General features: G+C 36.0%; 4 protein-coding genes across 5 annotated transcripts; 3 read left to right on the forward strand and 1 right to left on the reverse strand.

Annotated features, from left to right (window-relative positions):
• Window positions 1-12768: 12768 nt before the first annotated feature.
• Window positions 12769-15919, reverse strand: LOC141642861 (uncharacterized). Its single transcript, XM_074451832.1, has 4 exons — window positions 15199-15919; window positions 14399-14892; window positions 14202-14278; window positions 12769-13537 (listed from the first exon to the last, which is right to left on the reverse strand). Exons 1-4 carry the CDS (start codon window positions 15917-15919, stop codon window positions 12769-12771), a joined length of 2061 nt encoding a protein of 686 aa, XP_074307933.1.
• A 25069-nt stretch (window positions 15920-40988) lies between these two features.
• LOC141601969 (mitochondrial phosphate carrier protein 3, mitochondrial-like) lies at window positions 40989-43535 on the forward strand. 2 transcript variants are annotated; one of them, XM_074422281.1, is made up of 7 exons: window positions 41008-41374; window positions 41627-41815; window positions 41897-41988; window positions 42215-42258; window positions 42345-42559; window positions 42661-42785; window positions 43097-43535. In XM_074422281.1, exons 1-7 carry the CDS (start codon window positions 41087-41089, stop codon window positions 43134-43136), a joined length of 993 nt encoding a protein of 330 aa, XP_074278382.1. In that variant the 5' UTR covers window positions 41008-41086; the 3' UTR covers window positions 43137-43535. The 2 variants fall into 2 exon arrangements, with proteins under 2 accessions (XP_074278379.1, XP_074278382.1); XM_074422278.1 differs by having other exon boundaries at window positions 40989-41374; window positions 41627-41988.
• A 727-nt stretch (window positions 43536-44262) lies between these two features.
• On the forward strand, window positions 44263-49059 carry LOC141601977 (sialyltransferase-like protein 2). Its single transcript, XM_074422285.1, has 12 exons — window positions 44263-44589; window positions 44704-44777; window positions 45771-45860; window positions 45962-46039; window positions 46148-46248; window positions 46737-46929; window positions 47008-47098; window positions 47171-47235; window positions 47423-47577; window positions 47689-47770; window positions 47918-48027; window positions 48550-49059. Exons 1-12 carry the CDS (start codon window positions 44502-44504, stop codon window positions 48734-48736), a joined length of 1314 nt encoding a protein of 437 aa, XP_074278386.1. The 5' UTR covers window positions 44263-44501; the 3' UTR covers window positions 48737-49059.
• A 653-nt stretch (window positions 49060-49712) lies between these two features.
• On the forward strand, window positions 49713-56760 carry LOC141601984 (ubiquitin-conjugating enzyme E2 27). Its single transcript, XM_074422294.1, has 5 exons — window positions 49713-50047; window positions 51992-52040; window positions 55974-56133; window positions 56214-56303; window positions 56416-56760. Exons 1-5 carry the CDS (start codon window positions 49870-49872, stop codon window positions 56521-56523), a joined length of 585 nt encoding a protein of 194 aa, XP_074278395.1. The 5' UTR covers window positions 49713-49869; the 3' UTR covers window positions 56524-56760.
• The last annotated feature ends 7996 nt before the right edge of the window (window positions 56761-64756 follow it).

Consider the following 64756-nt stretch of genomic DNA (forward strand, 5'->3'; position numbering starts at 1 on the left):
CATTCACTTGTAATATAACATAAATGTTCTTTTATCGATATGTGATTATTACTATCATCGGCCAATCGAGATGGTAATGCCCTTATCTTCTTGGGAAGGTCTTGTTAAGGCTCCTTGGTAGATGGGGTGTTACAAAGTGGTATCAGTGTGACAATTTTGGAACCTGTAACAAATGAGCCCAATGAACGTAGTCAGTCTAATAAAATGAACCTGGTGTATGTATGTTGGGAACCCCGGCTGATGCTTGATTTTGGGTGAGTAGGCGCTCTCATTTCAAAATCATGGCCCCATTATGCTTAAGCCAGTCACCGGATACGGGAATATCGAGTCGGGAATTATGTGTTTAGTGTATGATAGATAAGTTAGCAATAACTGTGATAGAGTCTCTGTTAATGTTTAGTGCGTGTAATTGTGATGATGAACTGCGTAGAGTTATGATTGAACGGAAGTGTGGGTGAATGTAATAGAGATGGTTAAGTATCGATAGTACATGATAATGTTGGGTGATGTGGTGATAATAATGCGTGCTAAGTCTTTCTATGCGTACTAGTTTATAAAGGAATTGTGAGTCTTGTATGTGATGATGATAGTAAGTCATAAGTTTTGTACTAGTGGTACTGTTTGTCAAGTAGTGATTGGAAATCGTGATGGATGAATTGTTGAGTACTTTGGTGTTATGGCATATTTAAGTCGAATAATTTTTTTGGTAACTTGTTGTGGCACTATCGAATTATTTCTAACAAACTCGGATGATATATGATAGTTTATTGTTAGATGAATGCTTAGGGTAGTGTGAGTATAAGTTGGATGTTGAATTTGCAAGTGCATGATTAGAAGTGAAGTAATGTGTTGAATGTATGCATGAATAAGTTAATAGTGTGGTAAACCGTTTTGCGTAGTAATTGTTATAGAGTGAAGTAATATGTGTCTTGGTTGGATGAAATCGTTGCGGTACAGTTGAGTAGTGATAATGTGTTGTGAATGAACATAATAATCTGTGACGATTTCCAAATACATTTTGGAATCGACACGAGGTGTTGTTTTGCAGGAATCGTTAACTAACCCGTAACTTCAACCGTGTACCAAACCTTGATTGACCGAGTATGAGTGCCTACTCGACCGAGTAGACCTTATTCGATCTAGTTAGGGAGTTATAAGATCGAAAAAGTTGGATCTGCCAGCGTAAACTCGATCGAGTAGAGGCCACTCGATCGAGTAACCTACTTACTCGATCGAGTAAGTGAACAGTACACGAGTAAAGACGGGATTCTTATACCCTTTTTCTATCTTTCTTCTTTCTATTTCTCTTCATACCTAAACCCTAATTCCTCTATATCCCTCTACTTGTTCCCAAAACTTGTGATTTGGTGATTGATCTATTGGTATTCTTCTTGTTTAATTCTTCCTTTTGCTTGCAAATCATTCAAGGTAAGAATGTCCATCCTTTTCTATGTTTTTAATTGAATAGAAACATGTACGTTATTGAAATTTTTCTGAAATTTTGATTTATATGCATAAATTCTTGCTTATAGTTGTTGTAACATGATTTATTTGCTTAAATTAGATGATCTTTGATGCTAAGAATAGAAAAATCGAATCAATTTGGGGGTTTGAATGTGCCGAATTTTCTAGGGTTTGGGGATTCAAATTATTTTTTGTTTATCTTTTGCATATTTGAGGGGGAAAATTAAGTAATGTATGTTATGGGTATCATGTGTAGTGTTGATTTTGATGGATTTTGCTTAAAATTTTGCCTTAAAACTCCGTCTTAAAAGTGCCCCAAACTGAAAATCGCCCACATCTTTTGATGATTGCTTATTTGGAAACCTATTTTGGAAGTTTAATGCCTTAAGGTGTTAATTTGATGTGTTAATTGAGGTTAAATCTTTCAAAATTTTGTAGTTGTAAGACCGTCTGATGAGAACTTGAGAGTTGTATACTTGAAATTTTCGGATTGTTTGGTGAAAGTGTATACATAGTAGTTCTTTTCCATGATTATACATGAAAGTTTATATGTTTTCAGGTAAGTGTTTGTTTGTGTCTCTAAAATGTGTGTTAAAAACAGATGCCGAGACCTACAGTTGGAACCCGTCAAAGTAAGAGGGGAAGGGCTTTTGAGTCTGAGGTAGGTGAGGGGAGTGGGGAACCTACGGTCCCACCACTGCCTTAGTACCCTTCTGTTGTCTTTACTGATTTTAAGCAAAGGGATGTTTTCATTGCTTTACAGAAACGTCATTTGAAACCCACCCGTTGCATTGATACCAACATCTTGACGGACCTAGGAGTTGAGACTGATGTGAGGCACATCTTTGAGACTTTGGGTATGACCAGGTTTTATCGTCTTAGGAAACACTGCTATGCTTTTTTGACTTTGGAATTCATGAGTTCTTTTCGTTATGATGCGGCGGAAAATAACGTCGAATTCCGTTTCATGAACACTAGCTTCTTTCTGACCATGGATATGTTTGCCACCCACCTCGGCCTTGCTAGACCAGAGAAGAGGTCCCTTAGGGAAATTCCGACTGAGTGTGGAGCCAGTAGTCTTATGCCTTGCTTTACCGGCAAGCCAACCCCACCTCTAGCAACATGTTGATCAATGACGTGCAACGCGTCACCTTGAAGATCTTTCTTCGTGCTTTTACCTATTTACTCTACGATCGGAAAGATGTGAGTAAGCTTAAATCACATGAGGTGATGTTTCTCGCGGCTTACCTTAACCCCACCCGAGCCCCGAGAGTCTCTTTCAGTGCTCTGGCCATAGTGTGTGCTAGCTTAGATTTGATGGTCTCGTCTGACACCCGTTTCTTGAGTTGTGGTGCCATTGCCACACGGTTGGCGGAGCGGTTGACCACTTTTGAGGCCTCCTCGGCCTATACACCTTTGACCCCGATAGTGCCTACCTTGGACCATGAGTATTTTCTCGACACGAAGTGGTTGAGGACCTTGGAGGGTGGTGGGTTAGCGTGGAGAGTTTTGGGGATGAGTTGGATGAAGATACCCGACCCTGAGCACCTTCCCGTGACCGAGCCTTTACCGGCGGCAGTGGTGGCAGCAGATTCTGATGATGAGGAGAAGGTCCCTGATAGGCAGTTTACTTAATTGATTTGGACATTTTGGAGTTGATGCCTAAGCCGACGAAGAGGGATCGGGCTAGACCCGAGGATAGACAGCCTAGAGTGGGGAGAGGTCCGCGACAGGTGAGAGAGATGATGGTTGAGACCCAGCCAGAGCAGCATGTGCCTCCACAACCCCAGTTTTCTAGCTATCCTTCCTTCTTCAACCCTGAGATGAGAGTGAGTGAGCTCACGGAGAGAGTGTCTGCTACCTTGAGACTCCGGAACCTCCGTGAGATGGCATATATTAAGGGCATCGGGACCGAGGCGGCTCAGCCGGTGTGGTGGAGAGGCGTTGGGGATGACAGCGAGGTCTTCCATTCCTTTGGCGTGGAGCGGTCTACTTGGGGGAGCCTACGATTTACCCCTACAGTTGCTTGGCACCATGGCGAGTGAGAGCGGATTATGGCGTTGGTGGCATTGCGGGTGAGGGTACAGCTGGAGCAGGCACGTCAGGAGGCGGTGGTGGAGATGAGATGATGGATGAGCATACCTTGGAGTGATGATACTCCTTATATTTCTATCTTGTTTACATGGATTTGTAGTTGTTGATACTTGTTTCGTTTGACATATTTGTTAGACTTTGATTTGTACTTTGGCCATAAGGCCGCACGTTGGATGATTTTCAGACTTTTTATGCAGGATATTGATGTCGGGAATGCGTTTCCGACTCATGTATATGTTACCTTGGACTTACAAGTGGTGAATTGGGGTGGGAATGACCTGTGGCTACTCGATCGATTGCCCCTCACTCGATCGAGTAACTGCAGGGGTGACATTTGGGTTGCATTCTGATCTCGGGCAACTCGATCGAGTAACGATGAATTCAATCGAGTAAGACCAGCTCGATCGAGTAACCCTAAAACAACTATAATTCGTTTTAACACTCTCTCGTATCATCATGTTGGCGGTTCTTCTGATAATATTTCTTGTTGAGGATATGTTATATCATTGTCCCATCTCAGAAGTGGTTATACACTCGTGCACATTGGTGTAATTTATACAATTTTAGTGATGTTTATATAATTTCGTATGTTAAATCAGATTATCTTAGGTAATGTAGTGTATAATGGTTATAATTCTTGTTGCATAATTTGTAGGGTCGTATAAGAAAGTAATTGATGACATGGTTGATGGACGATCGTAGGATGTCTCGTTGTGTTGTTCACTTTCTCAATATATATATATATATATATATATATATATATATATATATATATATATATATACATATATATATAAGTCATATTTATGTAATGTCAAGAAAGTGTCATGGTTGACATGAGTCAAAATGTGCATTATGGTTTGTTCGTAATGTCAATGTGGAACAATAATATATCAGCTTGTGTGACAGTAAAGTTGTTTTGTTGCTGAACTTCGGGGACGAATTTCCTTTTAAGAGGGGAAGAGTAACGTCGCGTGGAAAATGACGTAATTATAGCAATTTTATAGTATTTTATGACAAGTTTGTAGTAATTTAAAATGGTTGTTGGGTAATTTCGTAGTAGTAATTTATAATTGTTGAATTAGTTGTCCTCTGTGTTGTAATTTCGTATCATGTTGTTGTATCTTATTTTCAATTAGTTGTCCTCTGTGTTGTAATGAGATTGGATGTTACTAGCAAATAGTAGAGTTGTTATTGGTAATATTGTGTTGTATGGTTGAAGTAATAGAGTGGAATGAATGATGTGTTGTTGTGTATCAGTAATAGGACTGTCGTTTTTAAGTGTTTGTAGCTGATAGTTGTTAACAAGTAATCGATTGAGGAATAAAATGATAGTTATGTCGGCTTACGTTTGAGTAATAACTTGAGATGAGTGCAAGTAATAGTCGAGTTGGCCTGGTCGTTCTTGTGTACAGTGTGTGTTTGGTGATTCAATAGGAAGTTGTGTTGTGTAATATATGTTAAGGTAGATGATGATGATGGTTGATGAACATTCATAGCGGAATGGTATTTCTAAACGATCGTGTTGACCTGTGTCGGATAAACAGTGGTGGTTACCTCGGTTCCTTGACCTTGTGTTGCGGGGGAGGATGAGTCGAACTTCGAGGACGAAGTTCTTTATAAGGGGGGGAGACTGTAATACCCGTCCTTTTAGGGAACTGTTGACCGACATTGACTGACCCTAGGCACCTATCTTAACCTTCGGAAACCTTACGGGTGATGACTTTTGAAGATGTGAGCTTTGGTTTGTGTGTTACTTGATCTAGCTGAGGCTACTTGATCGAGTAGCTTGGGGGCTCGATCGAGTAGGGATCACTCGATCGAGTAAGTTGGTTACTCGATCGAGTAACAGGTTTGCAGCGGGGATTTAAAAATCGTATATCGTGAAACCCCAAATCATTTCTCTACCTTCTCCCTAAACCTAAATCCCGTCACCTCTTCTCCTTCACCATGGTTCACCTTCTTGAGGTCCTTGTGAGTGTCTACACCCTAGGAAGGGGAAGCGTGAGCTGGGTAGCGGTCTTGACGCCGGATTGCTTTGTATTAGTATGTCGTCGTCATCATCATCGTCATCTTTGTTTTCAGACAGATTTATAGTGATAATAATAGATGGTTGTAATGATTGTATAGGTGGTTTTCATGGTTGATTGGTATCTTGTGATCGGACTCGGAATCACTGCGACTGTTAAAGGTATGTTCGCCTACTCGGTACTGTTGATTATCTAGAGAGTCTGTTTATGTTGTTCGCTTGGTTTGGTGTCGGTATTGTTGTTTGGTTGTGGTAGTTGATTAGTCTTGTGTTGGATTGATACTTGGTGATTGTTGTTTGAACAGCTGGTTGTGGTTGTTTGTCTGTGGTTCTCGAGGTGCGCCCTCGGCTGCGTGGAGTCACTTGCGAGAGTAGCTTCACACCCTTGATTCGCCCTCCGTGGAACCCGTCACAGGAGGGGATGTGCACATTAAGGAACATGGGTTTATCGCTCGGATAGATGAGAGAGGCTTAGGTGGGAACGGTTGCGGTCCCCCATTAGCAAGACTGGACCCTCGGTCAGTTAGAGATGTGTGGTTGGTTGGAGGAGGTTTGGTATGTGTGTGTGTGTGTTGTTGTAGTGTGTTGTGTCTGTTTTTATATTATTGTTATCTCAGTTGCTGACCTTATGTGGTTTTGTTGTGTTGTCTGTTTCTGTTGTGTCTGCCGTGATCCACTATGGTGAGCAGTCAGTCTTAGCAGGTTGATGTATGGATCTTAGCTGGGTGCTTGGAGGGATGAGTACTACAAGTCATGGCAGATATAGCTTCACGTAGTTGATAGTAGTCTTGAGTTGTATCTCTTATATCGTCAGTTGTTTGTTACTCACTTGTAATATAACATAAATGTTCTTTTATCGACATTGGATTATTACTTTCCTCGGGCAACCGAGATGGTAACGGCCTTATCTGCTAGGGAAGGTCTTGTTAAGGCTCCTTGGTAGATGGGGGTTTTACACAGTCTGCCTATGTGATCGACTAGTCATCTCTTATGACTCTATGGTACTTGAACTTGTCATCAATCGCATCACACTCTAGTCACTGGGAGACGTCACCTTATATAAGAAACTAAGGGCCAATACTATGTTAATCCAGTTCACATAAATAGGGTTCAACATTCTCTCGACAACCTATTTGGAAAAACAAAGTATTAAAAAAAAAGTTTTGTATAAAACTCAAACGATGAATGCATTATCACATATGTAAAATTGATACCATATCAATTACTACATAATCTATAATCCATACTTAATATTGTATATAACTATACATCTCAACTCAATTGAAATGACATGACTTATCATGCTTAGCCTATGAAAAGGCCTTTGTTAGCAAGTTTTAGCAACACTTTGCACCTTCCCTAACCTTACTATATACTACTTCGCATTGTTATATATAATCTTTATTATAAAAAAACTTTTGAGTACGTGTCTATATCTAATCTAGACATAGGCTCTCTTGTCTTAGAATAGCTCCCACTGTCCTCACAGTGTGTAGGGATATGACCTTCGGTTATTGGAACGAACTACCCTAGTTCCTCCAATTCATAAAACCGAATCCTAACATCATCCCCTCCTGCTTGCAAATCTCATTATTGTAAGTGTACTCAATTTCCGTTGTGTATATCTCATTGTTCAACTGCCTAGGACGTTTCAAGCAGATATCCTCCTTAAATAATATAGCCAAGATGGTTCTCTAACCATCCTAATGTGTTTAGAATAAGGTTTTTGTGCAACCCCTTGCACATAAATCCATCTCATTTCTAAATGCTTAACTTCTAATCTTTAGTACTTTCTGAGTACTAACTAATGAACTATGTGGCTATATAAAGACTTCTTTCAAAGATTCGATTTGTAACATCTCGTCATACTCCAAGTATACGAGGTTTGAGAATTGTAATACATCTTAGCGTAATGAATTAATCCCGCAGCGGAAGCATGTGGATTCAATTTCTACATGTTCAACACCTTTGAACTTGTCTAGTCTCTTATCAATATAAGAATATTCATTTAACGCTAATATCCTCTTAGAACTATCTTTATATAAGAAAGTCAAGTGAGATAGCTTAATGTCACTAAATCGATCAAATCTCGCCATATTTTCAGCGTAGGTAGTTTTTGACCAAAAAATGAGAAAACAAAGGTAGTCTAAAACAAGAAAAATAATACTCCCTCCTATTCACAATAAACCTCTCATTTCGTTTTGACACAAAAATTAAGAAAACACACTACCTTACCCTATAAATAAATTTGAACCACACAAATACACTACCCCACCATACAATTAAATTTGAACCACACAAATACTTACCAAAAAAGAAAATAGGGAAGTTATTGTGAATAGACGGAAATGGAAATAAGGAGTTTTATCCTGAATAGGAGGGAGTATAAGGTAGAGTTTTTACAAATACCCCTAAATATAGGGTAGTTTTTGACAAAAAAAATACTAAAATATACTATATAAACCTCTAATCATCACATATTCTACCTATTTTTTTTTTACTGATTGCTTTCCCATTGTTAATGCATTAGAGAATTGTTTATTTTTATATATTTATGATTAATTAAGTTCTCTTAAATTCAAATTATTTGATGTTATGTATTCAATAATAATCGTTGTGTTTTTCTGCAGGATTATATGGGTGCATTCCCAATATTAATCATACGGAGTGAAATTGTCAAGTGTGAAATATTATGGTACTAGATTCCATGCCCGTGCGTTGCACGGTAACTAAATAGTGTTCTATTTTAATTAAGTGAGCTGGTAAAAAAATGTAAGTTTTTGCACTTGAAAAAAATATACTTCGTAAGTCTTTGTAAAATAACTCTTGACTTTAAGGTCACTTGATGGTTAAAATAATGGAAATGGATTGAAATGGAGTGTAACACCGTATAGGTGTGGTGTTAGAGTTACACACTTGTTTGAATTTGTTTGGTTCAATCGGAAATGAGGAATAATAATAATAATAATAATAATAATAATAATAATAATAATAATAATAATAATAATAATAATAATAATAATAATAATAATAATAATAATAATAATAATAATAATAATAATAATAATAATAATAATAATAATAATAATTACAACAACAACAACAACAACAACAACAACAACAACAACAACAACAACAACAACAATAATCAATCAATCAATCAATATATATAAACGTAAAAGAGGAACTTTTGAAACAATTTCATTGGATATTTCTTTGCATCGATTTCATTGGCTATTACTTTTTGTTGAATAAAAATCAATATTTAAAATAAAATAGACTGATAAGATGAATCCTAAGACAAGACAAGGACTAAGACAAGACAGACTAATCACGACTCTGGCCTGAAATAAAGTCAAACTTGTTTATGAAATTTAAGGTGTTTTAATGGAATTAGAATCTATCAGCTATCTAACTCTACTCCAAAATAATCCAACCAAATATGAATGAATTGACCATTCAAAAATATTTTGAAAACTCTGACCAAACACACCCTAATGTCTAATGAAAAACTTAAGCTCAATTAATCTTTAATTACAAATTAGTGTTTTGCAAGCTCACCTGATTATAATTTTTTCCAAGTAAACTATAATGGAGAAGGGAAAATTAGAAATCTAAACTAAAACACGTAAAAACCACCAATGAATTGAAAACTGATATATGTGCATATAAATATCCAGTTGCCATCCTTGCTCTTATGAAATTCATCATTATTTGCCATGATCTAAGAAGATAGGAATTATGTAGTATCAGAACTCATAAATATTTATCTTTTATTTAATGATTTTTTTCTAATGTTTTAAAATAGTTGAAAACTCGTTGCATAAAAATATATTATTATCAACTATATAAAATATGAGATTTTGAATAGTCACGTATAAACGGTAGTCGTTATTAGTAACTTTTGGAGGGTTCTATTAGACCTGGCAAAACGGGTCAACGGGTCGGGTCAATTCGGATCGGGTCAGTTCGGGTTTCTCATTGATTTCGGGTTAACTCGGGTCGGAATGGGTCATTTCGGGTTTCGGGTCTGTTTCGGGTTTGTTGGTCGGGTCAGTTCCGGGTCAAGGGGGTCGGGTTGTTTCGAGTTTGGTCATTTTTGGGTCAATGAATAATAAAGAAATTGTCATTTCAAGTCTTTTCGGTTCAATTAGAGTTATATTTTGTCGGGTCATTTTCGGGTTTGGTGGTTTCGGATCGGGTCATTTTCGGGTCAGGCCAGTTCGGGTCAAGAAAGCTTGGCTCATGTTCGGGGTCGGGTCGGGTCACATTCAGGTGATGTAGTTCGGGTCACTTCGGGTCTCGGGTCAGCCTTTTTGGATCGGGTCAATCGGGTCGGGTTGCTTTTACCAGGTCTAGTTCTATTTATTTAGCTGGATTAAGATTTAAAAAACGTTCCTAAAAATTTAGAACTTTTGTAATTCGAATTACAATTTCGTTATCACTCTCCGATACTATTTTCCATCCATCTTCAAAAGTAATACTCCCTCCTAGCCGCTCATTTCTTTCCCTTCCATTTTGCACAAGAAATAAGGAAATGATTTTGGACCACACAAAACACTCTACCCCACATGCAAATGAATTTGGATCACATAATTTCCATGAAAGGAAAGAGGGAAGAAAATCCGACTACCATGAAAAAGGAAAGAGGAAAGAAATGAGTGACTTATCTTCATTTTTATTGTTCTTTTTACTTATATTTTACTTTTTACGGAAGATTCAAAGAGTTAAGTGTCTTTTTCAATAGTGAGAATGACTTATCTAAGTAATATTTTGGTCTGCTTTTGAGTAATATAACATCTCGTATTGTATCGATCTTTACAATAATAAGCTAAAAAATATGTACGCCGCTAATATACTCGATATATAATTAGAAAATATTATTATGTCAAATTATTATCATCTTTATTTTTAATTAATTAAACTTATTTTATTGCTACTAAAATTAAAGTTTAATTACAAATTGCATTAAACTAATCATTTATGCGATCTTCAATTTTTTGGATCGCTCCATCTTTCTTCATATTCTTTGCTTTTACGTCTTTTCTTCAAGGGTTCAAGTATCTCTTTCGAAATCGGGCTTCACTTTGATTACGCTCGCTAGCTTCATTGAATAACCAAATAGCGAATTAAATATTCAATTACTCATTATTGCATACTAAATCGGCTTTTGTACAGTTAAACTCACTGACTGACCTGATCCCACAACTCTATAGAGTTAAATGTATTTGAGAAAACTTGCAATATGTATATATGGGTTAAAAAAAGAAAGAGATAAAAAGTTGAATGTACATGTATAATCTACAATAAAATGTAAATTTGGCCAACAACCATGTTATTTAAGGTGTCTTCCCTCCGCATCCTCGTCACAACTTCTCAACATGCCACTCCACTTTCTCAAACATTAGGCTATATATTTACGCTTAATCAAAATACACAAATTCTCATTATAGACGGACACTATCCGTCTATACGTATAGACGGATACCATTTCCCCTCACAAAATACCCGTTTGTCATAAAGTGGGAAGCACATGGGGGGTGTCCCACCTTGTCCCCCCTACCCATTTTATTAGAGGTCTTTACCCGTCTGTTCGCCCCACCCGTCTATACCAAGACCTATTGATCAAAATAACCATCAAAAGGGCATATTATACATTAGAAAAATGTCAGGTATTTATATAAGAAAATACCTTAGAATTTGATTAGTTCTTGAGACTCGAGGTTTGATTCATTAAACTTACAAAGAGACACTACCTGCGCATAAAGTAAAAAAAAAAAACCATTAGAAAAGATCTAAAAAAAATTCAAACAAAAAGAACCAGTATTAGATTATAGAAATAGACATCTCCAAAGATAATAAATCAATTTAGCAAGATAAGAAAAAAAAAAGAATGATAAGAACATAAATAAAAATATATACACATGAGAAAAATAGGGTTATGAAAAGGATGGGTGAAGTTGTATATATACACGTTAATTTTTAGCCATCTTTACACAATTAGAGTTTGTTTTAGCTTAGGAGATCTAAAACTCAAATGCACTTTATATTATTTTATTGCACATATATTTTATAGGGAATTTTTTTTTTGTTTGCTGATTTTTTTCCTGGTATTTTGTACATATAACAATTTTTCATTCGTAGATGATCTTTGTAACCCATATAACTCTATCATATCAATAAAATAAAATTTGTTTTTGTTTTGATAAATATACAATTGTTGAGATATAATTCTACATATTAATATTTTTAAAGTAAATAAGTGGTTCAAAAACGTTGGAGTCTCTCACGGTGCCTGAAAAAACTCTCTTTTATATATATACATTGATTAGTTCCCTTTTGTTTATATATTGATGTTACTGGTTTTTTAATGTTGGTTCTTTATTTGTTTTGTTTTAACAGTTCTTTATTTGTTTTGTTTTAACAGTGAAGTTATATATGCATACGAGTATTTGTGTACAATAATAGCAACAAAAGCGGGATGGATCCGGACTCCAATAAAGACAATTGACCCTGGACCATAATATTGTGCTGAGATCTTGAGTATTTAATGCTTATATTAGTCTTTCAATCATGGTAAAGATCTATAAAGAGTTTAATACGTGTTACGGAGTATTAAACTATGTTTTGTTTTACTTTATGAATTTTTGGTATATATTTAGCATGGACTTTCGAGAACATCGATTAGGTTCGGTCATAAATAGATTCGTAATGGATGCGGTTTTAAATAGTGATTTAATATATGAGTTCTTAATATTGGGTGTGGATTTTTTTTAGTTCTTACGAGTTTGGATTGTATTTTAACACAAATTGCAAAGGAATAGATTAAGAACTTTTTTTTTTTTTGCAAGAAGGTATAATCCTTTTATTCATCCTCAAGGTGGGGAAAAATAAAAGGATAAAATCTTACAAAGAATAACCCCTATAGCCTAAAGAAGAAAGGCTAGCAAGAGTGCAAGGAACTAATAAAACGAGAAGAACATAAGGAAGAAGACCTATACAATAAAGACACTGAGATGATAAGTTTGGCCTCGAGTAAGCAAACATGCACTTTGTGTGTTCATGGATGCTAAAGATCCTGCAATTACGCTCCTTCCAAATAGTGTAGATGACACAAGTAAAGCAACTTAGGAACCAAGTGTGCTTCCAATGCCGCCTAGAATGCCTATGCAAACACCAGTTCAACTCACTGTGATAATCAGTACTCCTGTTGGGAACACGAGCCCAGACCATGAGCTCATGCCAAAGTCACGAGAGAATGGACAAGCAAAGAATAGGTGATCATGAGTTTCACTATCTTGCTTGCAGAGAACACATCGATTAGGAGTGATGAATCCCCTAAGAATTAATTTGTCCACGGTTGCTAGTTTCTGTTGACAAGCTAGAGAAGTAATTATGATGTGCCTAGGGACTACCACCTTATGAAAAAGCCCTTTAGACCAGGAGATAGTTGAATGATACGGTCTAAACCAGTTGTAGGCTGCAGCAACCTGAAATTTATCACCAGAGCACCAGCTATGAAGGAGAGCTCTTGCAGCAGCAGGAGAACCAGTGACAGTCAGTAAGTCATTTTTCACACTGATGATACTCCGAAAGCTTTCACTATATCTGTCCTGAACAGCAGCATCCCAGATAGAGCAATGGGAGAGATGGTATTCTGAGTGCCAAATGCTCCATAGTCCCTGAGGAGTCTGATCTAATAACCACAACCATTTGGATATAAGCGCTTTATTCCAGGAGAGGAGTTCTTTGACCCCAAAGCCACCTTCATTGGTTGGAGCACAAATACTAGACCAACTCTTTACAATCATCTTCTTATCTGTGGCTTTGATATTCCAGAAGAAATTCTTGCATAACTTGTTGATAGTTTTAAGCACACTTTTAGGAAGCAAGACACTAGCACACCAAAAGTTCTCAATGCCAAAGACAACACTGTTGAGAAGCTGAAGTCTACCAGCATAAGAAAGCAATTTGGAAGACCAGTGTTGAATGGAGGCCTAAATTTTGTTGACAAGGATACCATACATATCCACAAAGTGTGTACGAGCCGTGTTTAGGGGCAACCCTAGATACCTAAAAGGAAAGATCCCTCGAGAACCCGAGGTAAGCGAAATCGGGACTTAATGCTAGGAGAGACACCACCAAAGTAAATTTCAGTTTTGTCCACATTAGCTTGAAGCCCAGACTAGCTAGAAAAGAGGCCAAGGGTTTGAGAAACAGCCTGCACATAAGGCACATCCCCTCTAATAAAGATCATAAGATCATCAGCAAAGATTAAGTGGGTGAGTTTCATTTTAGAACACTTTGGATGAAGAGACACTTGAGGATGAGAATTGAGACATCTCAAGTATCTTGATAGAATCTCCATGCTAAGAACAAAAATATAAGGGGAGAGAGGGTCTCCTTGCCTGACTCCACTTTTCCCTTGAAAGAAACCATGGACTGAACCATTGAGCTTAAGAGAGAACCAGGAGCTTGTGAGGCACCCCATAATCCAACTAATAAATTGTGGAGGAAATTTGAGAGCAAGCAAGATATTTTCTATAAAAGACCACCAAGAGAATCAAAGGCCTTCCTAATATCCACCTTAATCAAGCACCTAGGTGTGAGATACTTGCGACCATATCCTTTAACTAAAGATTGGGACAACATGATGTTTTCATGGATGCTCCTTCCTTTAACAAAAGCTGCCTGTTCAGACCAATTAAGTGGGGAGCACGTCTTGAGCCTAGTGGATATAATTTTAGAAATTGTCTTGTAAAAGGTAGTACAGCAGGAAATGGGACGAAAATCCATGACTGTGGAGCTAACCTTCTTCTTAGGAATAAGGGCAATCAAGGTAGAGTTAGCTTGCTTAGTCATTCTACCAGTTGAAAAGAAGGAATGGACAGCTTTACAATAAGACTCCCCAATAAGAGACCAACTGTGCTTAAAGAAAGCAGAGGAAAACCCATCTGGGCTAGGACTTTTATCAGAACCAATAGTAAAAAGAGCAGCTTTGATTTCTTCATTAGTGATAGGAAGAATCAAAGCATCTGCAGCTTCACTTGAAACAGTAGGGCTCAGCTGAATATAGCCATTATCTAAGGGAGAAACAGGAGAGCTAGCCCCCAGAAGACTCTTATAGTAATCAACAAAACCATCTGCAACACTATCCAGGCCAATTCTATCAGCACCATGCCTATCTTTGATCTGACCTATAATTTGTTGATGTTTTCTTTCCTGAATCTTTGCATAGAAGAATTTAGAAGAACAGTCATCATGAATGAGATTTTGAACCTTAGCTTGTTGCTTTGAACAATAGTCTTCTCAATATGCTTAAACTTGCAAAGAAAGAGACAAGAGCTCTTTTTCTTTAGAAATTAGCTCAGGCTAAAAATTATCACTTGATAGCTGATTGATTGACATCTTTCGAGATCTTGTTTCAAGCCCTGAACCTTAATAGAGATGCTAGTAAAATGCTCTTTATGTAGTAATCTTAAACTCTTTCTAACATTCTTGACTTAGCAAACAGCTTATAAGTGGAAGAGCCATAAACCGGAACATTCCAGGCCTCATGCACAATATTATCATAGTCGAATGATCAAGCCAAAGAATTTAGAAAACTAAACCTTGATTTTCTGCAAGGATCCTCAAAGATGGTAACCACCACTGAGAATGATCGAAACTCCAGGTTCGGAAATGGGCAGAAGTAGCAGGAAAATGAGTAAGCCACTGAACATTAGCCATAGCTCGATCAAGTTTGGTCCAAACCCTTGATTCAGGGAGTTGCTTATTATTCCAAGAAAAATCACAACCTGAGCTAGTAAGATCCTCCACCTCACATTGATAAAGACAAGAATTAAAATCCATAATATCAGCAAGATCAGGGAGAGTGCCCCCAATCTTCTCAGAGATGTCTCTAATAACATTGAAATCTCCCAAAATTAAACATTTATTCACCAGGGGCTTAATATTTATAAGATGAGACCAGAGACCATCTCTCTCCCTAGCATCATTACTAGCATAGACAAAAGTGATATGGAAGACCTGACAAGTTGCATTATGGAACACCTCACAATGAATAAACTGAGAGTGAACATGAAGAGGAGTTACAACCACAGTAGAGAGATTCCAAAGCAACAGGATTCTGCCATTAGATTGGAGGTCCAGATTGCAACAAGAGCCCAAGTTACTGAAGTAAGAAGAAATAATCCTACCATAGTTTCTTTGCTTAATTTTTGTTTCCAAAACACCCAAAATATCCAGCTTATTAACCCAAAGGAAGTCCGTAATTTCCTGTAACTTTAAAGGGTCATTACACCCTCTAATATTCCAAGATGAGACTTTCATTGACCACCTGTATCAAAAGGGTGAGTATCCCCTATGCTCTCAACCAACAAAGTATGTGAGGGCAAAGCTCCATTATCTGGAGGAGTCAAACCCAGATGGAGTATCTGAGTGCCATCAGGGGCAGTCTCCTCAAGACATAAAGTATCAGAGCTATGATGAGGTACATCCAAACTATTATCCAAAGAATGAGACTGAGTTAGATCCCCTCTCTTCAAGGCTATTTGAGGGTGAACAACTTCGTCCTGCTTGTTGCATACTGAGTGCATTTCAGTATTCAAAGAAGGAGATTCAGATACAGAAGTCTGGTGTGAGGAGCCTAGCAACAAGCATTCTGAGCTATGCACTAGACTATCTGAATCAGAATGCAGCTTTTGTGAATCTGAGGTATCACCTAGCAAACAACGAACAAGAGTGTCAGGAACCAACACAGAGGTAGGTTCCTGAACATACTGAACAAGATCCTCCTCAGAAGGAAGAGTGGGAAGAGGCTCGGATCAGCCACACAAAGCTATAGGAGTAAAAGAGTTAGTCATCAAATAGTTGGAGATGAACTCCCTCTCTTCAAGGCTATTTGAGGGCTGTTCATACTCACCTTCCGAGTGCTTCCAGTGCATTACAGTATTCAGAGAAGAAGAACCAGTCCCAGAGTCCAAGGGGATAGAGTGGCCTTGGCTCAAAGGAGGAAGAACATTCTTAAAGGAATCGAGGTACCACCTAACACATCGAAGAGGAAGTTTTTCCAAAGAGATTTCTTCCTAGTTTTCTTACGGAGTTGGATTTGTGTCCCATTTTCCCACATTCAGAGCAATAGAAAGGGAGCCATTCATATTCAATCCTCTGGGTGGAAGGACCAAATGGAGTGTTCAGAGAGATCTCCACTGGTAGAGAGGAAGAGATATCCACCTCAATCAAAACCCTAGCAAAAGAAAGCTTAGCTTTACAAGTGGTAGGGACATCAGCAAACAATGGCTTCCCTATTTTTCTAGCCATTTTACTCAGCACAGTGCTAGACCAAAGATATGGGTCTAGGTCATGAAACAAGACCCAGACAGGAACCCATGAAACCCTTTCCATCTCAAAAGAGAAAGAGGGAGACCAATGCTTCAAAATTAAGGAGGAGGATCCAATTTTCCAAGGACCTTTCTGCAACACCATGTTCATTTCAGCTTCAGATGTGAATCTGAAGCTAAACCACCCTTTCTTGTAGTATTGAACCACTGGGGAAGCAATTGAAGCCCAATGCTTAGAGACAAAGTCAGAAACCTGAGTAAGAGTAGGTTTAGATCCAATCAAATGACCCATTAGAGTAAATTGCCAAAACTTCAGTTCATCAGCAATGTCATCAAGACCCACATCAATTTCAGAGGCATGCTTACTCTCATGATGCATGAATAAACTCATTCCAACCGGATTCTTAGGTTTAGCGATTTCAGACCATGTGGGTTTAACCTTTGGTTGCCCTACCGATTCTGAGATGATTGGGACAGGAACCTCCAGAGTTGCTGATGAAGGGCTCTCCAGAGTATCGGAGGAAGGCTCCAACACAGGGGTTTCACCAGAAGCAGTGACCTCAACAGCTTCAGAAACAGGGGCTTCAATGGCGATAGGGTTTTCACAATTAGGCGCAGATTTATCCAAATTAGAGGGGATAACGATGCTAGGCACAGTATGAAATATATTGAATGAATTTGATTAATATTAAGTTAGTATTTGATCTTACATTTAACCGTGTTTGATTTTACAAGGGCAAAAGATTGACCTTTCAAGTTAAGGACTTTGTGACATTATGATTACAATGATTTATAACAAAACTTATTTTGACTAATCTTTATACATAATTTATTCTTTTTATTAAGTAATAAAAATATACTGTAAGAAGCAAAAAGAAATATACTTGGCCTTGGAATATCACATATATGATATAAAAGCTCTTAAGAGTATTTTTAGTCTCCAAGTTTTTCAAACCATCTAAAATTATAATTTATTTATTGAAAACATCTAAATTATAAAATTAATATTAGTCGTTGATATTTTATCCAAATAAAAAACTGTTTTGATATACGCGGCCCATAGGGCTGTACATAAAAATGTGTAAATTCTTGTAATTAAAGCTAACTAGTTTTGTGGCCCGTGAGATTCACGAGATGTTTTGTTTTGAGTGTGATGTTTCTAGTGTTTTTAGTAATTGAAATTTTATAAAATATCAAAACATATAGTAAGCTCACCTTATGAATAAGTCATCATTGATTGCGTACTAAGATAATGGGCATTTACATGTTAACATAAAGATCAAAGTCGATAAATTAGATAAGTCAAAGTAGGTGAATATTGCTATTTTTTCGAAGGTAAAATGATGAAAAAAAATAAACAAATACCAAAATAAAATATACATTTGAAAAAAAAAAAATTACTAGTCATTCACCTTGATGTCGTCAATCTTGTAGTTAGTCTCCAATATATAGTTATTTAAGCTATCCTAGTATTTTACTTCTCCATATAGTCTTCTTTTTCCAACGAATCGACCCTATAATAAAAAAAGTAACTCAGTAATAAGTCTGAATTAACCAACAAAATAGTGAAATTTGTTTTATGCATTATTATCGTTGTTAACTTAAACTTCCTCTTAAATAGTGAAAGAAAAAGGGAATGAGAATGAAGTCGTAGAGATGTAAGTATATTACCTTTGAATAGCTCAACACCTCAAATCTTGATAGCCCTGGGGAGGTGTTTGGTTCACACAAAAAATGTATGAGGTATAGGTTTGGAATGAGTCAAACTCATACCAAATGTTTGTTTCACAAATTCAAGGGTTTCATACCCATACCTCAAACCCATGAGGTATGGATTTCTCATACCCAAGGAGAGGGGTGGGTATGAGATTGATTTTCATGGATATCAAACTAAAATGACAAAAAATAAGAGAAAACAAATTATAAATCCAATTTTTTATATACTTATTTGATTAAATAATCATTTTCATGATTTTATAATACGAAACATTATTATTTACAATATTTTAATTTACGCATTTTAACCTTAATCGAGTTTAAAACCCATACCACCCAAAATTGAAACAAACAAAAGGTATGAGGAATTAAGTTTCAAACCCATATCACCCGGGTATGATTCCTGATTCCAAACCCATACCCGTGCACGAAACAAACGCGCCCTAAATGAGAACAAAACAAACACAAACGATGAAAGTGAAAATGTGATGAACATTTCATAATCCAATGGAACTTACATAAAAAGTAAATAAATTAGTTAATAATTTTAAAATCTTAATACATTTGGCTTGATGTTAATAGAATGATAGGAAAGTTTAGTGATACATTTATTTCTACTGACGATAGAGATAAGAAAAATTTTGGCTTATAAATTTTGTCTTCCATCAAAAATATATAAATAATTGAGGATGCGTTTTATGACTTTTGAGCATCCTTTTTTCATTATTATCAAAATTAATATAGGTATAAATATGAATCAAGGTTGACGACTTTTGAGCATCATTTTTCATTATTATGAAATTTAATATAAACATTAATAAGGAATAAAAAATAAAATGTATAAGTTTTGCATGATTATTATTATTAATATAATTTATTTTTTTACAAGATCCACTTTACAGGAGATTGATTTAAGATATTGTCTTATTATGTAATTAAAATATGACATGTAAATGATGATAGTTAGTTTTGTTTGCCTTTTAATTAGATTTATATATTTTATATTTAGATTATTGAGTTATAGATTTTTCTCATTATTATGAAATTTAATATAGACATAAATATGGAGCAAAGGAGAAATGAAATGTAAAAGATTTGCTTTATTATTATTTATTTTATTTTTTTACAAAATCCACTTTGCATAAGAGTGGTTTAGAAATTATCTTATAAAATTTAAAATATGACATTCAGATAATGGTAGATAGTTTGGCTTACTTTTTAATTATAGATTATAGTTTTATAAATTCAATTATTATTCCATGCATGTCATATTGTCAATATAATTAAATAATCAATAAAAATGAATAAGAATTAATGGGGTGTGAAAATGTCATGTGAAATGAAATTGAATGTTGTAAGCTACCCTTTTAATTAGATAGTATAAACTACATGCAATGTTATTGATAATTGAGTATGTCATCTTCCTGCAATTTCAATGCAAACACAAAAATAATAACTAAATAATATTCTTACTATTAATAAATTTAAAATATAATAAGGATAAAAAGCAAAAGAATTCATTTAATTATTTATGTATGTATACTTTACTTACCAACTTTTTGAATAAAAATAAAAATTAGGATTGTTATAATAGTTATATAGGAAACTTTTTGTTATTAATTATTGATTAATTTCAACAATTTATTCGAGGGAAGAGGAGCGATTTTGTGAATTAAAAGGGAGATAAAAAAAATTATGATAACTACAAATTATAATGATGGTGAGAGAAAACCAAAAAACCATCCTATTAAATAAAAGAAATTAAAGGTTAAATAAATAAGTAGATTAGTAACCAAATTTATGAGAGAAAAATAAAGAGTTTGTATTAATTTATTTTTTGTGTTTGCAATTATATTTTTAAAAATTTTTTTTGTACTTATAAGCATGTGATAGTTTTAAAGATAACTTTTTAATACATAATATAGACTTTTTGTAATACTCCGTATTTATGGTCTTGGGGGTACTCTACCGAGTAGCCCTTACTCTGTCGAGTAAGGGTATGTTGCAGAATAAAATAGTTTCTGACCTGTTGGGCACTCGATCGAGTAGCAGGGGCACTCGATCGAGTAGGGGGGTACTCGATCGAGTACCTTGGGTACTCGATCGAGTGTCCGGTTTATCGGGGGAATTTTCTCGGGTTTTGTTAATTACGCGATTAAGGTATTTAAATCAATTCGTCTTTATTCTAAATCACTTTTTACAAAACCTAAAACCTGTTTAAGAGAGAAAGCAACTTGTCTTCTTCCTAATCGCGTTCTTGACAATTCCCGGAGTTCAGACGGTCGGATTGCATCGTAGTTTGTGTCGTTGGATTCCTTGCGTCGAGGGTAAGCTTCTAATATAATTTATATACCGTTTTGTTAAGATTGATGAAACCCTAATTTGGGATTTGGGGGTTTTATGAGTAAGTAAGTAATCGGTAGCCTTTATGTGTTATGTGTGATAGGAGGAGAATTCGTAGAGGAGCCGTTTTGAGACAGCTGTTTAGATCGTCTGCGTGTTTGCTTTCCAGGTAGGATTTCCTACTCAGTATTAGTCCCATAATGGGATATTGGTGATGTGCTGTAGTTAGCTGTCTGATTGTGATTGTGTTTGTGTTTGTGATTGTGATTGTGGTTGGTCGTGATGGTTCTCGAGATGCGTTCTCGGCTGAGTGGGGTCACTTGCGGGAGTGATCTCACGCCCTAGTTTCGCCCTTCGTGGAACCCGCCACGAAAGGGGATGTGCACATTAATGGACAGGGTTATTGCTCGTACGATGAGCGGGGCTTAGGTGGGAACGGCTGCGGTCCCCCACTGGCAGGGCTGGTCCAGTGGACAGTCAGTGATTGAGACGGTTGGTTGGATGTGGTTGTGTGTGTGTGACAGTTCAGCTGTCTATTTGTCTTATTGTTGTTATTTATTTTGATTGTGTGATTAGTCTTGACCGGTGTTGTTTTGTAAAACTGCGGTGATCCATTCGGGGATGGTGAGCGAGATATTGAGCGGTATAGAGATGGTCTTGATAGTCGGGATGGCCACGACATGACGATAGAGTCTTCCGCTTTGTAGTTTAGTCTTGATTTACATTTCATTTGAGAACATTAGTTGGAATAATGTATTGTACTTTCGATTGGTTTGAGGATTGTAACTTTTCATTAAAGCACTTATAATAAATGTTGTTTCTATTTTGTCTATTTGATTATCATGCCTCGGGCAACCGAGATGGTGATGTCTCCATACCTGAGTGGTCCTGGTAAGGCACTTGGAGTATGGGGGTGTTACAAATGGTATCAGAGCGACGATCCTGAAACCTGTAACCAATGAACTTAATGAACATAGGGAGTCAATTAAAATGAACCCGGGGTAAAAGTTGTAGGAGCTAGTGCAAAGGCTTGGGAGACGTCCTAAAGTCGCAAGGGGTCGCCTACTCTGACTTTGAACCGGTCACGTGGGGTAAATATGTGTTGAGTCATGTGTGTGCTTAGTAACTTGTGTAACAATGTGATGGAATGTGATGATGGATGGATGTTTAAATTGAAAGTGGATGAGATGAAAGGAAGGTGATGATATATATATACCAACATTGTTGATAGCATGATGGAATGTTTTATAACGTGGCAATTAATAGCATGAATGTTATGATGTAATGTGATTTTATAAAGTTATCATGTTAGTGTGTGACGTAATATGCGGGTAGCTTTTACGTAATAGTGATACTTGATCGAGTGAGACTAACTCGATCGGATAGGTTTCGACGATTTTGGACCGAATCGAGTTTTGGGGCACTCGATCGAGTAACTAGGGGTACTCGATCGAGTAGGGAGTCACTCGATCGAGTAGCCTAGATACTCGATCGAGTGGGTTAGAGATCGAAAGGTCCGTTTGGTTCTGGAGTTTGGGTACTCGATCGAGTACATGGGGGCACTCGATCGAGTAGCCCGTTACTCGATCGAGTGGGTTTGGATACTCGATCGAGTGGGTTCTGGGCAACGCGTGTTCGTGTTTTGAGGATTAGTACGCGTGTTTATGTTTATCCCTTTCTTCTATAGCTTCAAGATGCCGCCCAAGAGAAACGCTTTGTACGCGAGAGCTGAGGTTATGACTACGGATGACATCGTTAAAATGTTGGAACATCAAGACGCTCTTACGAGACCCCAAGAGAGTGAATGAGGACAAGGACAAGAGTAAGGAGAAGGAGGTTGACCATGCTAAAGTCAGCCTCTATATCGCGAGGTTTAACCCGAAGGAGTACAAGGGAGTTGAGGAGCCTAACCACCTTGATAGTTGGCTGAGGGAGATGGAGAACATACTGGATTTAGTTCGCTGTCCGGATGAGATGAGAGTGGATCAGCCGCATTCTATCCGAGGGAGGCAAATGGCAAGTGGTGGGATTCAGTGAAAGTGAGTGCCAAGGAGATATATACCAACCAGGGGTTACCCGCTATACCTTGGGAGGAGTTTCGTAGGGCTGTGAGGAAGGAGTTCGTACCAGAACATGTGAGGAGTAAGTTGAGGGAGGAGTTTGATAAGTTTAAGATGATCGGAGATGTCCGTGGCCGAGTACTACAGACAGTTCAATGAGAAATCCAGATATCTTTGAGGACATGGGTTTGAGTGATGAGAATTTGGCTTTGAGGTTTGAGAGTGGACTAACCACGAAAATTATGGATAAGTTACCCGTGGGAGTCCTCACCGATGTGAAGGAAGCATATGAGAGGGTGGGGAGAGCCGAGAGACTAGTGGAGATGGCTCAGGAGAGGTCTGGTGGAGAGAAGAGGAAGTCGGAGAGCGAGGGTGGTGGCCAATCTAATTACAAGAAAGGCAACCACAATCAATCTAAGGGATTTTCTTCTGGTTCTCGGTTTAGTGCTGGAACTTCCTTTGGGCGAGGTCGTGGGAGTGTGAGCAACAGCTGGGGAGTGACCTGCTTTGGTTGTGGTGGCGTAGGCCACAAGAGGCATGAGTGCACGAGCGCACCGAGATCTTTTCAGAGACCTGCACAGAGCTTTGCGAGCAACAGACCAGCTGGATCATGGCCAAACAGGGGAGGTCAGAGCTATCAGAATGGAGGCAACCGCAACGGCGGTAATTCTTATCAGAAGACACCGATGAACAACAACAACAACAATCAAGGGTCGGGTGCTAAGCCGACCGCATCAGCTAGTACTTGTCCCAGGAGGTGGGCGGAAGACCGATGGCAAGTTGTTCATGATGGACAAGAAGGCAAACAGGAGGATGCGCACGTTATCACCGGTACATTTCTTGTTAATGGTGTTCCTACGTTTGTTTTGTTTGATTCGGGGCTTCTCGATCGTTTGTGTCTTCGAGTCATGTAAAACAGTTGGGCTTGAGAGTATATGAGTCCGTTAGGGAGCAAGTTTTCATACCTTCGGTGAGTCTGTATCGTGTGGGAGGTTGTTTAGAGATGTATCTTTGATAGTGGGGCAAGTCGATTTCCCTGTAGACTTGTTAGAATTTCCTTTTAATGGTTTTGAGATGATAGTTGGGATGGATTGGTTAGGGAAGTATAAGGCTAAGATAGACTGTCATCAAAAGAGAGTGTCCCTAAGAGGTCCTAAGGGTGTAAGTGTGTCTTATCGTGGGTTTCTAGTCAAACCCAAAGTTAAGTTGATTGCAGTTGTCACTTTGAAGTCGTATCTGAGGAAGGGATGTCCTCTGATTTTGTGCCACGTGAGAGATGACCGGATAGAGAGCCCGGCAGATTGAAGAGATACCAGTGGTGGGGAGTATGCGAGATGTCTTTCCGGAGGAGATTCCGGGGTTGCCACCGAAGAGGGAGATAGATTTCACCGTTGAGTTGAAGCCGGGGACGGGGCCAATCTCTAAGGCACCGTACCGTATGGGTCCTAAGGAGATGGAGGAACTTAGGAAGCAGTTGGATGATTTGATAGAGAAGGGATACATTAGACCAAGTGTATCGCCTTGGGGAGCACCAGTCTTTGTTCGTGAAGAAGAAAGATGGGAGTTTGAGGTGTGCATAGACTACGGGAGTCGAACCGTGTGACGATAAAGAACAAGTATCCTTTGCCAAGGATAGATGACCTGTTTGATCGGTTGAGTGGTGCAACGGTCTTTTCTAAGATCGATTTGAGATCGGGATACCATCAGGTGAAGATTAGAGATGTGGACATACCGAAGACAACTTTCACGTCGAGGTATGGCCATTATGAGTATGTGGTGATGCCATTTGGGTTGTCCAATGCGCCGCGGTGTTTATGGATTTGATGAATAGGATCTTGAGACGTTCTTGGATCGGTTCGTAGTAGTGTTTATCGATGACATCTTAGTCTACTCTAAGACTAAGGAGGAGCATGAGGAGCATCCGAGGATCGTGTTGCAAACTTTGCGAGATCATGAGCTGTATGCTAAGTTGTCCAAGTGTGAGTTCTGGTTAGAGAAAGTTGCTTTTCCGGGGCATGTAATCTCTAAAGATGGGGTAGCTGTGGATCCGGCGAAGATTGAGGCGGTGACAAAGTGGGAAGCACCGAAGAATGTCGGCCGAGGTAAGGAGTTTCTTGGGTTTAGCAGGTACTACAGGCGGTTCGTGAAGGATTTCTCCAAGATAGCTAGACCGATGACGGCGTTGATGAGGAAAGAGAACAGGTTTCGTTGGGATGAGAGTTGTGAGAAGGCGTTCCAAACCTTAAAGGAGCGCTTAACCACGCTCTCCCGTCTTGGCATTGCTGAAGGGAGCGAGAATTTTGAGGTTTATACCGATGCTTCGAAGAATGGGTTGGGATGTGTGTTGATGCAGAATGGTAAGGTGATTGCCTATGCTTCTAGGCAATTGAAGCCTTATGAGGAGAACTACCCTACTCATGACCTGGAGTTGGGTGCGGTGGTGTTTGCTCTCAAGATTTGGAGGCACTACCTTTATGGGGCAATCTTTAAGGTATTTTCGGATCACAAGAGTCTCAAGTACATCTACACGCAGAAGAGCCGAACATGAGACAGAGGAGGTGGATGGAGCTGATTGGCGACTACGACATGGAAATCATCTACCATGAAGGAAAGGCCAATGTTGTTGCTGATGCTTTGAGTAGGAAGAGTGTACATTCCTTGTGTACGGCTCTATCTTTGATGAGGTTGAGAGATGAGGTAGCGAGCTTTGGGATTCATATGATGCGAAAGGAGATACCATGAGTGATATGACAAGATACACTTGAGTTTTATGATGACATTCGGGATAAGCGGCTTTGGATCCTAAGATAGTGGAGTGGAGAGTCGAGTAGAAAAGGGACAGTGTCCGGTTTTGATACATACGAGATGGTAGTTTGAGGTTCGATGGTAGGTGGTGTGTTCCTAATGATGAGGAATTGAAAAAGACAATCATGACAGAAGCGCATTGCACACCATATTCAGTTCATCCGGTGGAGACAAGCTTTACAAAGATCCAAGAAAACGTTTTGGTGGCCTGGGATGAAGAAAGAGACAATTTGAGTTTGTGTCCCGTTGTTTGACATGCCAGAGAGTTAAAGGGGAACAGAGAAGACCACAAGGTAAGGTTCAGTCCTTGGAGGTGCCTGAGTGGAAGTGGGAATCCATTTCCATGGATTTTATTGTGGGTTTACCTAAGAGTCAACAAGGTAACAATATGATTTGGGTGATAGTGGATCGTTTGACCAAGTCAGCTCACTTTGTTCCAATGAAAGATACATGGACTAAGGCACAATCGGCTATGGCCTATCGAAAGAACGTGCTTAAGTTACATGGAGTCCCTAAGGACATAGTGTCCGACGAGAGATGCGAGGTTTATCTCAAGGTTTTGGAAGGAGTTGCAGAATCGTTGGGAACACTTTGAAGATGAGTACAAAGATTTCATCCTGCGACGATGGGGGCAGATCGAGAGAACAATCAAGACTCTTGAGGATATGTTGCGAGCTTGTGTGATGGATTTTGGTGGTAGCTGGGAGCAGAGGTTGGATTTAATAGAGTTTTCTTACAACAACAACTATCACACTAGTATTGGTATGGCACCGTTTGAAGCTTTGTATGGGAGGAGATGTAGGAGTCCAATCTGTTGGGACGATAGTGCGAGGCGATGGTTTTAGGACCAGAGATGGTACATGAGATGGTGGAACAGATTAAAATGATCGGGAACGGATGAGAGCGGCTCGGGATCGACGGAAGAGCTATGCGGATCTACATCGTCGGGACATAGAGTTTCAGGTTGGGGACAAGGTTCTTCTGAAAGTGTCTCCTATGCGTGGAGTTATGAGATTTGGGAAGAAAGGCAAGCTAAGTCAGAAGTTTATAGGGCCTTATGAGATCTTAGAGCGAGTTGGGGAAGTGGCTTATCGTTTGGCTTTACCGGCCGCTTTGGAGAGAGTGCATAATGTGTTTCATGTATCGCACTGCGAAGTATGTGAGTGACCCGTCGCATGTGTTGGAGGCAGAGAGCTTAGAGCTGGATGAGTCTTTATCGTACCTTGAGGTGCCTAAGCAGATCCTAGACCGAAAAGTTAGAAAGACCAGGAGTGGTGAGACAGTTTTGCTTAAGATCCTTTGGTCTAACCATGAGACTGAGGAAGCTACATGGGAGGCGGAGGATATCATGAAAGAGCGTTACCCTTTCCTTTTTGATCAGGTATGTATGGTTACGAGGACGTAACCTTGTTTCTTTTAGGGGGGTAGGAGGTGATCGCGAGAGTTTTTAAGAGTTTTTACACCCTCTTGTTTATGTTGTGTCGGTATGTTGTGTCGGTATGTTTGTCGGGATAAGTGGGTTAGTAGCATGTTTTACGTTGTATTTATTTTTGGACCTTCGAGTCGGGAAGCTTATGGGGGTACCTTTGTTTGGTAGTGGTTTGAACTTCGGGGACGAAGTTCCTTTTAAGGAGGGAAGACTGTAATACTCCGTATTTATGGTCTTGGGGGTACTCTACCGAGTAGCCCTTACTCTGTCGAGTAAGGGTATGTTGCAGAATAAAATAGTTTCGACTGTTGGGCACTCGATCGAGTAGTCAGGGGGCACTCGATCGAGTAAGGAAATACTCGATCGAGTACCTTGGGTACTCGATCGAGTGTCCCGGTTTATCGGGGAATTTTCTCGGGTTTTGTTAATTACGCGATTAAGGTATTTAAATCAATTCGTCTTTATTCTAAATCACTTTTTACAAAACCTAAAACCTGTTTAAGAGAGAAAGCAACTTGTCTTCTTCCTAATCGCGTTCTTGACAATTCCCGGAGTTCAGACGGTCGGATTGCATCGTAGTTTGTGTCGTTGGATTCCTTGCGTCGAGGGTAAGCTTCTAATATAATTTATATACCGTTTTGTTAAGATTGATGAAACCCTAATTTGGGATTTGGGGGTTTTATGAGTAAGTAAGTAATCGGTAGCCTTTATGTGTTATGTGTGATAGGAGGAGAATTCGTAGAGGAGCCGTTTTGAGACAGCTGTTTAGATCGTCTGCGTGTTTGCTTTCCAGGTAGGATTTCCTACTCAGTATTAGTCCCATAATGGGATATTGGTGATGTGCTGTAGTTAGCTGTCTGATTGTGATTGTGTTTGTGTTTGTGATTGTGATTGTGGTTGGTCGTGATGGTTCTCGAGATGCGTTCTCGGCTGAGTGGGGTCACTTGCGGGAGTGATCTCACGCCCTAGTTTCGCCCTTCGTGGAACCCGCCACGAAAGGGGATGTGCACATTAATGGACAGGGTTATTGCTCGTACGATGAGCGGGGCTTAGGTGGGAACGGCCGGTCCCCCATCGGCGTAGGCGGTCCAAAGGGACGATCGGTGATTGAGACGGTTGGTTGGATGTGGTTGTGTGTGTGTGACATTCAAATTGTCTATTTGTCTTATTGTTGTTATTTATTTTGATTGTGTGATTAGTACCGACCGGTGTTGTTTTGTAAAACTGCGGTGATCCATTCGGGGATGGTGAGCGGATATTGAGCGGTATAGAGATGGTAATCGGATAGTCAGGGGGGCCACGACATGACGATAGAGTCTTCCGCTGTAGTTTAGTCTTGATTTACATTTCATTTGAGAACAGTTAGTTGGAATAATGTATTGTACTTTCAGTTGGTTTGAGGATTGTAACTTTTCATTAAAGCACTTATAATAAATGTTGTTTCTATTTTGTCTATTTGATTATCATGCCTCGGGCAACCGAGATGGTGATGTCTCCATACCTGAGTGGTCCTGGTAAGGCACTTGGAGTATGGGGGTGTTACACTTTTATAATATTGTATAAATAAATAATCAAGTAATCAATATAGATGAATTAGTATTTACCAATAGAAAATCGACATGTGGATTAAAATTAAATGTTTTAAGTAGTCTTTTAACTATATTGTATAGATACAATTTTTTTTTTTCAACTTCATTTATTCTCTTCGTTCTTAATTTCATGTATTCGGTATTTTTATTTCGAATACATATAATACTACTGTATATGAAATATTTTGAAATTATTAACTTGTAGTTAATGCGTATTTTTTATTGTAATTTTTCTTTGAGTTAATTAAGTTTAAAGCTAATGGAATATGGATGGATTTTTAAAAGAAATAAGTGAATTAAATTAATGCAATATAATAATAATTTGATAATTCATGTCATATTAGTTTGTCAAATCACATTGTTATTGCGTACGTGGCTTTTTTGTCATCTCATGTGGCATTGTCTACGTGGCTTTTTTTGCTAGCCTTTTAATAATGTTTTATAGATTTAAGTTTCCAAGAGAATCTAACTTAACACTTATTAAACTAATTAAATGTTAATCTATTAATTACTACTATAACTATAAAATAGTCATTCAATACATTTGTAACTATTGAATAACAAATTAATTTACTTGGGAAAAAGTTACTGACAATGCATAAAAAAACATACAAAATCCAAAAGTTGTTCCACGAAGTTCAAACTCTATAACAATGATTAAGACGGGATATTAGCGATATAGTTGATACATAAACCGATCTTAGCGCCTAAATATTATAACAATAACAAATCAATTTACTAGGTTGGAGGTTTCCCATGAAGTTGTTCCACGAAGTTACTGACAATGCATAAACCGATATTATCGCCTAAATCCTCAAAGTAAAAATCGGATTAAGTCTCATATCTTCAGCGGTTGTTTTCTTCTTCTTTTGCGATGTAGATGATACACCCTCCTCGTTCACAACATCTTGTGTGAAAAAGTTTTCTTTGTTTGGACAAATGGGTTTAGTATGAACCGATTTTTTGCATATAGAACAACGCTTCGTTTTCTTCATAGCCATTTCTTCACCACTTTTATCTCGCTTATTTCTCGGGAGACCTTTCGTCTTTGATTGAGGGAGGCAGAGCACAACATCTTCACCTCCGATCGAGACTTCTTCAACCACTTCTTCAATATTAGTTGTATTTTGCAATGCATCACAATGCCACCGTTGAGGAAAATAGAACGATGGAATATTAAAACAATCTCTATGGACAAATACTCGCAGCATATGACGACAAATAATGCCCCAGAACTCAAAATTTTTGCAACTACATATCGTTCTATCTCCATCCCAAAAGACTCTATGTTGTCTAGCATTATCCCCTTCAAAATATTTTACTATGAACTCGCTGCAATCAACTTGACAAATTGTATACGAAACGGGCCTTCCAAATTCTTCATGAAATTTTTTTAAAGCAAATGGTGCAAGGACGTGAGCAGCTTGCTTTTCCAAAGGCGATTGTGTATTCAATGGAACCGGCCTCATAGTAGCAACAAATTTGTTATTATAACGCCCTTGATGAATTTCTTGAACTGCCATCTCCACCTGAAAATTTCAGAAATTAATATCTACTCCTAATTTATAGCAAGAAATAATAAACCCAAAACTAACCTGCTTAACAAAATCTGTCAAACATGTATGAGAAGAAACAAATCGCTTAATAAAGGCATTAATGCTTTTCGATCTTCCAGTTGTTATCATCCCTCCGAAAAAGTAATTGCGAAGGTAAGCTGGCGCCCAAAATTGCCTCATTTTGTACAAACCTAGTACAAGCTTATTGTTTTGGAGATTAAATTTCTCAACCATTACAAACCAATTATTCTCAAACTCTTCAAGTTCGGTCATCCTATATAGCTTGTAAAACTCACTACACCATTCTTGATAGTCATAACGTAAAAGACCCGCAAACCAACAACTGAACTTTAAAGTTATATGCCATATATATACAATAGCTGTGTTTTGTAGTCGGCATATCTGTTAATATTGCTTCAGACATCCAAGGATCCTGATCAGTTATGATGCTGTTTGGCGGTTTCTTCATAATACTCACAAAAGTCTTAAACAAGTATATCAAAGTTAGAGTAAATATACCCATGACAAAAATATATCAAACTGAAAAATATAAGCTTTAGCCACGAATAACTTTTCTAAATAAATTACAAAAAGAAAGGTAATTGAAAGAGGCAGACTTTGTCCCTTTCCCTACCCTATCAGTTGATCTTACTTGAATTCTAGCACCTGTAACAATTCAATTCCTATCTTTTAGCTGGAAATCTATTAAGAGCTCACTTCATCTACTTCTTATTATATAGGATAATACTTGATCATGATTCTCGGGACAAGATCTTCATTCCCAGAAACAGGAACTGTACAATTTTCGAAAGATTATATTGTTTATGAATGAATGCGTTTGGGTCATAAGAAATGGAACGAGTGAAGGGGCTTTATAATACTAATAATAGGGTGAGTAACTAGGTTTACAGTATAGCAAAAATACATGTAAATTAAGCAAAAATATATTTTTCAAAACTCATACCTTCATTAACCACTTAAAAGTAGGTGTCGTCTCATTCTGTAGGAGTGCAAAACCTAATAAAACTGTCTTCCAATGATTATAGATGCCGACAAAAATCCCGCAAATCATGTCATATATGTTAACTCTATAAGTAGTATCAAAACCGACTACATCTCCGAACTTTTGGTACCATTCAAAACTTTCAGCATGACACCAGAAAATATTTTCTAACTTATTTTTTTTCATCCAATGTATATGCATATTGAAACATTTTATTCTCTTGTTTTGCCAATTTCATATACTCCATTAAGTTATTAGCATCATCAGCTCCAATCATCTTCTTTACTTTACCATAAAGATTGCGGATGTCTCGGTCGAAAAAGGGTAATTCACCATGTTTAATATTTTTTTCAAGCTCCAAGACTCTAATAATTTGTCTAATAGACAAACCCGCTTCTTTATACATCAAAATTCTTTTTTCGTCTTCAGCGGTAATGTTTCGATTTGCTAGAAGAAAACGTAATTCTTCACTTAACAACATTTCATGATTATGTTCTTTGACAAAGGTAGTGACATGCCATTCCTCCGGAAATATGTCAAAGCGCCTTTTAAGAGTAATACGCATATGTGCGGGACAACCACACTTTGATGACTGTGTTTTTCTTTGGGTCTTAGACATATCAATAACCTTCAAACATTGCTTACCTGCGCGGTGACAAATAAAATCTTGTCTGATCGTCCTTCCATGTTTAGTGTCCGTACGATATTTAGCCGCCACAAAACCTTGTCTTTTTGCATAATTGTTATAAAATACAAACGCCTCTTCTTGGCTTTTAAAGGTTTGTCCAAGTAAAGGTTCATCATCTTCCCCAATAATAGGTTCATTCAAATCAAAATCAAGCATAGTAAATTCCGAAATTAAAAACAACACGCATTAAAAATCGATTCCTGCAAGCGATATATGAATCAAACGAATGACTACTCTGATTTATAAGTAAGCTTGAAACAATTTCTTATAAAATCAAGCAAAAGAAAAAAAAAATTGGTACCAACAACCGATTATTGGTATGATGCAACCATACATCCACACCACATATACAATTATATTACAAGTAATGACAAAAAAATACAGGAACTATTTTCTCATAAATAATGCTATTGTTCTACAACAATCTGGAAATTATTTTTTCACAAATCGTCTAAATAAACACATACATACAGGAAATTATTTTTTCAGGAACTATTATTTGTCCCAAGAATTGTAATCTACTTAGATATAAGTACGAGTATACAGTCAAGCTTCGGATATCGTTTTGACTTTGTATGCTAACTCCTTGAATTAATAATTATGGCTATACATCTATCGTCAATTAGCCAAAAGATGCATAGAGTTTAACTTTCTATGATACGTAGTCATGCAGACATAAACCATGTTTTAATGGAGCCCATTTTCTCTCCATTTCCTCAAAAGAAATGGAGAGGCAAGTACTTATGATGGCCCGGATCGCATATTGACAATATCTAACGGTTCTAAATTTACGCATAAAAATAAAGGAAAATAAGGGTGTAAGAGGAAATCCTCCCTACTACTAAGAGAATAAAAATTCTCTTAGTTTTCCCTCCAAAAAGCATATAGCTAAATAAGGTAATAAATAAAATTTTCTTTCATTTCATTATTATCTTTTCAATAAATATATACTTATAAATAAGCTCTAATTTTCTAAATAAATTCATAATTATGATTTTTTCATTAAAATAAAATAAAATTGATATTAAATTATAAAGTATAAGCTGCTAAATTTTTCAGTATTGCAATAATTATTACTGTAGAGAATAACTTGACACATGCTTACTATTAGCTTCATGACAAAAAAAAATCACTAAAAAAATTCACAACTTAAATAATTTTTTTTTATTAGTTTTCCTTTTCAATTTTTTTGTTTCATATCAAAATACAATGGAGTGATATGATAAATATTAATGAGGTGCAAATTTTAAAAGTATAAATCCTCCTATATACTAAGAGAATACAACTTCTCTAAAGTTTTCCCTTCAAAGTGCTCAAACTTATATATGGAAACAAATTAGATTTTCATTTATTAAACTAATTTTCCATTTAAAATAATCTATACATAAAAACTGTATCTCTTATTATTAACTTCGATTTTTTTTTAAAATTTGATGTAGTTAAAAATATTTTTATAAAAAACACAATTCATGGATTATTCAATTCTTTGGATTAATTTTAATATTAGTTATTTCTTATAAAAATTCGCGAGATATAAATCTAAAATCTATAACTAATACACTAAAAATTAAAAGGCCTATATTTACCGCACAATTGCACGAGATCTACACTAGTTATTATTTAAAGAGATTATGAGAGGAAATGGAGGGAAAGGAAATGGAGAAGATTCATTCCCATTTTAATGCTATATATAGGGTAATATTTCAGGACATGTCTATCCTACTTAAATTGGTTTCGTTGTATTTTGCCATTAATGGTTTTGTTTCTCTACAACTTGAGACTTTTTCGAGAATATTTTATTATACTTCCTCTGTCCCGATCATTTGTTATCCTTTTTCATTTTTGGGTGTCTCAGTCATTTGTTGTCCTTTTTATTTTAAGAATGAATTTGATGAGTAATTTGATCATTCTTATTCAATTTGTTCCACTTGTAATTTAGTTATTGACTTTTTCCTCATTCCTTGGTCGTTGTGCCAAAACGAAAGAACAACAATTGACCGGGACAGAGGGGTAGATAGATTTCCTTCTACTAAAATTTTCTATTGCAGGTTTAAATTGGTCAATTACAAAAATGGACAATATTTAAAAAATTCCAATCTTCCCTTGTTTAATGTATAACTAGTTTGGATGCCCGTGCGTTGCAACGGGGTAATTAACTTAGTAAAACAAATTTGTTATAAGGTCTTAATATTTACATCTTATGTCTAATCATTTATTTAGATATGATCAAAAGTCTAAACATCTTATTTAAGTGACGCAAAATATGTTAGGTTGATACCTAAGTTCCAAGGATGCCTCATATTTATAATCATAAGACCACCAAATATGTTAGGTTGATACCTAAGTTCCAAGGATGTCTCATATTTATAAATCATAAGACCACTACATCTTATATTAATCTTTCGATGTGGGACAATTCTATTATTTTTATATAATCCTACATTATTTTTCAATGTGGACATATAACATACTAAGAAGCACACAATTTTATATATGTACAAATTATATGAAATCTATACGCTAATGATATCATTTTTACCACGAATCAAATTATGTTATTTTCATAATTTTCTTAACGATATTTTTTTGCCAAATGAAATGTAAATTTTTTATATAAAAAATAGAAACATCACTTGAATATAATATAGGAAATAAATATTATAATAATTAAAAGATTCTCCACTTTATTTTTTACATCGAAAAAATATTATTTATGATACTTTCCTAAATTAATTTTTAAGATCACCCCACCTTATGATAATTTTCTGGTGTGGGACAATTCAACTATTTATATGTATTATATTTACCACACCTACATTATTTTTCAATGTGGGACAAATAACACACGAAAAAGTACACCATCTTTTTTGCACCTATTTAGATATCCAACCCGATTTAATAATGAGAAAATATTATACTATCTATTTATATTCGTACGTTTTTTTTTTCCATTTTTTCTTATAATTAAAATATCTACAAATGATATGATTTAAATTACATTTTTTTCCTAACACGACTTTTAAGATGTAATTGAGGGAGCAATAAAATGTATAAACAAATGCAAAATATTTTTTTTTCCTGGTGCGATTTTGATTAATGGTTAAAAATTATGATGTGTTTTAGTTACTCAAATGTAATGAGGCATAATAATTACCTATATTTGAAAGTTAAAAAGATTTAATTCTACTATTTATCAAAGTACAAAAGCTCATTATTGATTTGTTTGTGGATTCAAGATCTTTTTATGCAACACTTGATTGTATTATAATTCATAAATTTTCTATTTTACTGCAGAGATTATCATTATATGACACATTAATAACCAATTTATGTATATTTAGCACCCATTTTATTTTTTAATTATGATTTTGTCTTAAGTAAAGTTATTATACTATCGATTGTCTTAAAATAAACATTATAATATCATTAATATAGTAATATATAGGGTTTTTAGATAACTTATAACTTGAATAACTCACTTTTTCAAATCTTATACCTGAGATAACTTTCTTTAAAATTTTATACCCAAAATTACATTTTCTTCCAAAGTTAATACCAAATCTCAAAAAAAGCCCTTAATTGACGATCCTGTCCTTATTAATAAAACATCATCATTCTTCCTCCCACCTATTAACTCACACATCCACAATTACCACCACTAAAAACCCTCGAATTAGTAAGGCAAATTCGTCAATTTAGGGCTTTTTTTAAGATTTTGTATCAAATTTGAAAGAAAATGTTATTTTAGGTAAGATTTTAACGAATGTTATCTTAGATATAAGATTTGAAAAAATGAGTTATTCAAGGTATAAGTTATAAAAAAATCCTAATATATAATCGCTTTTTAAATATCTACGTGATTAATATTTGTATGGTATTGTTGTAACTAAGGTTTGCCGTTAATACAAACTCTTATAAGAACTCTCTAAGATAATTTTTAAGCGATTCAAAAGATTTTGGGTTGATACCCCTAAGTTTCAAATATGACTCATATTTATAATCATATGATACCTCACGTCATGATAATCTTCTAATGTGGGACAATTCAACTATTTATATGTAGTATATTTACCACACCTACATTATTTTTCAATGTGGGGCAAACAATATACTTAGAAATACACCATTTTTTCGCACCTAATTCGACATTTAACCCAGTTTAATACTCCGTAATAATAAGTAAATACTATACTATTTATTAATATTCGTATAGTACAAATTTTTTTATAACTTCTTATCATAATTAAAATATGTGCAAATAATATGATATTATATTCTAATGCTAGCATTTATTTACCACGAATCTAATTATATAATTTTTCAAAAAAAAAATGATGTTACTTTTTTGCTAAATGAGATGTATAGGTTTTTATATAAAAATTATAAACATCACTTGGACATAATATAAAAAATATATATATCATATCGTGGAGATAATGATATAAACTCTTAAGAGCTCTCCAAGACAATGCTTAAGAGACTCAGAAGGTTTTTGGTTGGTATTTAGGTTCTAAGGACGCCTTCTATTTATAATCATATGATCACCCACCTTATACTAAATTTTCGATGTGGGACAATTTTATTATTTATACGTAATATATTCACCACACCAACATATTTTTCAATGTGGGACAAATAACATACTTATAAATACACCATCTTTTTCGCACATAATTCGACATCTAATCCAGGTTAATAATAATGAGCAAATACTATACTCCCTCGATTCAAGACCAAATACAACATTCCTTTTTTTACACTATTCATGAACAAATCGAATCTTTACGATTCCTTGCAATATGTAAGACAAAATATGGTCATGTGGGTTCTTATTTGATTCACCTATAAAGTACAATGAGAATGTCAAATTTTTAAATTTTTTATAATGTAAACTTAAAGATGTTTACGTTGTAATTTGTGTCTTGACAAGTGTGTAAATGAAAATGTTGTATTTGGTCTTGAATGGAGGGAGCACTATTTATTAATATTCGTACGTTTTTTTTATAATACTTTTTTTGGCAAATGAGATGTATAAGTTTTTATATAAATATTATAAACATCATTTGAATATAATACATAATATAGAAAAAATATGTATATATCATACTGTGAAGATAATGATATAATCTCTTAAGAGCTCTCCAAAACAATACTTAAGAGACTCAAAAGGTTTTTGGTTGGTATATAGGTTCCAACGATGACTCCTATTTATAATCATAGGATCGCCCACCTTATGTTAATATTTCGATGTGGGACAATTCTATAATTTATACGTATTATAATCATCACATTAACATTGTTTTTCAATGTGGTACATATAACAAATTAAGAAATACACCATCTTTAATACTCGTATGTGCAAATCATATAAAATCTATACTCTAATGAAAACATTTTTTACCACAAATCTAATTATATTATTTTCATAATTTTTATAACAACATTTTTTTGCCAAATGAAATGTCAAAGTTTTTATATAAAAATTAGAAACTTCTCATGAATATAAAATAGGAAATATACATATTATAATAGTTAAAAGATTCTCCACTTTATTTTTTATGTAAAAAATATTATTTATGAAACTTTCCAAAATTAATTTTTGATGATGTGGACGCTCTAGAATCGCTCGAAAAACTCTCTTTTATATATATACTAGTTTGGATGCCCGTGCGTTGCAACGGGGTAATTAACTTAGTAAACAATTAACTTAGTAAACAAAAATTGGTTATAAGATCTTAATATTTACATCTTATGTCTTATCATTTATATAGATAGATCAAAAGTCAAAACATCTTATTTAAAAGACGCAAAAGATGTTAGGTTGATAACTAAGTTCCAAGAATGCCTCATATTTATAATCATAAGACCACTACATCTTGTGTTAATCTTTCAATGTGCGACAATTCTATTATTTTTATATAATCCTACATTATTTTTCAATTTGGGACATATAACATACTAAGAAATACACAATTTTATATTTATACAAATTATATGAAATTTATACGCTAATGATATCATTTTTACCACGAATCAAATTATGTTATTTTCATAATTTTCTTAACGATATTTTTTTGCCAAATGAAATGTAAAATTTTTTATATAAAAATTAGAAACATCACTTGAATATAATATAGGAAATATATATTATAATAATTAAAATATTCTCTATTTTATTTTTTACATAAAAAAATATTATTTATGATACTTTCCTAAATTAATTTTAAGATCACCCCACCTTATGATAATTTTCTGATGTGGGACAATTCAAATATTTATATGTAGTATATTTACCACATCTCTGTTATTTTTCAATGTGGGACAAATAACACACGAAAAAGTACACCATCTTTTTTGCACCTATTTCGATATCCAACACGATTTAATAATAAGAAAATAATATACTATTTATTTATATTCGTACGTTCTTTTCCATTTTTTGTCACAATTAAAATATGTACAAATGATATGATTTAAATTACATTTTTTTTCCTAACACGATTTTTAAGATGTAATTGAGGAAGCAATAAAATGTATAAACAAATGCAAAATATTTTCTTTTTCTGGTGCGATTTTTATTAATGGTTAAAAATTATGATGTGTTATAGTTACTCAAATGTAATGAGGCATAATATTATCTATATTTGAAAGTTAAAAAGATTTAATTATACTATTTATCAAAGTTAAAAAGCTCATTATTGATTTGTTTGTGGATTCAAAATCTTTTTATGTAGCACTTGATTGTATTATAATTCTTAAATTTTCTATTTTAGTGCAAAGATTATCATTATATGACACATTAAAACCAATTTATGTATATTTAGAACCCATTTTATTGTCTTAAAAAAAACATTATAATATCACTAATATAGTAATATATAATCGCTTTTATAAATATTTACGTGATTAATATTTGTATGGTATTGTTGTAACTAAGGTTTGTCATTAATACAAACTCCTATAAGAACTTTCTAAGATAATTTTTAAGCGATCTAAAAGATTTTGGGTTGTACCCCTAAATTTCAAATATGACTCATATTTATAATCATGTGATACCTCATCTCATGATAATCTTCTAATGTGGGACAATTCAACTATTTATATGTAGTATAATTACCACATCTACATTATTTTTCAAAGTGTGACAAACAAATATGTGCAAATAATATGATACTATATTCTAATGCTAGCATTTATTTAGCACGAATCTAATTATATAATTTTTCAAAAAAAAAAAAATTATGTTACTTTTTTGCTAAATGAGATGTATAAGTTTTTATACAAAAATTATAAACATCACTTTGACATAATATAAAACATATATATCATATCGTCGAGATAATGATATAAACTCTTAAGAGCTCTCTAAAATAATGCTTAAGAGACTCAGAAGGTTTTGGGTTGGTATTTAGGTTCTAAGGATGTCTTCGATTTATAATCATATGATCACCCACCTTATGCTAAACTTTCGATGTGGGACAATTCTATTATTTATATATAATATATTCACCACACCAACATATTTTTCAATGTGGGACAAATAACATACTTAGAAATACACCATCTGTTTCGCACATAATTCAACATCTAACCTGGGTTAATAATAATGAGCAAATACTATACTCCCTCGATTCAAGACCAAATACAACATCCCTTTTTTATACTATTCATGAACGAATAGAATCTTTACGCTTTTTGCAATATGTAAGACAAAATATGATCATGTGGGATCTTATTTGATTCACCTATAAAGTACAATGAGAATATCAAATTTTTAATTTTTTTATAATGTAAAATTAAAGATATTTACGTTGTAATTTGTGTTTTGGCAAGTGTGTAAATGAAAATGTTGTATTTGGTCTTGAATGGAGGGAGTACTATTTATTAATAGTACATTTTTTTTATAATACTTAGTTGACAAATGAGATGTATAAGTTTTTATATAAAGATTATAAACATCGCTTGAATATAATACATAATATAGAAAAAATATGTATATATCATACTATGAAGATAATGATATAAACTCTTAAGAGCTCTCCAAAACAATACCTTAAGAGACTCAAAAGGTTTTTGGTTGGTATATAGGTTCCAATGATAACTCCTATTTATAATAATAGGATTACCCACCTTATGTTAATCTTTTGATGTGGGACAATTTATAATTTATACTGATTATAAACACCACATTAACATTGTTTTTCGCTGTGGACATAAAACATATTAAAAAAAGTACACCATCTTTAATACTTGTATGTACAAATCATATGAAATCTATACTCTAATGAAAGCATTTTTTACCACGAATCTAATTACATTATCTTCATAATTTTTATAACAACATTTTTTTGCCAAATGAAATGTCAAAGTTTTTATATAAAAATTAGAAACTTCTCATGAATATAAAATAGGAAGTATAGATATGATAATAATTAAAAGATTCTCCAATTTATTTTTTATGTGAAAAATATTATTTATGAAACTTTCCTAAATTAATTTTTGATGATGTGGACGCTCTAGAATCGCTCGAAAAAACTCTCTTTTATATATATATATATATATAGATAATGTAGGGTATTGCTTTTTTTTTCCTTATTAAATTAAAAGCTAAAAAAATTATAATAATTGTTAAATTTGAATCACATTATTTAATTACCGTGCATTGCACGGGCACAAAATTTAGTATACAAGTATTTAAGTTGGAAATTAAAATGAAAAATTCTTTAATTAGTCAAAACTAAAGAACAAAATTCAACAAAATGTCCCATAATAATTCCTTATATACCGCACAAAAGTAGGGACTGTCCTTCAAATTCGCACTAATTTTCGATTCATCTCCCTTAAGCATCTTCCCCAAATTTTAAACTCTCGTTAATCAGCTCTATTAACAAACCCAAATCATCATTAACACAATAACAATTACAGTAATTTAATTAATAATTATAATTATATAGGAAATAAAATAAAAATGATTAGTAACGATAAAAAATCTGCATTGATCCCTGCATTTCTATACGATGGAAATTACTGTTTAACAAAATCAAACACATTCTCATCAAGGCCAACAATGGCATTACCGTCGTCATTGTCGTCGATGTCGAAAAATAGTAAGATAGTAATGGCAGCATCACCAAGTGAGAAAATAGAAATGTATTCACCACAGTTTTATGCAGCGTGTACTGCTGGTGGTATTTTTAGTTGTGGTCTTACTCATATGGCTGTTACTCCTCTTGATCTTGTTAAATGTAACATGCAGGTACTTATTTTACGGGTATTTATACGCGTCATATTTTTATTATCGTGTTTTTTTTTTGTCGCGGGATGAATTTAATTTTTGTTTTCGACCAATTTTGATATTGTTTGTAGATGTCACATGACATTATTAACTGACTAATTTTTACACCCAAAAAATAAAAAAGAATGTCACCCAATGATGAGATTCAAGACCCCACAACTTTCCGGACAATAGACGTTTTTTTATTGTTAATTACTTTCAAGAGACATGCAGATTAATCCAGAGAAGTACAAGAGCATCAGCTCTGGTTTCGGAGTATTGTTGAAAGAGCAGGGTGCCAAAGGGTTCTTCAGGGGTTGGGTGCCAACCCTTCTTGGTTACAGTGCTCAGGGAGCTTGTAAGTTCGGCTTCTACGAGTTCTTTAAGAAGTATTACTCAGACCTTGCTGGTCCTGAGAATGCAGTCAAGTACAAAACCATGATCTATCTTGCTGGTTCCGCGTCTGCTGAGGTTATTGCTGATGTTGCACTTTGCCCACTTGAGGCGGTCAAGGTTCGTGTCCAGACTCAGCCTGGCTTTGCTAATGGCTTGTCTGATGGCTTCCCTAAATTTGTCAAAACTGAAGGCGCTTCTGCGTACGTATGCTTTCTTTTCACTTGTACTAACTTTCTTGATTACGATAGTTTATAAAATGACTCGTTAAACTGTACTGAAGTAACACTTGTCCGAGGTAATTCTACTTTTTGTTCATTCCGATATTTTGAGACACTGAGTAATGTTATTGTCGTTAAATCAATCAAATGCAATGCACATGTTTGAAAGTTTAACTGTACTAATTCAGAATTTTAAATTTTTTTACAGATTGTACAAGGGACTGGCTCCTCTTTGGGGCCGTCAGATACCATGTAAGCCGATTTCTTTTCTACAGTCGCGGAATTAGATCTTTTGATGCTGAAAAACTTACATGATTTAACATGCTTGGGGTGTGCAGATACAATGATGAAGTTTGCATCATTTGAGGCCATTGTAGAACTCTTGTACAAGTACGCAATCCCGAAGCCAAAACATCAATGCAGCAAAACCACACAGCTTGGCGTGAGCTTTGCTGGTGGATACGTTGCAGGAGTATTTTGTGCCATTGTCTCACACCCAGCAGATAACCTCGTCTCTTTTCTTAACAATGCTAAGGGCGCTTCTGTTAGCGATGTAATCAACTTTCTCCAATCCTTGTTTTTAACTTGCTTTCTTACTGATTAATTATCTTATGGACTAATCATCTTTGTCCTGACACAATTCGAGCTGTTCAGGCTGTGAAGAAGTTTGGGGTAGTGGGTCTGTTCACTCGCGGTCTTCCCCTTCGTATAGTCATGATTGGAACCCTAACTGGTGCTCAATGGGGTATCTATGATGCTTTCAAAGTCTTTGTTGGCCTGTAAGTTTCTTCTTTATTGCCTTCAAGTTTTATACTCCGTATGTTACTGCGACACTTCTTATTAGTTATTACTTCTAGTTCCCATAGCCTACATTCGATACATTGACACGAGAATACACTTGGGACACATCGTTTTAAGCTAAAAACACGAGGATTTTCCATAATATAGACACTCCAAACACACTCATGCTGGATACTTCATTTCCACAAGATAGCCGAGTCTGCCACTTAAACAAGATCCTGTATCAAATACTCCACAATCCACATTTTGTTTCTGTTCTCTATTAAACTCGTTTGTTGTTCATATGTAGGCCGACTTCTGGTGGTGCAGCCCCTCAACCTGCAAAGTAAAACAAGAAGCAGACTGATGTCAGTAGACAGCATTAGGAGTTGATTATGGTTGTTGCATGAACTGATCTAGATTATATAGTTTGAGTTTGTTGCTTAGTTTTCAACGGTTTTTCTAACGTGCGCCCTAAGGCACACAACCGAATTTTCAATAGGGATTTTATAATTTCATCAATGGTGAATCTTTTGTAGCCTCTGCAGTGGATTGTGTCTTTTACACTCCCATATTAGAGTCAGAGAACAATTTTGGATATTTTTTCTCCTGATGTAAGAAATTGTTATCTTCTGAGTTTATGTCAATAATTTCTTAGATTCGGGCATTTGCCTTTAGCCTGATGTAATGTCGAATACATCAATATTGATTAAAACGGATCTTGAAAGGAGATCGTGATCATTACACAACTGTTTGTTGTCAAGATTTAAGAGTCATTACAGACTTAGGAATGAGTTAAGAACAATAACATCAAACAGTATATGATTTATGTAGTATGGAAGTAGCATTGAGCCATTTCTTTTATGACTAATGAACAAAATCCTACAAACAACGCATATTAGGTCAGTCACCCTTTTTCTTAAGGTAACATGCTTAAAATCAAAAAGACATACACAAACTCATGCCATTAAACCTTCTTTATTAGTGTTTGATTATTCTGTTTAGTTACACTTATCATTTTGTTTTCTACAAATATTCATCATCGCTTGAACAATAATCCTCTAATTATTGAGTTTTTGACTGATAATCTTTATGGTTCAATAATAGATGACAATGCAACATGTTAAAAGTGAATCAAGGTGCAAAGTCTTAAAGGGGAAGAAACGTAGTAATTGCAAGCAACATATCATATTTTTTTGGCAACCCATCGTATTATTGTCGATGAACACGATTTATATTTATAATGTAATTATGTTTCATAATCAAATGTAAAAGTTTGCTATTAACAACGGGTCGAAACAACAAAACTTGTAGTACATAATTACTAATCATAATTTTTTTTAAAAAAAAAAATTTATAAAAAATATATGAAATACTCCACATTTTTAAAAATTTATCTATAAACATGAAGAAAGTATTATTTTAGTTATCATTTATTTCATTTTTAGTATTAATAAATGACTAATGAACAAAGTTGTTTTACTCTACAATTCATTCCATACACTCCTCAGGAGTCAGGAAGCTTGTATAGACCAGCAGATCCACCATTAGAGACACACATAACACATTAACACTACACACACACTAACAGTAACTCCATTACTACAATACCACAAATCTCAATAAATCCCTCAAAAACTTCAATTAAAATTCCCAATTTCAATCTTTGTTCTATAATTTTGCTTTTGTAATTTTGCCAAAACAAAATCAATGAGATGAGGGTGTTGCCATTTGGGTTACTTCTTGTTCTTGTTTCTGGATTCTCAATTATTCTAATTTACATTACTTCTTTCTCCAATTTTGGTATTTATTCTAATTCCCCACATTAAATTTTGTTGCAAAGTTTTGATTTTATTTGTTCTTTTTCAGTTTTTGATGTCTGATTTTTTGTGGGTATTATGTTTTTTATATGTTTAGATCCAAATATAAGGCTTTCTGATGAAGATTTGCGGGGATTGGATGCTCTTCGTAGTAGTTTTCAGCAGTGTGTGGTGAGTTTCTCCATTATTTTCAGAGTTTCTGGTGTTATCAATCTGTTTTTATTAATTTTTCCAATTGATACTACTTGCCCGTGTTCGATTCATATATATGGAGTTTACCCTTTGTTTGATTTTCAAGTAGTTCTCAGAGATTTGTTCGGTTTTGTTAAGGTTATTGGATTGATGTTTTCTGAAGTTGTAGCCTAATTATATGATTGAACTACAGTGTAGTAAGTGACATAGCCAGGATTTGTGGTTAGGGGGGACGAAGGAGTAGTACAATAAGATAAACTCGAAAGTATTTCAGAAGTTTTAACTAAAATTTTCATCGCTGAGAAGGGCGAGCACCCATCCGCTACTGAATGCAGCAGTTATCAATTGCTGTGTTAAATGTGCATGATGGGCATTATAATGTGCATGTTTTCGCTTGAGAGTTTTTGAGTGAGTGATAACATTCATAATGATATTAAAGTCTGCATGTTTTTGTGTGTGTGTGGGCGGGTGGGGAAGTTGCCATTGCATTCCCAGAGCTTTGTTCCTTGGCGTTTGTTTGAATATAATAATGGGAGGACGTAGATGGGAAGGGGATGGGGAAGGTCGGAGAGGAAATGAACTATATGTCAGTGAACTTCCTTGTCTTTTCTATGTTGGAAGGATTTTATTTCTCAGATAGGACGACAGGAGGGAAAGTGAATCCTCCATTTCCATCTAATCATTTGTGCAAACCAAATAAGGTAATTGTCCCCCTCCTTTTCCCTCCCCTACTTCCCCCTCCAAATCCTTGAGTCCAAACTCCAAACAAAAGGGTTAAGCTTATCTTTAGGTCTTGCTTCAATATATGGGATAGCTTGCTCATGCGACAGATTTATGACTCCACATTACGTGTGTGTATGAAATGTGTTATTTACATGTATCCCTGCATCGTTTTGATAGCTTGATTATTCATTTTTCAAAATGATGGTAAATAGCGGGAGTAATAAATATGTGTGGTTGCTATTGTTACAGAGTGCTAATGGGTTAGGTCTGCAAGCCTTATTTGATAAAGACTACTGCCAAGTTACGATGAAATTTCCTGATGAAACTATCTCCAAATGGGTAATTTTTCTATTTACAATTATTGCTAGTATTTAGGCACCAGCTTGTGTTTTCTATGTTTGGTGAGACGTAACAGTTACAATGGTCATGAATATGTGCAGAGTGATCCTAAATCTGGGGAGCTTGAAGGTTTGTCTCATGAGTTTAATCTCTGTGAAGCTGTCGCTACCTGGGAACAGGTGAGCAGTTATAATTGACAGAAGTTAAATATTTATGCCCTTATCACATTGCTATTTGTTGTTCTTGTATTTTGATTGATCTTCTATTTAGTGAGCTGATTGTTTCAGGTTAGGAATAGTACAACAGTGTTGACGAGGGAATACATAGATGCGTTGCCCAATGGATGGGAGGATTATGCATGGAAAAGGATCAATAAAGGAATACAGCTGTGAGTAATCCTAGCACAACTTTTGCCACTTTGCTCTAGAAACTAAATCAGTTTGCCTTAATGGTGTGTGGTGGCTATAAGGAAACATGAAAATTGATATATACGTGTGTTCGTGTTTGAGTGTTCTTTTTACAACTCCTGGATCTGGGCCTCTGGCCTTTTGCTTTTTATTACTTAGGGTTGTAGTTTGTGGTGGATGTCAGCTTCACCTTAATTTACTTTACAGCTCTAAGATGCTAACTTCTCAAGTTTCGTTTAGATCCACTCTCTTACCTAGGTTTTCTTAGGTATGAACCTATTACAGGACTTACATAGTTATATTGTGAGTCTGTGAGAACATAGTTATATTGTGAGAACTTTTGCCTAAAGGCTCAATTGAGGATTATGTAAATAAAATTCTTCTATCAGCTGTTCATGTGCTTGTATTATGGATTATTTGCTAGGGCCTTATCCGATCGGTCACTCAACCTTAAGTTTGCATGTTGCAGTAACCATTGTCAGAATAAGTCTCTTTGTATGGAGAAACTTTCACTGGTCCTCCCTCAGGCTCCACCGTATTATCCAAGGCAATTTCATCGGTGTGCTGTAATTGGGAATTCAGCAGATCTTTTGAAAACAAAGTTCGGAAAGGAGATAGATTCATATGATGTTATTTTCCGACAGAATGGCGCCCCCATTCAGGTTATACTGGAGCCACCACATGTTTTTTTTTTATTAATTAATTGCTTCTGAAATCTAATTTTGTATGATGTGCAACAGAACTACTCTGAGTATGTGGGTTCAAAGAGTACTTTTCGCCTTCTAAATAGAGGGTCTGCCAAAGCTCTCGATAAAGTTGCTGAACTCTATGGTATAATCATCCCTTTACTTCATCGAAGCTTAATCAAATATTCTTCTCGAGTATGACTGTAACTTCGTACAGATGCTGGAAAGGAGGCTTTGATAGTTAAAACAACTATTCACGACATAATGAGCAAAATGATACGAGTACGTATTTACTCCATTTGTACATTCTCTTTTTCTGTTGGCTCTCTGGAGTATCGTCTAGAGCGTCGACTCTTTAGTTGTTAGTACCTCGTAAACCTAATTGTGATTACCTTACAATCTTGCACCCTCCCATTTACGCTACCTCATTCGTTTTATTTATTGAATTCCCTTTACACCTCTTTTGCAGGAGATTCCAATTCTTAATCCTGTGTATCTAATGTTAGGCACGTCCTTTGGTTCATCAGCTAAAGGAACGGGGCTTAAAGCACTGGAATTCGCACTATCAATATGTGATTCCGTGGATATTTATGGTTTCACTGTTGATCCGGGTTATGAAGAATGGTAATTATCATCATATCATCATTCTGTCGTCAATATGGGTCTCAGTCTGTTTAGTGTTAGCAATGGAAAATTTCAGCTTCCATTCTCATGGACAATTGTCGACATTAACAGGACTAGGTATTTCTCAGAGTCACGTGGAGGTCATACTCCTTTGCATGGCCGCGCATACTATCAGATGATGGAGTGCCTAGGCGTAAGTGTGTCTTTTTTTTTTTGCAGTTATTTTGTATACTGTTTTTTTCTTTCCGTTTGTCTAAATTCAAAATATGATCAGAAACTACTTTGCTTTTGGAAGGTTGAGATATTAATTGTTTGGTATCGTTGGTTATATAATTTGCAGCTTATCAAAATCCACTCACCTATGCGCTCAGATCCTGATCGTGTTGTGAAGGGGCTTCCCAGTCGTAGCACTCTGACTGCAGCTAGAATGGCATCAGAGAAAATATTGGCGTAAGTATTCAGTTTGATCTGTGTTTATTAGTAATCCATATACATTTCAATCTCATTTAGACTCTGCTCTTATATACTCCGTATTTTTTACTTAAAATGATGTCACTAGTTGGCTGGCCGAGGACTGGACGCAAGATCAATATGTCTTTAATTCATGTTTATTGAGAAGCTTGTTAGGAAATGTGGGTATCCGATACTACTTGTTTGGCTCTTATAGTCTTGTCCACCAGATATATGGAAAAGATAGTCTGCTGAACTTTGAATACCTTTGCCCGTAGCATTTGGGTTGGAATTGGATTGGATTGCATTGGTGGCTCAGCCATAATTATTCTAGGATTGGCCAAGGCAGTGTCTAAAAATAAAATTTGGATGGGGTCGGATGAGTTTTGTGCAGTGTACTCGCAGCTGTCATTGTCTTGCCCATCGATAATGAAGCTCATATCCATTGCTTCATCTTATTAGCAGAATATATCCCGTGATTTTGACATTTATCCGCTTTAATCCATGAGTTGCCTTTTTCAGGAGGGTCGGAGCTGGCTCCACAGATCCTCTCGGTGCATGTTCAATAGTATCAAGGCAACACAACACCATAAAGCCTAGCCTAAGAAAGGAAGCTCGTGAGCATCAAGAGTACGTCAAAGGTACCACCATGTATCCCATGGAGCATAGTCCAGGACACGGCTTGCTCTGCACCGTACCAAGCGCCTGATGATTTCCTGCAATTGAACATTCTGAAACTTCACAACAGAGGAATAGTAACAGTAGGAGGTAGTATACTTTTTGGGCTTGTATCTTGGTGCACCTCCACGTAGTTCGCTATGTAGGATCAGAATTCGGAACTTGTCTATTCTATGAAAATTGTGGCGAAGGATAATTAATATCCGCAACATTTCATTATTAGGCTATAGATAATTTTATCAAAATTCTTGTGTTGGGTAAGTTCTACGATTTTGTACCGTACCTATTCCTGTAACTCATTTGACGACCAAAAAAACTTCCACGAATTATAGAAGTTGGATATTTGATGATGTACACGGTTGCTCATGTTTATTACTACAAATATCATAGCCCATATAAAACAAAAGTTTGCTACTTAATGAATTTGTTTTACAAACTTATAATACAAAAAAAGCATTATATGATTCGTCCGAGTCCAATAACATTACTTTTTTTTTTGGCAGCTGAATAACATTACTTAAAAGTCAAGAATTATATCTAAAAACTTTATAACTAGATTTGGCAAATAGGTTGCTCCAATCGGGTTTGGATCGATTTAGGTATGCTATACACCCCGTGTTGGTCGAGTCGGGTTATCTGAAGTTCGGGTTATTTCGGGTTAGTATCTTTGCATTAAGATCATTTTCGAGTAATGGTCACTTCAATTTAGGTCATTTTTTAGATTGTGGTTCTCCGGTTTTTTTAGGTCAGGTCAAGTCAATTTCCAGCCAAACAGTTTTAGGTCGAGTAACTTTTGATTGAGTCAATTTGAGGTCTAGCAATGTTTCGGTTAAGTCTAGGTGGTAAACTCGGGTCATATTTACGTTATACATTTTAACTTAATTTGGATTCTTTTATCCGATCCGTTTTATGAAATTTATTTATAAGTTATAACTACTCAAGCTTAGTGACGTGGGATAAGTGGATGAGGGTTGTTAGAAATCATAAGCTTGTGATGGTGACAGGACTACACAAAGGCTAGAAACGACAATAGATGACCTTTTTCCAACCCCACTCACCGAAAGTCCGAAACCAATCGTTGCTTACGAAATCGTACCAACCTCACTCTTGAAACCCTAATTTTACCCCCCTTTTGATTTCTCTACCAAATCAAATCAATCAAAAATGGTGGATTTCGGAAGAGTACAGAAAGAACTACAAGAATGCAACAAAGACGTTGAAGTATCAGGGATAAGTGTGAAACCTAAAGCCGATAGTTTATCACATCTTGTTGGTACTATACCTGGTCCTGTTGATTCTCCTTATCAAGGTGGAACTTTCTTAATTGACATTGTTTTAACTGGTAATCTTTCCCTTTTCTTTTATTTTATCGCTTTATTTGTCGTAGCGACTCTTGTATGAGACGGTCTTATCGCATTGTCGCGGAGTACAACTCAATTGCTGTACTCGTATATGTAGTTATCGGGTTGGTCACGTATCGTGTGAGTGTTTGTGTTGCGATAAAATTAATAGCATGGTATGTTTGTTATAGTAGGAGGTACTAGTGACTAGTGAGTCTTGTATGAGACGATCTTATCGCATTGGCGAGTACAATTCAATTGCCGTATATTGTTGTATGTAGTTATCAGGTTCACAAAATCTCATTTGTGACGGCACGTATCCGTCATCACAAATGACCCAAATAGAGGAGAGAGGGAAGCACATGGGGGTGCCCCCACCTTGTCCCCCCTATCCGTTTTGTGAGTGACATTATCCGTCACTTGCTCCGACCCGTCTTCACCAAGACTAATTGTATCAGGTTAATGGGTACGGTTTTGTGTTTCGATAAAATTAATGGCATGGTATGTTATAGTAGGAGTGACTACTGACTAGTGAGTCTTTTATGAGACGGTCTCCCACAATGAGTCAATGAAGCCAAATTATTGTACTTTCTTCCTATCTGATTAGTGACTATAGTGGGTACTGAGTAGTGAGTCTTGTATGAGACGGTCTCCCACAACGAAGCCAAATTTCTGTATATTCTTCTATTAAATTATTGTGACTAGTGAATTTTTTATAAGACGGTCTCCCATAACGAAGCCAAATTCATGTATATTCTTCTTTCTAATTAAGTAATTATAATGACTAGTGAGTCTTGTATGAGACCGTCTCCCATAAGGAAGCCAAATTCTTGTAGATTCTTCTATCTAATTATAAGGTTAATACCGTCTCATATGAGTTATCATGTTGCTGTAAAATTAATAGCTTGGTATGGTATAGTAGTATTGGATCTTGTATGAGACAGTCTCACTTGTGAGACGAAGCCAAACCATCTTGTGCATTATTTTATGTAATTATAGGGTTAATGGGTTGGCGTTGTATGTATGATCGTCTCATACGAGTTTTTGTGGTGTGGTGATGTGAAGAGCGTGGTATGTTATGGAAGTAGTGAGTCTTGTATGAGATGGTATCGCATGTGAGACGAAGCTAAATTCTTGTATATTCTTCTATCTAGTTATAGGGTTAATGGGATTGGTGTGGTATGTTTGACCGTCTCATATGAGTTTTTGTGTTGCGGTGATATTATAGCAATAAAGTAACCATCAAAAGCGGTCGGACTTGCTAATATTCTTGAATTCATACGAATTGGTGGTGGGTTTATGACTTTATGTGATGGGTTTTGGCTGTAATTCATAGTGTTTTATGTTTATTAAGGTTTTATATGTGTGATTGATGGGTAGTGTGAGATGACCTTTTTTTTGGGTTTCTAGTCGTTCGTATTAACCGGCTTGAGAGTTAAATGGTGTAAAGATTGAGTTGTTATGAACTTATTATTGTTCCTGACAACTAATTATCGTTCTTGGCAAAGTTGCAATATTTTATGTTAATTTGCCAGTCCATGGAAAAGAAGTGCTAAGATAAGTGTATTTGCATATTACATACCATTGCCAACAAAGCTCAAATCTCAATGGATAAACAAGTATATTATCTATGAGTATGTCTTTCAATTTGTTGAGTCCTGCTGTCAAAAACTAGTTCACACCAGGCGGTTTGGTTTTCTCCAACTTCTGGATGATCTCTATGGCTAATGACTTGAAGTGTTTGTGATACATAAACCTTTACTGATTTTCATGGGTGTTAATATCCTAAATCCGTGTCTTTAATGTCATATTGTTGTCTTTTTAGATGGGAAGGCAAATATTTTCCCATGGTAGGCCATCAATAGGGGTCTGATAATTTGTTTAGGCTAAGTACAGCAACATGCATTATCATGACTGACTTTTGCCCCATGTTTCTCACCTTGCAGATGGGTACCCGTTTGAGCCACCAAAGATGAAATTCCTGACTAAAGTTTGGTATGGACCATCTTTTTGCATTTTTCGCTATTGCCCTTTACTTTTTAATCATTTATATAGGCTGCTATTTAATGCAGTGTAGCAAGCTTATGTATTGCATACCTTCTAGTTGACATTTAACAATGTCTAGAGTAAATCTGTGTATGTGGAGGGAGGTTCTGCTTGTTTACACTCTGTTCTGTGATGAATTCAGATGGTTAGTTGCATCAAGTACATCTATCCATGTTACTACCCTTGTGTGATATACAGAGTATTATTATAAATATGTTTATTCAATCAGTTAGAATTAGCTTCTCTCTCGGCTGGTGTCCATTACTCTGACTTATGTTGTTCATTCACTTCGCTGAGGTTACATAAACCTTAGAAGATTCCGTCTTTAAATTTTGTTTCACTCTTTTGCTTTATTTTGTTTATCTGTCGTGGACGTTGTAATGATGGGAGTCACGAGACCAGTGATAGTATCATAATTACCCCTGCCTGATGCTTCTATGCTGAACCTTCCTGGTCTGATATGTAAACACCGCAACGTAAACTTGTCTTTTTTTTTTTTTTTTTTTTTTGCTTAATGTTGTTATAGCCTTTTGTTTTGTACAAAGTACCATCTTTCTAAACATTGTATTTAGAGCATGGTTGATACAAGTAATGTGGATATATTATAGGAGTCGATCATTCTGAGACCATACAACTATGAGAACAATAGCTGAGATAAAGTTATGGCCCCTTTACGAACTTAACGCATTCCTAGGTGCTTCTATGTCTGTGAACTTTTATCAATGTTGGTCTCTCTGCCTATCATGTATGATCATAACAATAAACATATTGATCAATGATGCATTGGATACTTGGCCCATTTTTATGCTGTTATTTTCGGGGTAAGAGAGACTTGAGGAAGCGAAAGATAATCGGTGAGGCACGGATCAAGTGGTGGAAGCTACAAGGGGGAAACCAACAAGCGTTTTTGGATAAGGTTGGAAGTAGCGATATTTGGTCGGATTGCGAGGAGAAAGATATTGATGCAACGTGGGATAAATTGGAGCATGTTGTAAAGGATTTGGCGAGGGAGGTGTTAGGGGAGTCTAAAGGGAATAGACCATCAAGTAAGGACACATCTTGGTGGAACGATGTGATGAGACAAGCGGTAAAGACTAAACGTGAATGCTATAAGGTTCTGGGGAAATGCATGAGTGATGAGAACTTTGAAAAGTACAAGGAGGCTAGACGAGCTGCTAAAAAGGCCGTACGGGATGCGAGGGCAAAAGTTAACCAAGAAGTGTATGCCAGGTTGGACACGAGAGAAGGAGAGAAAGATATCTATAAACTGGCTCGCATAAGAGACCGAAAGACGAGAGATATTGGGAGAGTTAGGTGTGTGAAAGATATGGACGACAAGGTTCTGGTTCAGGATAACGAAATAAAGGCTAGATGGAGTTCTTACTTTGATAATTTATTCAATGGACATCAGGAACAAGGTTTTGGGGATGTAGAGGTAACACCAAGCATGGTTAATCGGGAATTTCTGCGTAGAATACAAAAGAGTGAAGTTAGAAAGGCGTTAAGGAAGATGGGGTCAAAGAAAGCTGAGGGACCAGATGGTATACCCATAGAAGTTTGGAGGTGCTTCGGGGAGAAAGGGATCGAATGGGTAACCATGCTCTTCAACAAGATTTGGAGGAGCAACAAGATGCCATCGGCTTGGAGGAGAAGCACTCTTGTCCCTTTGTACAAGAACAAAGGTGATGTTCAAGAGTGTTCCAATTATCGGGGAATTAAACTTATGAGTCATACGATGAAGTTATGGGAGCGGGTAATCGAGCAAAGGCTTAGGAGATGTGTAGACATCTCGGAAAACCAATTTGGATTTATGCCCGGAGATCGACTATGGATGCGATTTTTATCATGAGAGACATTTGATGGAATACCATCAGGACAAGAAGAAGGACTTACATATGGTTTTTATTGACTTGGAAAAGGCATATGATAGGGTACCAAGAGAAGTACTTTGGTGGGCTTTGGCGAGAAAGGGTGTGTCGCGAAAATATATTGACCTCATAAAGGACATGTATGAGGGGGCTAGTGCAAGTGTTCGCACTAATGTTGGGAGAACGGAAGAATTTCCTATTACCATCGGGGTGCATCAAGGTTCCGCACTTAGTCCTTTTCTCTTTGCTATAGTTATGGATGAGTTGACAAGGGATATTCAGGACGACATCCCTTGGTGTATGATGTTTGCTGATGATATTGTGTTGATTGATGAGACAAAAGAGGAGGTGGAGAGAAAGTTGGAATTGTGGAGGCGGACTTTAGAGACTCGTGGGTTCAGCCGAGCAGAGTAAGACCGAGTATTTGAGGTGTCAGTTCACTAAGGTGGCGGGGTTGAGATCGACAGAGGCGGGGAGTATTAGTTTCGATGGGAATGTTGTTGAGGGTTCGGATTTCTTCAGATATCTAGGATCTATTATTCAAAAAGATGGGGAGTTAGACGGAGATGTGGCTCACAGAATTAAAGCGGGATGGTTGAAATGGAAGAGTGCTTCAGGGTTTCTATGCGATAAAGATATGCCCCAAAGATTAAAGGGAAAATTTTATCACACGGCAATTAGGCCTGCCCTACTTTACGGCTCTGAGTGTGGGCCGTGAAGCATTGTCACATTCAAAAGATGAGTGTGGCGGAGATGCGCATGTTGAGGTGGATGTGCGGACATACAAGGAAAGATCGGTTAAGGAATGAGGTGATTATGGAAAAGGTAAAAGTGGCGCCAATAGAGGACAAGATGATGGAAAACCGACTAAGATGGTTTGGCCATGTGAGAAGGAGACCTATGGGCGCTTTTGATTAGGAGGCTGGAGACTTGGAGAACAGAAAAGGTCCCTAGAGGTAGAGGAAGACCGAGACAGACATGGTTGAGAGTGATAGAGCACGATATGAGAGTTCTGGGGCTTGAGGAGAGTATGGTGACGGAGAGGGCACAATGGAGGGAAAGGATACATGTGGATTTTTAGTATTTGATGTTTTTTTTGACAGATTTAGTGTTTTTTATTTAATTTAAAGAAATTAATTTATTTATTTTTCTCTCCTTTATTACACTTTTTAACCAACCACTTTCTTATAGATTTTACCTGGTTCATTCCGGATCCTTAACTCTATTTCGGTTTTTAAAAATCGTTTTAATCTTTTCTTTCGATTTAAATTTTAAGTTTTTATAAAAGAAAGACGGAATTCGACTTTAAAACCCCTAAGTTCACCTTGACTTTCCATTACATTTTCGTTCTTCCTTTTTGTTTTTCATCTTCCCTTTTTTTTATTCGCATTTTGAGGCGTGCGTTCACCCATGGACGGTTCGAAAAGATGATTCATGTCAGCCGACCCCAAATCATTTTGGGATTAAGGCTCTGATGTTGTTGTTGTTGTATTTATTATCATCAAGGCATCGAGTTTGAAGGAATCCAGGATGTGCTTTATCCTGTACTTTTTCCTGAAGAATTTAGATTTTGAACTTAGAGCTCTCTTATAGTGAAGGACCTAGATCTTGCATCAATATTCGCTAGACTTGCTGCGTGGCGTGAAATTATTTGTGGGTTTTTCTATGACATCTTTCTGATAGATAAAGTGCCCTTTGGCTTGTGAATGGTGGTTAATAATTGAATTTTGTACCATGTTTGATTTATGCTACTGAAGATAGGTTTAATGTTACTTGAACATTCAACAATAGTGAGGTTGCAATGAATGGGTACTATGTGCTAAAAGCGTAGAAGAAGTGATTTGGGCAGTAGGGTGATAGATGAATTTTTTTTTTTTTTTTTACATTTTTCGTAAGATAAGGAGTGAGATTTTGATGTGTCAACTGTAGATATTTGTTATTTTCATTTTTCCATATATTTTACGTATTAGATACTACAGGCTGCTTAACATGTTTTTATGCATCATATTTGAAGGCATCCAAACATTAGCAGCCAGAGTGGCGCTATTTGCTTAGATATTTTGAAGGATCAGTGGAGTCCCGCTCTTACTTTGAAGACAGCACTTGTATCCATACAAGCATTGCTTTCTGCCCCACAACCAGATGATCCTCAGGATGCTGTTGTAGCTGAACAGGTTTGTCTATTCATAGCTTTTTATTTGAAACACCTCAATTTGATTTTACATGCTGAGTAAATATGTTTTTGTGGTTGCAGTACCTTCGTGATTACCAGACCTTCTCAGGCACAGCTCGTTATTGGACAGAAGCTTTTGCCAAGACGTCTTCTCATGGGTTGGAGGACAAGGTGTGAATTCTTGTCTTTGAAAGAGCTTCCAAAGACGTTTCTGAGATTATATCATTTGATCTATTTATTGTTCAATATTTGTGATGTGAGGGGAAATTCCATTTTTCTGCAGGTACAGAAGCTGGTAGAAATGGGCTTTCCGGAAGCGTTGGTGAGGAGTACTTTGGAAGTAGTTGGTGGTGATGAAAATCTTGCCCTCGAAAAGCTTTGTTCTGGTTAGTTTGATATTTGCCGTTGATACACTGCTGTGAAGGGCATTTCCCATACAAAATGTCCACAGCTTGCCCTTTATTATAGTATTAAACGCATCTCGTCCATATTATGTCAGCTTGTTGCTGACATTCATATTTTGTTTGAATTGATGTAAAGCTCCTTCTCTAAAAAGATGATTACAAAAGCTTGTTTCTGAATGGAATGCATCCAGTTGAAATGGAAAGTCCAGTATCGCTTTTGCGTTGCTTTTGTGTTCTACATGTATAAATTTAGTCGTACGATTGCAATTTGTTTATTACTCTCTCCATCTCATTTATATTGTCTCTATTTTTGAGATAACAGGGGACAACATAAATAAGATGAAGAGGGTAATCAAGTTTTTTTTAGGGTGAGGCCGGAATGGAAAAGGTGTCTGAAAGAAAAAAAAATATAATTCAGTAGTTTGGTGTGTGAGTACGTAATGTTGTTTCCCCAAGTACTATGATGAATATGGTTAGTTCCTTGATTCGTCGTACAGCTTTGTTTTAATCTCATGGTCAAGTATTTAGTCAATGATGTTGATGACATACAAGTCGTCGTCAACGCGTCTCTCTCCAATCCCGTTCCATCAAAGTATTAGCAATCATCTCTCTCAATGAACTGCTCCCTAGTATGACACGTAATATCGTTTGGATTGTTGCGAGTCCATCAAGTTTTAAAATATTTCGGCGGAAGCACTCCAAAAAAAACACAAACTCTCATTATAACGGACACTATCCGTCTATATGTATAGACGAATACCATTTTCCCTCACAAAATACTCATTTGCCATAAAGTGGGAAGCACATGGGGGTGGCCCACCTTGTTCCCCCTACCCATTTTATTAGAGGTCTTTACCCGTCTGTTCGCCCCACCCGTCTATACCAAGACCTATTGAAAAAAAAAATCATCAACCAATAAGGTTGAGTGGTTTGGCTAGAAAAAACCAGTTCCAGTAAAAACATTTCGAAAACGTTTTTATATTATCGAAAACGTTTTCAAGCATCCACAAGACTATAATCATAGTAGTGCAGGACACATAGAGTTGTCCACAAGCACGGGCAGGCGCGGCCCGGCTAATGAGACGGTTTTACTATGTATTAAGAGGGTTGAATTGGTGAAGTTCAAGTGTCAAAAGCGGTACTTTGTGAGTTATATCATGTAACTACCGATTACACTCGTTCTTTAGTTATTTGAAAGAGTTTGTAATTGGATTTGAGAAATCGGTGCCAAGTTGAAGTAACAATGGCGGAACTTGGATTCCAAAGTTGAAGACGAAGCTTGAAAACGATAAAGAAGATCTTGTGGGTCGGTTTTGTATGTCAAAGACGGAATCTAAGCGTGAGGATAGGTGGGCTCAAAGACCTATGAACATACCTTGGGAGGCGTGCACGAGCATATGTCGCACTATTCATGCGCGCATACGAAAGAGAAGACAAATTTGGCAGCAGCGTTTTTCGCGACTGACGTTCGACTGAGGCGCGACCTACATTTGACACCTGTTTGTGCTTTGGTCGCGTAATTCAGCATCGTTAGACCCGTTCTTGTTTATTTATTTTACTCGTTTGTTCCGATTATTATTATTATTATTATTATTATTATTATTATTATTATTATTATTATTATTAGTAGTAGTAGTAGTAGTACTTTATTTCCTAATCTAGGGGTTTTACCTTATTACTATATAACTTGGTATTTTAGTTTTAGAAAAGACTTACGCAGCTTTTAGAGAGAAAAACCCTATTGTTATTTTCATCAAGACTGTGTAACTAATCTTTCATCTTGAATTCAAGCGATTGAAGCACTCTAAATCCGGTTGTGAGTTTGAATGTTTCAATTTCTCTTCTTGATTATTGTGAATTGTTTAGCTATTAATTATATGAATGTTGATTGATAATTGCTAGGTGCGCAACTAGTAACCGATTTCTTCATTCTATTGTTAGTATTGTTAATTGAATAGGATTTATTGATTAACTTTACACTAGTAACATCTAAGAATTAGTATTGAACGGGATACGTTGATATTAGTACTTAGAAGCGATTCATATAAATATCTAAAGCGCAACTGGATTGTATGCGCTATTTATTCTCTATCGAATTCTCTAAATTATCTTGCTGCTGTTGAATTAAACCTTGAACTGGATTGTTAGGGTTGTTTAATAGTTAGGGTTGATTAAGAACAGGATTCGTTTTAATTGACTATTCGTAAGGAGAATTGGAATTTTACATTCACGATAGAGTAATCAAGATTAGTAATTGAAACCGTCTTACAATGATCAATTGTTATTGAGTGTGGATATATGCTTGGTTCTAAGACCTTTTAAATCATCTGAATTCGTCTATTTTATTATTTGCTTAGTCTTAGTTCTTTAGATTAATCAAACCAAATCAAATCCCCCCTAAACTAGTTACTTTACTCTATACTTTTAGACACTTTAATTGACTTCGTCCTTCCTTGTGGGTTCGACCCTTACTTTCGCTATATTACTGTTTTAGTAGTTTAGTAAGTAAGTGATTATAAATTTACATTTGATACTTTGATAGGCATACGACTTTCAGCCCGTCACGGGCCTTCGGGCTCTTTCAACACACAGCCCGGCCAAACCCAGTCCGGCCCACCTAGCTCGCCTCCCATCCCTATCCTGGGTCACGAAACCCAAATATGGCCCGCCCTTGGCACGCCTATTTAGTAATAAAAAAAATTGCACAGACCCGCCAGCCCGGCTTGCCCTACACCCAGCATGGGTCTGGCCTGGGTCAAACATACTCCCAGCCCAGCCAAGCCCGCTCCCTCCCCCTCCCCATAGCCGATTCAGGGCCTAGCCAAATGAGCCCATCCCGGCCCGAAGATAGCTCTTAAGTACACAGCTATATAAATGTGGTAATTAGGTCCCTTGACTTTGGTCAATCGTGTTCCATAAATTTGAAATGTAGCAAGTAGGCCTCATAACTTCAACAAAAAGTGAAATCCAATTCAGTTTCTCTTTTCAAATTAAATTATATCATTAAATCATTTTATATATAAGCTCAGCATACACTAAATAATTATAAATATTTTAATGTATTTATTTAATTTGTTAAGATACTTTTTAGAATATATTTGATATATTTTTCTTACTAATCATATCATCATATCATATCATATCATCATATATTAAAGCAACAACCGCAAACTTATTAAGTCGACACGTGTCATCAGCTATTAATATGCCACGTGTCCATCAACCAGTAACCGAGATCCTTATTTATTTAATTATTTTCCTCAAAATATTTAAATATTAGATATGACATCAATTACAAAACAAAAATATAATTAGGAAATTAGACAAAATTTTATACAATGGGATAGAAAGCCATCAATCACGGCAATTGTGATCATATTTCTTTCCAATTTTGAATTCACTATTCAATTTATTCAGATTTTGCATTATTATCTACACCATGAAATATGGAATATAATCGCTATTTTAGGGAGTAGAGAGATTATGTTATCTTTTATAAGGAAATAAATATTGCTTACCATTTTGTCTTTGCATTCTCCTATTGCAAAATCCTTATTTACATGGTAATATTGTTTCTAATGTCTCTTAAGGAGTACTAATATTTTCATAAATTTTTTAATCTTTCTTTTAAAAATTACAACTTCTCAGATAAATGAAACTTTGATGAGTATTCGACAGTGACGAAGTGATGATAATTAGTTGATAAGTTCATCAAACTTTACTATTATCTATTGTTTAAGATATCTGAAATTTTTATATTCCTTATACAATTGTTTTGCTTTAGAGTTTACATTGAATTCATTTCTACCATTTCTAAGTATAAATTTTCATATTGTTGAATAAGTTTCAGTTTTCTTCTCTTATACACTTATATATCCTAGAGCCGTTTTCAATTTTTCTTTTCTTTGATTTGGACTCTTAATTCGTACTTATGTTTATACAATGCATCATATTACCTTTTTTTTCCTTTTAATATATTGGCACATACAATCTCTAAATTGGTACCTTTTTGTATTCAAAATTTCAATGTTGCCTACAGATTAATGTCCTTGGCTATTTCATGAGTTCATGTTGATCTTCAATTTCAACTTATCCAATCCAACATTTCAAGTTAAGTATGTGATGTCTTGAAAACCACAATAAACCATCTGTATTTGTCATTCATATTTCATCAACTTACGAATATGATATTTTAACAATAAATTATTTTAAATAAAGTATTACTCCATCTGTTCGAGTTATTTGTTTACCTTTGATTGGCACTAAGATCAAATAAGGAGAGGACCAATTATTTGATGACAATTAGACCAAATTGGGTGTGGAGGATCAAATTGTTCATAAAAAACATTCTCAAAATAGAAAGATAAACAATTGACTGAAACACCAAAAAATCAAAATGGTAAAGAAATGACCGGGATGGAGGGAGTATTTCTTTGTGTTCGCCTTTGGTTCTGTTGTGACACATTGTACTAATGTTTTTTATGTCATCTTATTTCAAAATAGTCTGTATTTAAAATCGGTCTTGAGAAACTAATGTACTCCGTAACTTTTGATAATGTTCTACTCATTCTACAAAAACGAATCAACTAAATGAGGTGGAATGGTTGCATGTAATTATCAAAAGTATGTGACAAATTTGAAAAGTTTTTTTTTTCTTAAGTCCACAAATGATTATAATTTTATGTTTCTTCTGTCAATTGTGTCATTGTAGTTGGATTGATTTTTTTTTTTTGATAAAAACCCGTAAGGGTTAATTCCTTATTATTAAATCATCGCAAGTCAAAGACAACAACCAATCCGGAAAATCCGTTTGCCATCTACGCCTACCAGCAACCCATGGCCTCGTATGAGCAAGTCCATGTGCCACTCTATTAAAATCTCTACGAACAAAGTTAAGGAAATAGCTTCAAAGAAATTACAAAAATTCAAAATATCCTTGTAAATTAAAGAAAGTTCGCTCCGCCCTGTCCGACAGCTATTGAGGTCCTCAATCACTCCTCGACAGTCGCTCTCGATCACGACTAAGGATAAGCCAGCTTCTTTTGCCTCCTTTAGCCCTTGTAACACCGCCAACGCTTGAGCTACCTCCGGTCAAACGATTCTTCTCTCTTGCACGGTCACCCCCCCCACAGCACACTCCCCGCATCATTCCTACACACCATCCCTAACCCCGTACCCATCCCTTCCGCCACACCCGCATCAACATTGATTTTATGCCACCCCTCTCTCGGCCTCACCCAGCGTCTCCCCCCTTCAACTGCCGTTTGCCTCCCCGTGTTTTTGTCCCTATCACCCGTCACACCTTCCAACTCCCACATGAGCTCCCTCGTCCTCCTCACTACCTCCTCACCATGCCATTCTCCACCATAAAAAAGAACCTTGTTACGCTTCTCCCAAATGGTCCAACATCCGGTCATAAAGAGACCGCACTCCCTCACATCCATACCTCGCAGAACTTCCTCAACCCACTCCCTCACCCTCCCACCACCCGCCTCAGGAAGAACATCCAACCCCAACCCCTCCCATATCCCTTCCACCCACCCACAATCCCGAACTACATGGAGACAAGTCTCCACGCAATTTGAGCATCAAGGGCAAGTATTATCCGTCAATTCCATACGGGCTGCTATATTCTTCCGAGTAGCTATAGCATCGTTGCATAGCTGCCAGAAGAACACTTTGACTCGAGGTAAAACTGGAGATTTCCAAATTTTACTCCAAAGCCACTTCTCCTTCGCGTAGTGTGATTGGCCCGTCTCCTCCCTATGACTCTCCTCCATGAGAAGCCGATAAGTCGACTTGACCGTATATTCTGAAGGAAATGTAGATTCATATACATACTAACATACTCATATATGTTAAAATTAATTTGTCATAAAATTAAAAACGGATTTTATGCATGCAAACAATATAATAAAAGGAAGAAATCATGTTCTTACAATGAGTATTTCGGTTTTATTGGGCACAAAAGAAATCTCCTTTTCTTTTGTTCTTGAGTTTTCCTTATGGAAGAACAAGATCCAAGTGTAGGATCTCTCCTTAGGAATAATACCCAAAGCTTAACTCTTAATCTAATTAATATTATTTGAGCTAGTATAATATTAATCTAGTGAAAAATTGAACCAAAAATTGTTTGGTTTTTGCTCCTAAAACCGGGTAGGAGAAGGTATTTTTGGAGTATATTATCTCTCTAATTTATCATTAAAATGTAGAGAGGAAATTATCTTTCTAACACTAGAAAAATGTGAATGTAAATGAATGAATAATTTTTAGAGGAGAAAAACTCTCTAAAATCCTCTAGCAAAACCGGTGGGGAGGAGCTTTTTGGGGAGCCAATGCATGCCCATATTTGTCTTCACAAGATGAGTAGGGTTGCATGGCTACTCTAGCTTTTTCATCATTATGTTTTCTATTTAAAATATAAACATAATTTTACCCTAATACTCCTCTAATATTTCGGCACTTTAAGTTAATATGGATCCCATATTATTTTTGTCAATTGTCAATATGTCACATGTCACATGTCACATATATTTGTTATGTAATTTTTAACATATTAAAAATCAACGTATTAATAAAAATACGTCACACACAAAAATCGACTTAGTAATTTCATAATTACTTGTGCCAAAATGTTTTACCAATTTATAAATCACAACAGATTGTATTTATAATAATTCATTCAATTCCGATTGTTTCTTTAAACAATAATTTCATCCGAGTAATGATAAAATTCGATTACTCAGACCGTATCTCATTTAATCACATTTCAATTTGATACGTAAATTTTACTTCCAAAATCGTCCGTCAATTTTTCAAGTAATTTAATTAACTCGTAACACTATACGATTAATTAAATGATCAATTAAGAGTATTGCCCTATAGGTATGACCTAGGGGGTCAACTGATCACCACCGTCACACGACAGTAATGTCAAACTCTAGTCAGCCAATCATTACCGATATATGTTGACCAGTTGACACTATAAATACTTCCCAATTGTATTCTTTAAAATGAGATTTAATAATGATATTTAAATCATGTGATCGCACTATTGTTGAGGACACATTTCCCAACAATCTCCCACTTGTCCTCGACAAGTGTGCGTCACCAATTCTCTTGTCCTATTACTATCTCCCACTCAATGCAAGGTGTCTTTCAGGTCGTACTTGCAAGTGATCATATCGAGAGTGGTTTCCTCGATCCGGAGAATAACCGATTGACCTGGACTTATCTATCATAGATACTTTCCGAGCGTGGCCACGCATTTCCACTTCATTACTCCTCGAGTGGCCCTGAGATATTGTTATAACCCTGACAAGGGGTGGACAATTCCTATCGCACTCATTCCCTTCGACTAGCCACACCATCATAACCCAAAATATGCCCATTTGACCCCATTTACGAAGGTCGTAGTAACACAAATCAAAGTTATTCTGAAATCGTGCCATCTTAGGCGAATAGTCTTTAGTCAAAAGAATCGACTCATTAGAATACTATAGTAGCTCTCGCCACGACCAGGCTATATAAATTTGCCAGAACTCTATAAGCGGTCATAAGGCCCGACAAAATGTTCCTAACAGTCTGCCTATGTGATCGACTAGTCATCTCACATGACTCTATGGCACTTGAACTTGCCATCAATCGCCTCACACTCTAGTCACTTCGAGACGTCACCTCATACAAGTGACTATGGGCAAATACTATGTTAATCCGTGTTCACTTTAACGGGGTTCAATTGTCTCTACAACCCGTTTGGATGTAACAAAGTATAAATTAAAGATAAAAGACAAATGTGATTATGAACATGAACAAAAACAACACTTTTATTTCATTTCAAAATCTAACAAAAACTTGGTACACGTTTAAGTCCCATGGACGTAACATGTCCATCATGCTTAGCCTGCGATAAAGGCTTGGTGAGCGGATCGGCTATGTTGTCATCCGTCCCAACCTTACAAATCGCAATTTCCTTTCTTTCAATGAAATCTCTTATTACATGATACTTTCTAAGTACATGTCTAGATCTATTACTAGACTTTGGCTCCTTAGCTTGGAAGATCGTCCCACTATTATCACAATAGAGAGTGATGGGATCATTGGCGGTAGGTACTACTTTTAGACCTTCCGTGAATTTCTTGATCCACATAGCTTCCTTGGCAGCTTCTGATGCTGCTATGTACTCAGCCTCCGTTGTCGAATCCGCGATTCTGACTTCCT

The sequence above is a fragment of the Silene latifolia genome, chromosome 1 (genome assembly GCF_048544455.1).
Source record: "Silene latifolia isolate original U9 population chromosome 1, ASM4854445v1, whole genome shotgun sequence".
Lineage (NCBI taxonomy): Eukaryota > Viridiplantae > Streptophyta > Magnoliopsida > Caryophyllales > Caryophyllaceae > Silene > Silene latifolia.

Excerpts from the sequence above, each read along its gene's own strand:
- LOC141601984 (XM_074422294.1), top strand. The coding sequence starts at position 49,870 with ATGGTGGATTTCGGAAGAGTACAGAAAGAACTACAAGAATGCAACAAA. Across the intron at positions 56,134-56,213 it reads ATGCTGTTGTAGCTGAACAG|TACCTTCGTGATTACCAGAC; the intron begins GTTTGTCTATTC and ends TTGTGGTTGCAG. Across the intron at positions 56,304-56,415 it reads CTCATGGGTTGGAGGACAAG|GTACAGAAGCTGGTAGAAAT; the intron begins GTGTGAATTCTT and ends ATTTTTCTGCAG.
- LOC141601977 (XM_074422285.1), top strand. The coding sequence starts at position 44,502 with ATGAGGGTGTTGCCATTTGGGTTACTTCTTGTTCTTGTTTCTGGATTC. Across the intron at positions 47,578-47,688 it reads GATCCGGGTTATGAAGAATG|GACTAGGTATTTCTCAGAGT; the intron begins GTAATTATCATC and ends CGACATTAACAG. Across the intron at positions 48,028-48,549 it reads GCATCAGAGAAAATATTGGC|GAGGGTCGGAGCTGGCTCCA; the intron begins GTAAGTATTCAG and ends TGCCTTTTTCAG.
- LOC141642861 (XM_074451832.1), bottom strand. The coding sequence starts at position 15,919 with ATGAAAGTCTCATCTTGGAATATTAGAGGGTGTAATGACCCTTTAAAG. Across the intron at positions 14,279-14,398 it reads CCCTTATTCCTAAGAAGAAG|GCAGCTTTTGTTAAAGGAAG; the intron begins GTTAGCTCCACA and ends TGGTCTGAACAG. Across the intron at positions 13,538-14,201 it reads GTTAAAGGATATGGTCGCAA|ACTTCAGCTTCTCAACAGTG; the intron begins GTATCTCACACC and ends TTATGCTGGTAG.
- LOC141601969 (XM_074422278.1), top strand. The coding sequence starts at position 41,087 with ATGATTAGTAACGATAAAAAATCTGCATTGATCCCTGCATTTCTATAC. Across the intron at positions 41,375-41,626 it reads TTGTTAAATGTAACATGCAG|ATTAATCCAGAGAAGTACAA; the intron begins GTACTTATTTTA and ends AGAGACATGCAG. Across the intron at positions 41,989-42,214 it reads AAAACTGAAGGCGCTTCTGC|ATTGTACAAGGGACTGGCTC; the intron begins GTACGTATGCTT and ends ATTTTTTTACAG.